Source organism: Cetorhinus maximus, unplaced genomic scaffold (assembly GCF_964194155.1).
Source record: "Cetorhinus maximus unplaced genomic scaffold, sCetMax3.hap1.1 HAP1_SCAFFOLD_1898, whole genome shotgun sequence".
In the NCBI taxonomy this organism is placed as follows: domain Eukaryota; kingdom Metazoa; phylum Chordata; class Chondrichthyes; order Lamniformes; family Cetorhinidae; genus Cetorhinus; species Cetorhinus maximus.
Genome location: NW_027597838.1, coordinates 1 through 64028, shown reverse-complemented (window position 1 = coordinate 64028; position 64028 = coordinate 1). Strand labels below are relative to the sequence as shown.

The window sequence follows — 64028 nt, the reverse complement described above, 5'->3', positions numbered from 1 at the left end:
CACCCCTCCCTATCTCTGTCACCTCCACCACCCCTCCCTATCTCTGTCACCTCCAACACCACCCCCCCCCCATCTCTGTAACCTCCAACACCTCTCCCTATCTCTGTCACCTTCCCCAGCCCTACACCCCTCCCTATCTCTGTCACCTCCAACACCCCTCCCTATCTCTGTCACCTCCAACACCCCTCCCTATCTCTGTCACCTCCAGCACCCTTCCCTATCTCTGTCACCTTCCCCAGCCTGACACACCTCCCTATCTCTGTAATCTTGCACCGCTGCTATACAACATCTACATGAATGACCAACCTATAGACAGTGTCACACGCCGTTTTATATATGCTGATGACTTATGCGTCACTGCCCAAAGCACTGATTTTAACACCGTGGAGAAAACGTTTTCTGAGGCCTCAGAGGGACTAACATCCTACTATGAAGAAAACCACCTTCGCGCAATCCCATCAAAGACACAAGTTTGTGCATTCCACCTCAGAAAGCGTGAAGCCAAACGCCAGCCTAAAGTAACCTGGTGTGGAGCAGCACTGAGGCATTGCGAGCACCCTACCTACTTAGGAGTCACCCATTTGACAGATGCCTCACCTTCAAGAACCACATCGAAAAGACAAAGGCAAAAGTGAGCGCACGAGACAACATCCTGAGTAAGCTCACTAACACAAAATGGGGAGCAAGCTCGAAAACATTGCGAATCAGTGCACTTGCTCTTTTCTATTCCACTGCCCAATGCGCCTGCCCTGCATGGGAAAGATCTACTCATGCTAAGAAGATGGATGTGGTTCTGAATGCAAGCTGCCGACTTATCACAGGTTGTTTAAAACCAACAAACGCCAATGGCCTATATATCCTGGCGGGTATCGCTCCCCCTGATATAAGAAGAACGGTAGCCGGCAAGAAAGCGACTCCGTCAAACATCAGATGAGAGGCACCCTCTACATGAACATACACCTACACCCAGCCACCTAAAGTCAAGGAAGAGCTTCATGAACAAATTCTACCGGATGAAATCCTTCCCCCAGGAGCTAATTCCAACTGGGCAACCTGGAAGTGCGTTAACAGACTTGGGACTGGTGTAGGTCGTTCAAAGGTGTCACTAAGCAAATGGGGATATACAATCTGCCCAACAACTTGTGAATGTGGAACTGAGCCACAGACTATGCAACATCTCCTGCAATGCCAATCGCTAAAGGAGCCCTGCACCGTTGCAGATCTTGCCAAATTTAACAATAAGGCGCAAAAATGTGTCCAGTTCTGACTGGGCCATGTATAGACTGTCCATGAACACGATAAGAAGGCCCCTCCCTATCTCTGTAACCTCCTCCAGCCCCTACACCCCTCCCTATCTCTGTAACCTTCCTCCAGCCACTACACTCCCTCCCTATCTCTGTAACCTCCTCCAGCCCCTACACCCCTCCCTACCTCTGTAACCACCTTCAGCCCCTACACCCCTCCCTATCTTTGTAACCTCCTCCAGCCACTACACTCCCTATCTCTGTAACCTCCTCCAGCCACTACACTCCCTCCCTATCTCTGTAACCTCCTCCGGCCCCTACAACCCTCCCTATCTCTGTAACCTCCTCCGGCCCCTACAACCCTCCCTATCTCTGTAACTCCTCCAGCCCTTACACCCCTCCCTATCTCTGTAACCTCCTCCAGCCCCCCCACACCCCTCCCTATCTCTGTAACCTCCTCCGGCCGCTACACCCCTATCTCTGTAACCTCCTCCGGCCCCTACACCCCTCCCTATCTCTGTAACCTCCTCCGGCCCCTACACCCCTCCCTATCTCTGTAACCTCCTCCGGCCCCTACACCCCTCCCTATCTCTGTAACCTCCTCCAGACCCTACACCCCTCCCTATCTCTGTAACCTCCTCCAGACCCTACACCCCTCCCTATCTCTGTAACCTCCTCCAGATCCTACACCCCTCCCTATCTCTGTAACCTCCTCCAGCCCTTACACCCCTCCCTATCTCTGTGACCTCCTCCAGCCCTTACACCCCACCCTATCTCTGTAACCTCCTCCAGCCCCCTACACCCCTCCCTATCTCCGTAACCTCCTCCAGCCCCCTACACTCCTGCTGAATTGCACACTGCCTGTCTGTTGGTGTCAGGAATGGGTTACTGTCATTAGGATGTGACCCCATTCTTGGCATTTTTTTTAAAAATGCTTTCCTGACTCCTCTTGGCTTGCGAGTGATTCAGTAGTTTGCCGGAACATTCCAAGGACAGATGTGTGCAATGCTGGCTGCCTCTGCTTTTAGAAAAAAATGAGCGATCTCATCGCAGCACCAAAGCGCTTCATCAGAGACAAGTATGTATCTGGTAAACCCCCTCCGACCCCCCCACCAGTTTTCGCTGCCATTGCTTTCCTGGTCCATCAAGTGGCATCTCACCACCAACAGGCCTGGAACCAATGCTGTCCCAAGCCAGAAATCACGCGATAGTGATCCGGTTCGGGAGCTGCGTTGTCTCACTTCGCACTTGCCACAATGTCAGTAAGAATAAGGCTGTGTTCACTGGGCTGGGGAAGGTCAAGAGAAATGCAGCTTTGTATAAATCACCGGACTCAGACTTGGGCCCACAAACCTCCTGTTTGAGGCCAGAGTAGCTCCCCACTGATCCATGATAACTCTCAGCTGCCACTGTTGTGTTCCCTGGTTTGTTACGTTGGAGGTCTAGTGTAGAAGCAGGCCATTCAGCCCATCTTTTCCATGCTCGTGTGAATGCGTTCCCTCCATCTAACCCCCATCGACATATTTTCTTCTTTCTCCCTCACGTTCAGACCTTTTCCCCTAGCACTGATTATCATTCTTTCACGGGATGTGGGCATCACCTGCCAGGCCCAGCATTTGTTGCCCATCCCTAATTGCCCCTTGAGAAGGCGGTGGTGAGCCACCACTGCAGTCCCTGTGGTGTAGGTACACCCACAGTGTTGTTAGGGAGGGAGTTCCAGGATTTTGACCCAGTGACAGTGAAGGAGCGGCCGATATATTTCCAAGTCAGGAGGATGAGTGGTTTGGAGGGGAACTTGCAGGGGGTGGTGTCACTGTGCATCTGCTGCCCTTGCCCTTCTAGGTGGCAGAGGTCACGGGTTTGGAAGGCGCTGTCGAAGGAGCCTTGGTGAGTTGCTGCAGTGCATCTTGTAGATGGTGTACACACTGCTGCTACTGTGTGTCGGTGGTGGATGGGATGGCAAATGAGCGAGCTGCTTTGTCCTGGATGGTGTCGAATTTACCAGTGTCGTTGGAGCTGCACTCATCCAGGCTTTCATCTCACCTACACCATGTGGTAGCAAGTTCTACATTCTTATCACTCGAGTTAAAAAGTCTCCTGAATTCTTTAGGGACTCATTTATAGCCCTGGTTCTGGTCTCCCCCGAATGAAAATACCTACCCTATCGAACACCGTCATAATTTTAAAGACTTCTATCAGGTCATTGCCCTGTTTTTTATAAAGAGAAAAGAGCCCTAGCCTGTCCAGTCTCTCCTCATAGCTATAGTCTCTCAGTTCTGCATAAATCTATTTTGCACTGTCTCAGTGCCTCTGTATCATGTTCTAAATATGGGGACCAAATCTGCTCACAGTCACTTCGAGTGCAGACTAACCAAGGCTTCAATACTAGTTTCAAATCGCCGCTCCTCAATTCTATCCCCCTCAAAATGAACTCCAGTGCTTTGCATTTCATCTTAGCCTTGTTAATTTGCCTCGCTGCTCTTTCACAATATGTGAACCTGTGGCCCCCCCCAGATCTCCCCATCTCCACCTATCCCATTTTAAAAGGCATCACCTCCATCAGTCCTCTGTTGAGATGCGTTTGCACACCCCCATTCTGGCGGGGGGGGTGTTGATTGCATCGTTACAGGGCAACTGGCGTCTTGGTAACGTCGCTGGGCTATTCATCCAAGAGACCCAGGATGATACTCCGGGGGGGGACGGGTTCAAATCCCACCACAGCTGCTGATGCAATTTAAATTCGGTTAATAAAATCTGGAATATGAAGCTAGCCTCAGTAATGGTGACCGTGAACCTAATGTTTTAAAAAGATTTGGCAGAGGGGAGTATAATGTGGGAAAATGTGAACTCCTCCACTTTGACAGGTAGAGTAGAAAAGCAGCATACTATTAAAATGGAGAGAGATTGCAGAACCCTTGAGGTACAGAGGGATCTGGGTGTCTTGGTACATGAACCACAAAAAATGAGTATGCAGGTATGCAAGCGATTAGGAGGGTGAATAGAATGTCATTTCTTGCAAGGGGAATGGAATATGAAAGTAGGGATGTTTTGCTACAGCTGTATAGGGTGTTGGTGAGACCACATCTGTACTGTGTACAGTTTTGGTCTCACTTAAAGGACATAAATGCATTAGAAGTAGTTTAGAGAAGGTTCACTTGACTGATACCTGGGATGAAGGGCTTATGAGGAAAGGTCGGACAGGCTAGGCCTGTGTGCTTTGGAGTTGAGGAGAACGAGAGATGATCCTATTGAAACATATAAGGTCCTGAGGGGACTTTACAGGGTGGATGCTGAAAGGATGTTCCCCCTTGTGGGAGAGACTAGAACTAGGAGGCACGGTTGAAAAATAAAGGGTCTCCCATTTAGGACGGAGATAGGAAATTTTTTCACTGAGGGTTGTAAATCTTTGGAACCCTCTTCCCCAGAGAGCATCATTGAATATTCTTACGGCTGAGTTGGGTTAGATTATTGTCTAACAAGGGAGTCGAAGGTTACCGAAGGCGGGGATGTAGAGTTGAGGCCACAATTGGATCGGCCATGATCTTATTGAATGGCAGAGCAGGCTCGAGGGACCGAATGGCCTTCTTCCGTTCCTAACTCATATGTTCGTATGTATGTTAACATCGATTGTTGTAAAAGCCCATCTGGGTCACTAATGCCCCTTTAGGGGAGGGAAATCTGCCGTCCTTACCCAGTCTGGCCTACACGTGACTCCAGACCCAGGGCGATGTGGCCGACTCTTAACTGCCCCCTCTGAAATGACCGAGCAAGCCATGCGGTTCAAGGGGGTAATTGGGGATGGGCAACAAGTGCTGGACTTGCCACGTCCCATGAAAGAATTTTTAAACATCTTGTTCCTCAGCTTTCAGCGTTAACTTTGCCCCCTCCCCACCGCTCCCCAAAGTTGGTGGCGTCGATATGTTTCGATATTCCGGATTCTTTATTAAAAATTAAAAAGAGTGATGCAAACGTGTCCGTGTGGCCTGCCTTCCCCTCCTCCAGTTCCCAGCCAACTATCCGGCTCCGCTTTGGAATCTTTGATCCCGTCTACGAGAAGGAGAAAGCGAAGGATGGTCAAATGGAAAGCGTTAACGGAATGGCAAGCCAACGGAGGGAGCGAGGTTTATAGGGCCGTTCCTAGGCCAGAATAGGAAGTGGCTGGCTTGCGATCGTCGAGAGTCACTCTTTATCCTGTTCTCCGTTTTTCAATGTCAACATGTCAAAATCTCTTTACCACAAGGTTCGTCGCTATTGGCTGCCTCGTTGACCGAGGAACCACAGCGTCTGCCTGAATTCGCAACAGGAACTGAGGGCCCAACTCTGAACAAGCGACGGCTTTACTCAGGACTCAGGCTTCTTGTTATTGCCCGGTGACTCCGTCAGGGGCACTTTCCCTCAGATCCGAAGGTAGGTCTTGACAAATCGGGCTTTTCAACCTGTCGGCGTGTTTCCAGTCCCGTCGTTACTCCGACACACGGCAGGGAGGGGGTGAAGCTAAGAAAAGCCGGCCTCCCCACGAGGAAGTGCTTTGAAAAGAGGAACCTCTGTGTACAACAGAGCCAGCCGCCTAACGCAGGTTGTCTCAAACGGTTATTAAATGTTAAAAACAAAAAACTGCGGATGCTGGCAATCCAAAACAAAAACAGAATTACCTGGAAAAACTCAGCAGGTCTGGCAGCATCGGCGGAGAAGAAAAGAGTTGACGTTTCGAGTCCTTGTGACTGTTGAAGGGTCGTGAGGACTCGAAAATTCAACTCTTTTCTTCTCCGCCGATGCTGCCAGACCTGCTGAGTTTTTCCAGGTAATTCTGTTTTTGGTTATTAAATGTCTGCGATTACTGCATCCCTCGAGCGCGGGAGACTAAGAGGCCGATCTATTTGAGGTGTTTAAGATGATTAAAGGATTCAACCGGGTCGATAGAAACCACGTCCTCTGGTGGGCCAAGGGTAGGGGGTGATCCAGAGCCTTAAAATGAGAGTCAGGCCGTTCGGGGGGTGATGTCGGGAAGCAGAGGGGAGAGGGAAATCTGGAACACTCTTCCCTGCCAACCCCGCCTGCAAAAAAAAAGGTGTTGTGGAGTTGGGAGGGTATGTCGATAACATTTCGAAACCCGTTATTTTGTTGGGTAAGTGTATTAAAGATTAGGGAACTTGAGGTGGGCAGATGGACTTGAGAGACAGGTCAGCTGTACAAGAATTAGGAGCAGGAGTCGGCCTCCTCCCAGCCCGCTCTACTATTCGATAAGATCGTGGCCTTAACCCCACTTTCCCACCTGCCCCCTCCCGCCCCATAACCCTTGTCGATCAAAAATCTTGCCCAACTCGTCCTTGAATGTATTCAACGATCCAGACTCCACTGCTCTCTGGGGGGGAGAGAATTCCACAGACGGTCGAGAAAAGATTTCTCCTCACCTCCGTCTTAAATGGGGGTCCCCAACTGTGTGCCCTAGTCCTTGGGCGGAATTTTACAGCCCCTCCCACCGGTGGGACTTTCCGAATATAGGAGCAGGAGCAGGCCATTCAGCCCCTCGAGCCATTTAATAAGATCATGGCTGACCTGATAGTAACATCAAATCTGCATCCCACCTACCCCTGATAACCTTTCACCCCCACCTCGCTTACCAAGATCCTATCTACCTCTGCCCTAAAAATATTCAAAGACTCTGCTTCCACCGCCTTTTCAGGAAGAGAGTTCCAAAGACTCACGACCCTCTGAGAAAACATTTCGCCTCATCTCTGTTTTAAATGGGTGACCCTTTATTTTTAAAGAGTGACCCCCTAGTTCTTGATTCTTCCACAAGAGGAAACATCTTCTCCACATCCCACCCTGTCAAGACCCCTCAGGATCTTCTATGTTTCAATCAAGTCACCTCTCACTCTTCTAAACACCAGCGGATACAAGCCTAACCTGTCCAACCTTTCCTCATAAGACAACCCGTCCATTCCAGAGATTCGTCTGGTAAACCTTCTCTGAACGGCTTCCAACACATTTATATCCTTAAAAAGGTGACCAATACTATACACAGTACACCAAATGGGGTCTCGCTAGTTCTCTGTATAAATGAAGCATAACCTCCCTACTTTTGTATTCAATTCCCCTCGCAATAAATGATAACATTTTATTTGCTTTCCTAATTACTTGCTGTACCTGCATACTAACCTTTTGCAATTCATGCACTAAGACACCCAGATCCCTCTGCGCTCAGAGCTCTGCAATCTCTCACCATTTAGACAATACGCCTCTCTTTTATTCTTCCTGCCAAAATGGACAATTTCACATTTTCCCACAATATACTCCATTTGCCAGTTCTTTGTCCACTCACTTAACCTATCTTTTTCTGTAGCCTCCTTACGTGTTCTTCACAACTTACTTTCCGACCTATCTTTGTGTCACCAGCAAATTTGGCAACCATCCCTTCATCCAAGTCATTTATATAAATTGTAAACAGCACTGATCCCCGTGGCACACCACTCGTTACATCTTGCCAACCTGAAAAAGGCCCATTTATGCCAACTCTTTGCTTCCTGTTAGCCAGTCAATCTTCTATCCATGCCAATACGTTACCCCCTATACCATGAGCTTTTATTTTTCTCAATAAACTTTGACGTGGCACCTTATCAAATGCCTTCTGGCAATCTAAGTACAGCACATCCACTGGTTCCCCTTTATCAATAGCACATGTTACTTCAAAGAAGTCCAATAAGGTGATTAAACGTAGTCCTGACGAAGCCAATGGGCTTTTGAATGGTTTGCCACATTTTCCATCCCTGCCCCTGCCACGATGGAGCTGTAAAATTCTGCCCCTAGACTCTCCTGCGAGGGGAAGCATTCTCTTGATATCTCAATATCCAGGCTTGGGCTGACAAGTGGCAAGTAACATTCATGCCACACAAGTGCTGGGCAATGACCATCTCTAACAAGATAGAATCTAACCATCGCCCCTTGACGTTCAATGGCATTACCATCACTGAATCCCCCACTATCAACATCCTGGGGATTACCATTGACCAGAGATTGAACTGGACCAGCCATATAAATACTGTGGCTACAAGAGCAGGTCAGAGGCTGGGAATCCTGTGGCGAGTAACTCACCTCCTGACTCCCCAAAGCCTGTCCACCATCTACAAGGCACAAGTCAGGAGTGTGATGGAATACACTCCACTTGCCTGGATGAGTGCAGCTCCTACAACACTCAAGAAGCTCGACACCATCCAGGACAAAGCAGCCCCGCTTGATTGGCACCCCATCCACAAACATTCACTCTCTCCACCACTGATGCACAGTAGCAGCAGTGTGTGTGCCATCTACAAGATGCAGCAACTCACCAAGCCTCCTTCGACAGCACCTTCCAAACCCATGACCACTACCATCTAGAAGGACAAGGGCAGCAGACACATGGGGAACACCACCACCTGGAAGTTCCCCTCCGAGCCACTCACCAACCTGACTTGGAAATATATTGGCCGTTCCTTCACTGTCACTGGGTCAAAATCGTGGAACTCCCTCCCTAACAGCACGGTGGGTGTACCTACGCCACAGGGACTGCTGCAGCTCACCACCACCTTCTCAAGGGCAATTAGGGCTAGGCAATAAATGCTGGCCTAGCCAACGAAACTCTCATCCCCCATGAATGAATGAATTTTTTTAAAGTACCACCTTTCCAAGTCCCCTTGGGATCTTATTTTTCAATAAAGTCTTCTAAACTCCTAGCTGAGCGCTCAAGGAGATTGAGATCCTCACTCCCCAATCCTGAGGTGGGGGCCCCGTCTTTTCTCTTTCATGGGAGGTGGGCATCACTGGCAAAGCCCTAATTGCCCCCTTGAACTGAGTGGCTTATATGGAGTCAACCAACATGGCTGTGGGTCTGGAGCCACATGTAGGCCCGACTGGGGTAAGGATAATAGATTTCCTTCTCTAAAGGGGCATTAGGGAACCAGATGGGTTTTTTTTACAACAATTGATGATAGTTTCATGGTCACCATTACTGAGACTAGCTTTATAATTCCATGGGTGGGATTTGAACCCATCTTCCCCAAAGCAAACTGAATTATGAGGCCAGCAGCATTACCACTACACCACTGTCTCCCCTTAGCTAGGCACACTGCTAAATACACATTGATTACATTAATCCAATGTGATTCCGCTGTCCAAACACAGAGTGACAGTGGTTTACAGCACAGAAGGAGGCCACTTGGCCCATCGTGTCTGCCCGGTTGTCTGAATGAGCGATTCACCTCTTGCCATTCCCCTCCTTCTTCTCCCCGTAACCCTGCACATTCTTCCTTTTCAGATAACAGTCCAATCCCCTCTCAACTGAATGTGCCTCCCCCAACCTATCAGGCAGCACATTCCAGACCCTAACCACTCGCTGCGTGAAAAAGATTCTCCTCATGTCTCCATTGCTTCTTTTGCCAATCACCTTAAATTTGTGCCCTCTCGTTCTCAATCCTTCTGCCAAGGGGAAGTTTCTCCCTCTCTACTCTGTCCCGACACCTCATGATTTTGAACACCCCTATCAAATCTCCTCTCAGCCTTCTCTTCCCCAAGGACAACAGTCCCATCTTCTCCCAACTGTCTTCATAACTGAAGTTCCCCATCCCTGGAACCATTCTCGTGAATCTTGCCTGCACTCTCTCGAATGCCTTCACATCCTTCCTAAAGAGCGGTGCCCAGAACTGGACACAATACTCCAGCTGAGGCTGAACCAGTGTTTTATACAAGTTTAACATAACCTCCTTGCTCTTGTACTCTATGCCCCTATTAATAAAGCCCAGGATACTGTACAATTTATTAACAGCGCTCTCCAGCTATCCTGCCACTTCCAATGACTTAGGCACATGGACCTCCACATAAACCACATGTACCCCCACACACACATAAACCACATGTAACCCCCCCCACATAAACCACATGTACCCCCACACACATAAACCACATGTACCCCCACACACACATAAACCACATGTACTCTCCCCACATAAACCACATGTACTCTCCCCACATAAACCACATGTACTCTCCCCACATAAACCACATGTGCCCCCACACACACATAAACCACATGTACCCCCACACACACATAAACCACATGTACCCCCATACCCACATAAACCACATGTACCCCCACACACACATAAACCACATGTACCCCCATACCCACATAAACCACATGTACCCCCACACACACATAAACCACATGTACCCCCACACACACATAAACCACATGTCCTCTCCCCACATAAACCACATGTACCCCCCAACATAAACCACATGTCCTCTCCCCACATAAACCACATGTACCCCCACACACACATAAACCACATGTACCCCCATACCCACATAAACCACATGTACCCCCACACACACATAAACCACATGTACCCCCACACACACATAAACCACATGTACCCCCCACATAAACCACATGTACCCCCACACACACATAAACCACATGTCCCCCCTACAAAAACCACATGTACCACCCCCATATAAACTACATGTACCCCCCTGACACACAAAAACCACATGTACCATCCCATATAAACTATATGTACCGCCCCCATGTAAGCCACATGTACCCCACCCCGCACGTAAACTCCCCACAATGACAGCTTCCCTGTTTATTCTTGTCCCCCTCCATTTGGACTCTCGATGGTCTAATAGACCAGGGGGGCTTTATCTTCATTCCGGGGGCCTCCCTCAGCTCAGCAGGGTTGGGGGCATGTTTGCGACAGCTGTCAACCAGCGACTGTGGGTGAAAACACAGAGAATATCTGCCCATGGAGTAAGGGGGCATTGCCCAGTTTGTGTTGACCACACGCTGTTGCCCCTTTACCCGCCTCCCCCATTGCCCCTTGGCCTCCCCAGCCAAACGTTTTTCTTCATATTGTGAGCCCTTGCAGAGAACAGAACAGAATACCACAGCCAGAGGCCATTCAGCCCATTAAATCTGTGCTGGCCCTTTTGAATTGTGATCCAGTTCACCCCACACGTCTCTGGCTCCTTTCCCATATTCCTAAGACTTTCTTTCTCTCTCCCTCAATCTCTCGAAGGTAATTTTTGAATCTCTATCCATGTGCCCTATTGGACAATGTATTCCTAATGCGAAACATTCAACGCGGAAAATAAACTCTTCTTCCCGTTTCCTTTGAGCCTGACGCCAATTATTTCCAATCCCTGGTTACCGACCCTCCTGCCAATGGAAACAGTTTCCCCTTAACCCGCTCCTGATTTTTGAACGCCTCGATTAAATCTCCTCTCTGCTCCGAGGAGAACAATCCCCAGCCTCTCTCTGTAACCGTAATCCCTCCTCTCTGGGGCCCTTCTCGGACATTTCGTACCCGGAGCCGCGGCCCTGAATTCGTTCTTCCTTCCAACGCCTCCCACCACCCCCCAGCACCCTCCCCCCCACCAACCCCACCCCCCAAACCTTGTTATCCAACCACCAACATGCAGGGAGCTCGGGAATCCCTCACACTCGCCACCCTCGCACTCCCACGTTGGACCTCCGCGACAGAGTGTACAACACAGAGACCATTCAGCCCATTTGGTCTCGCTAGACCCAGAAGAGATAAGAGCAGGACTACACCAGACGGCCTGTCGAACCTGCTCCGCCATTCAATACAACTGGGGCTGACCTCGGGCTTCGACTCCATTTTCCCCATAAGGTGCAGGAGCAGAAGTAGGCCATTCGGCCCATTGAGTCTGCTCCGTCATTCAATGAGATCATGGTTGATCTGATAATCATCAACTCCACTTTCCTGCCTTCCCCCATAACCCTTGATTCCCTATCTGATTAAATATTTGTCTATCTCAGCCTTGAATATACTTAACGACCCGGCCTCTACAGACCTCTGCTGTAAATAATTCCACAGATTCACTACCCTCAGAGGAGAAATTCCTCCTCATCTCTGTTTTAAATGGGCGACCCCTTACTCTGAGATTATGCCCTCTGGTCCTAGACTCTCCCACAAGGAGAAAGAAACTCTCAGCATCTACCCTGTCAAAGCCCCCTAAGAATCTTATATGTTTCAATAAGGTCGCCTCTCATTCTTCTAAACTCCAATGAGCACAGGCCCAACCTACTCAACCTCTCCTCATAAGAAAATCCCTCCATACCCGGAATCAACCTAGTGAACCTTCTCTGGACTGCCTCCGATGCCAGTATTTCTTTACTTAGATAAGGGGACCAAAACTGTTCACAGTATTCTAGGTGTGGCCTAACTAGTGCCTTGCATAGTTTTAGCAAGACTTCCCTATTTTTAAACTCCATTCCCTTTGAAATAAAGGCCAACATTCTATTTGCCTTCCCTATTACCTGCTGAACTTGTACGTTAGCTTTTTGGGATTCATGCACAAGGGCCCCTAAATGGGGAGGTGATGGGGGCATAGTGGTATTGTCACTGGACTAGTATTCTAGAGACCCAGGGTAATGTTCTGGGGACCAGTGTTCAAGTCCTGCTGTGGCAGATGGTGGAATTTGAATTCATTAAATATCTGTGATTAAAAGCCTGATGATGACCATGAAATGATTGTTGTAAAAACCGATCTGGTTCACTAATGCCCCTTTAGGGAAGGAAATCTGCTGTCCTTACCCAGTCTGGCCTACATGTGACTCCAGACCCACAGCCATGTGGTTGACTCTTTAAAAATGCCCCCTGAACAAGGGAGGGTGGGCAATAAATGCTATCCAGTGATGCCCACATCTCATGAGTGAATTTAAAAAAAATCCCTCTGTGCTGCAGCTTTCTGCAGCCTTTCTCCATTTAAATAATATTCAGCTCCTCTATTCTTCCTGCCAAAGTGCATAACCTCACATTTTCCCACATTATATTCCATCTGCCAAGTTTTTGCCCATTCACTTAACCTGTTTATATCCCACCCCCTCCCCATATCTCTTGATCCCCTGAGAGACCAAAAATCTGTCTATCCCGGCCTTAAATATACTCAACGATGGAGCATCCACAACCTTCTGAGGTAGAGAATTCCAAAGATTCACAACCCCTTTGAGTGAAGTAATTTCTCCTCATCTCAGTCCCTAAACGATCGGCCCCCTTATCCTGAGACTGGGCCCCCCCCACCCCCCACCCCCCACCGTGTTTTAGATTCTCCGACCAGCGAGAAACAATCTCTCAGCGTCCACCCTGTCCAACCCCCTCAGAGTCTTGTAGGTTTCAATGAGATCGCCTCTCATTCTTCTAAACTCCAGAGAATATAAGCCCAATTTACTCAGCCTCTCATCCTAGGACAACCCCCTCATCCCCAGGGACCAATCTAGTGAGCCTTCGCTGTACTGTCTCCAATGCACGTCTATCCTTCCTTAAATGTGGAGACCAAAACTGCGTGTGGTGTTCCAGATGTGGTCTCACCAAAACCCTGTACAACTGCAGCAAGGCTTCTCTACTCTTGCACTCCAATCCCCTTGCGATAAAGGCCGACTTGCCACTTGCCTCCCCAATTACAAGCTAACGTACCACGTTCCTTGTTACCAGCGCACCCGAGTCTCTTTGAACGCCAACACTAACAGGCGTCTCCCCTTTTCTTTCTCTCTTGCATGTGCAGGTGCCGCCTGGAGCCCTTCATCTCCGTTTCTCAAACTCGCAGCCGCGTCACCCCAAGGAGGAGGGTTTCGATAAGAGGCGTGGACAGAGGCCAAGCAGCGATGCACGTCGCTGGGACAAAGTCGGAAATCCAGCTGGGAGGTCTCAAGAAAGGAAGACTCGCATTTCTTTAGTGCCTAACCCGGCCTCGGAGCATCCCTCTTGACAGCCAATGAGATTCTTTTGACATGTAGTCACAAGGTCCGCATGGGGCGCATCAAGGAACTCAAGGGCAGATAAGGATCCAGGGCTCGGCTCTCCTCCTGATCATCCGGAATCCCTTTCGAGGCTGTTCCCCGTGGGCGGAGTTGCCGGCCATGGAGGCCAAGTTCAGTTGGCCGTTCCGAGGGGTCAAGTTGGCCCAGGGCCACGTCGGGGTCAGGCCCAGGGCCACGTCGGGGTCAGGCCCGGCGCAACTGGCCGGGGCTTCCGAAGCTCCGGTGCCCGTGGGCGAGGCGGCCGGTCCTGTCCAGGAGGAGGGTGGGCGGAAACCTCGGGGCTTGTCCATGTTCTCTGGGAAGTCCGGCGCTGGCCGGGGTCACCGCCGCTCCTCCAGCCTGGGCGCCACCAACTTCTGGAAAGCCATGGAAGCGGGCGGGCGGGGGGAGGGCGAGGGGAAGCCAGAAGCGCCGACCCGGCGCGGTGCCCTGGGGGGCATCAGGAAGAGGTGCGGGAGCCTGGTGGGCCCCAAGCCGCCACCGGGCGGCGGCGCGGGGGAGAGCGGCGGACAGAGGTCGCGCGCCGCGTCGGCGAGCGCGGCCCCCGAGCGACCACCGTGGTCGGTCCTGCAGAAGATCCACTCGTTCGAGCAGATCGTGAGGCAGAGGTGCTCCCGGAGGGGCAGCCGGCAGGAGGTGGCCGGGGCAGATCCGTCGGGTGGCGGTCCGGTTAGGGCCGGCGAATCCGGGGACGTCTCGACGGACCCGGAGACGGTCAAACGGCTCCCGCCGGCTGGGCCAGGCGGCTGCCCCGCTCGATCTCCAGCTGAAGAGGGCCCGACGGGGGAAGACCCCCCGGGGCGAGAGGTCGCTGGTGCCAAGAAGGCACATGGTGGCAGCGGCGTGGGGACTGGTCAACGGCCCCCTTCGCCGCTCGGCCAGCCTCCGGTGGCTGAGGCCGGGGGGGAGGAGGAGATCCTCGGACAGGCCCGATCGACGGAACTGTCCGGCACTTCCAGCCCGTTCAATACCTGGTCTGAATTCGACAGCCCGTTGGACAAGGTAACTCTCTCCCCTTGCGTCAAATCCGATGATGAGTGGTCGCTGTCTGATGAGTCGGTAGTGACAACGCACAGTGACGTGTGCCAACTGGACAAGAGTTACTCCATAAGGTAAGACCATGTGCACCACACAGACACACACAAGTCAACCCCAAGCCTCAACATCCCACAGAATCCACACTGACCTCTTTCTTTGGGTCATTTGAAACACAAGGTCAACTCCGAGACCAACCTTTGACCTTCCAGCCCCATGTTGGCCGCCTCTCCCCCCCCCACCCACTCGACCCGGACCCAAGGCGACTCCATTTACGTTTGCGCCGCTCATTCTACATTGTTTGATTGCCCTGGGCCTGGAGGTTGGGCAACAGGCTATTCTCAAGCTAACATTGTCGGAGGGTCAGTACTGAGGGAGCGCCGCACTGTCGGAGGGTCAGTGCTGAGGGAGCGCCGCACTGTCGGAGGGTCAGTGCTGAGGGAGCGCCGCACTGTCGGAGGGTCAGTGCTGAGGGAGCGCCGCACTGTCGGAGGGTCAGTGCTGAGGGAGCGCCGCACTGTCGGAGGGTCGGTACTGAGGGAGCGCCGCACTGTCGGAGGGTCAGTACTGAGGGAGCGCCGCACTGTCGGAGGGTCAGTACTGAGGGAGCGCCGCACTGTCGGAGGGTCAGTACTGAGGGAGCGACGCACTGTCGGAGGGTCAGTACTGAGGGAGCGCCGCACTGTCGGAGGGTCAGTACTGAGGGAGCGCCGCACTGTCGGAGGGTCAGTACTGAGGGAGTGCTGCACTTTCGGAGTTGCCGTCTCTTTGATCAGACATTAAACTGAGGCCCCATGTATGTAAAAGATCCAATGGCCACAGTTGGAAGAAGAGCAGAATGGGGAGTTCTGCCCAGTGTCCTGGGGCCAAACATTTACCCCTAATCCCTGGGAGTGTTTGATGGGGACAGTGTAGAGGGAGATTTACTCTGTATCTAACCCCGTGCTGTACCTGTCCTGGGAGTGTTTGATGGGGGACGGTGTAGAGGGAGATTTACTCTGTATCTAACCCGTGCTGTACCTGTCCTGGGAGTGTTTGATGGGGACGGTGTAGAGGGAGCTTTACTCTGTATCTAACCCCGTGCTGTACCTGTGCTGGGAGTGTTTGACGGGGACAGTGTAGAGGGAGCTTTACTCTGTATCTAACCCCGTGCTGTACCTGTCCTGGGAGTGTTCGATGGGGACAGTGTAGAGGGAGATTTACTCTGTATCTAACCCCGTGCTGCACCTGCCCTGGGAGTGTTTGATGGGGACAGTGTAGAGGGAGCTTTACTTTGTATCTAACCCCGTGCTGTACCTGTCCTGGGAGTGTTTGATGGGGACAGTGTAGAGGGAGCTTTACTCTGTATCCAACCCCGTGCTGTACCTGTCCTGGGAGTATTTGATGGGGACAGTGTACATAAGAACATTAGAAATAGGAACAGGAGTAGACCATTCGGCCCCTCGAGCCAGAGTGAGATCATGGCTGATCTTCTTGTGTTTCGAATTCCACGTTCCCATCTGCCCCCGATAACCTTCGATTCCCTTGCCTAATGAGAATCTACCTGCCTCTGCCTTATAAAATATTCAGTGACCCCGTCTCCACCACCTTCTTAGGCAGAGAGTTCCAAAGTCGCACAAACCTCAGAGAAAAAATTTCTCCTCATCTCTGTCCTAAAAGGGCGACCCCTAATTTTAAAACAGTGCCCCCTAGTCTGGACTCATCCACAAGAGGAAACATCCTTTCCACGTCCACCTTGTCAAGGCCGTTCAGGATCTTGTAAACTTCAATCAAGTCATCCCCTCACTCTTCTAAACTCCAGTGGAAACAAGCCCAGTCTGTCCAACCTTTCCTCATCAGACAACCCACTCATTCCAGGTATCAATCTAGTAAACCTCCTCTGAACCGTCTCCAATGCATTTACATCCTTCCTTAAATAAGGAGACCAAAACTGTTTACTTTTCTGTTTAATCCTCTCGTAATAAAGGATGGCATTCCTTTAGCCTTCTTAATTACTTGCTGTGTCTGCATACTAACTTTTTGTGACTCATGTACTAGAACACCTAGATCCCTCTGCACCTCCGAATTATGCAGCCGTTCTCCATTTAAGTAATACTCTGTTTTTTTGTTTTTCCTGCCAAAGTGAACAACTTCACATTTTCCCACATTAAACTCCATTTGCCAGATCTTTGCCCACTCACTCAATCTACCAAATGCATCTGCAACCTCCTCATGTCCTCTTCACAACATACTTTCCTACATATGTTTGTGTCATTTGCAAATTTAGCCACCATGTCTTTACTCCCCTCATCTAAGTCATTGATCTCAATTGTAAAAAGTTGAGGCCCCAGTACAGACCCCTGTGGGACTCCACTCGTCACATCCTGCCAATCAGACAAAGACCCATTTATGCATACTCTCTGTTTTCTGCCAACCAGCCAATCTTCTATCCAGGCTAATATGTTATCCATTACACCATGTGCTTTTATTTTCCGTAATAGTCTTTGATGCGGCACCTTATCCAATGCCTTCTGGGAAATCCAAGTACAGCACGTCTACAGGTTCCCCTTTATCCACTGCGCATGTTACTCCTTCAAAAAGCTCCAATAAATTGGCTAAACATGATTTTCCTTTCACAAAACCATGCTGACTCTTCCCTGTTGCCTTGAGCTCTTCTAAGTGTCCAGCTATAACCTCCTTAATGATCGATTCTAATAACTTCCCCATGACAGACATCAAGCTAACTGGCCTATAGTTTCCTGTTTTCTGCCTTCCTCCCTTCTTGAGTAGAGGGGTTATATTTGCTGCTGATGGGACCTTTCCAGAATCTAGCGAATTTTGGAAAATTAACACCAGTGCATCTACTACCTCATTAGCCACCTCTTTTAAGGCCCTAAGATGTAGTCGATCGGGACCCGGAGACTTGTCAGCCCACAGCTCCATCAGTTTGCTCAGTACCACTTCCCCAGTGATTGTAATTTCACCAAGTTCCCCTCTCCCTTCCACCTCCTGATTTACAGCTAATACTGGAATGTTATTGTATCCTCTATAGTGAACACAGAAGCAAAATATTTGTTCATTTCTTCCACCATTTCCTTATTAACTACTATTAACTCCCCACAGTCACTTTCTAGAGGACCAACATTCACTTTACTTACTCTTTTTCTTCTTAAATAGCTGTAGAAACTCTTCCTGTCCGGTTTTGACGTTTCGAGCTAGCTTCCTCTCGTACTCTAATTTCTTTCTCCTGATTAACCTTATGGTAATTCTCTGCCGTTCTTTATATTCTGTCCATTCATCTGCCCTGCCACTCATCTTTACAGAGTTGTATGCTTTTTCCTTAAGTTTGATGCTTTCCTTAACATCTTTGTTTAACCACAGATGATGGGCCCTCCCCATAGAATTTTTCTTTGTAGTAGGAATGTACTTATTCTGAATACTCTGAAATATTCCCTTAAATGTTTGCCACTGCTTCTCTATTGATCTATCCCCTAGCCTAGTTTCTGAGTTCACTTCAGCGAGCTCAGCTTTCATCTCCACATAGTTGCCCTTATTTAAGTTTAAGTTACTAGTCTTAGACCCACTCTTCTCCCTTTCAAACTGGGTGTAAAATTCAATCAAATCGTGGTTGCTGCTACCTAGGGGTGCCTTTACTCTGAGGTCATTAATTAATCCTGTCACGTTACACAATACCAAGTCTAATATAACCTGCTGCTCTAAGAAACTATCTCGAAAGCATTATAAGAACTCCTCATCCAGGCTACTACTCCCAATCTGATTTTTTTCAGCTTATGTGTAGATTAAAATCACCCATGATTATTGCAGTCCCTTTATCACAAGCGCACAATATTTTCTCTTGAATACTTTGTCCTGCACTGTGGCTACTGTTTGGGAGTCCTGTGTAGAGGGAGCTTTACTCTGTATCTAACCCCGTGCTGTACCTGTCCTGGGAGTGTTTGACGGGGACAGTGTAGAGGGAGCTTTACTCTGTATCTAACCCCGTGCTGTACCTGTCCTGGGAGTGTTTGATGGGGACAGTGTAGAGGGAGCTTTACTCTGTATCTAACCCCGTGCTGTACCTGTCCTGGGAGTGTTTGACGGGGACGGTGTAGAGGGAGCTTTACTCCCTACCTAACCTGGTTAGTTAGTTAATTTTGGAGTGCTAACTATGTGGGAAAGCAGGTAAAGCTGATGAACGTTTTGAGAGTGTGAGTGTGAGTGGAAGGTACTGAAAGGCCTGTCCCTGTGTAGTCTGGCAGAACTCCGAGACTGTGGCACCGACTGCAGAGAGGACGTTTGTAAAGGCGATCGATTGAACCACTCTGCCTCCCTCAATTCCAACATGTCTTCCATGTCTGTCGTCTCGCTGATCCCGAATGATGAACTGGACAGACTGTTGGCCGAGGTCAAATGTCTGGATGAGGAAACAGTTCAGGTATGTAACGCTCCCTCTCCCTCTGTTATTGGTGAGAGCGGTAAGTCTCGCTTCCGATGCGTAACCAGGGAACCAGTGGTTAGCTGCTATTTGGGGTCTGGGTTTCATAGTGGATCTGGAATCCGGGTGTGTTGCTCATGTCCTCATACGCCACCCACACCCGCATCCCAACCCCTGTTCTCACCTGGAAAGCCAGTTTGCGAAGGATAGAACTGGAGCCAATCTTTACACACCTTTCTTTATTTATTTGCAGAATTGCACATGACAAGTGTACACCTCCTAACCCGACAACCACAGTTTCAGTCTCTATTTATATGGACTCGAGTGAATCCACATTTAATGCCCACCACCCGATACCCCACCCACTGCTCACAATTACACACAATTAACGTGCAATTAACGTCTCCCTCCGCCCATTCAAATATCCTGGGGAACACCTCCAAGCACTGAACAACACCATTCACAAGTGGGAAAATGAGTGGTAAAAACCACGTTTCACCGCTCTCACCCTGACCCCACCATCCCGCCCAACACCCCCCACCCCGGCCGCTAATTTAGGCATTGAGTTGGAAAGGGGTTAGGGTTAGGGGAAAGCGGCATTTAAATAGTGTCTTCGAGAACACAAGGCACTCACAGAGTCATTAATTAGTCAAACATTTGAACCCGGACCACATGAGGAGATATTAGGGACAGGGTGACCAAAAGCTCAGGCAAAGAGGTCGGTTTTAAGAAGTGTCTTAAAGGAGGAGAGAGGGGGAGAGAGGTTTAGGGAGGGAATTCCAGAGCTTAGGCCCCAGGCAGCTGAAGGCATGGACGCCAATGGTGGAGCGATGGGAATCGGGGGATGGGCCAGAGGCCAGAATTGGAGGAGTGCAGAGATCTCGGAGGGTTGTAGGGGCTGGAGGAGGTTACAGAGATAGGGAGGGGTGTAGGGCCTGGAGGAGGTTACAGAGATAGGGAGGGGTGTAGGGTCTGGAGGAGGTTACAGAGATAGGGAGGGGTGTAGGGCCTGGAGGAGGTTACAGAGATAGGGAGGGGTGTAGGGGCTGGAGGAGGTTACAGAGATAGGGAGGGGTGTAGGGGCTGGAGGAGGTTACAGAGATAGGGAGGGGTGTAGGGGCTGGAGGAGGTTACAGAGATAGGGAGGGATGTAGGGGCTGGAGGAGGTTACAGACATAGGGAGGGTTGTAGGGGCTGGAGGAGGTTACAGAGATAGGGAGGGTTGTAGAGGCTGGAGGAGGTTACAGACATAGGGAGGGTTGTAGGGGCTGGAGGAGGTTACAGAGATAGGGAGGGGGTGTAGGGGCTGGAGGATGTTACAGAGATAGGGAGGGGTGTAGGGGCTGGAGGAGGTTACAGAGATAGGGAGGGTTGTAGGGGCTGGAGGAGGTTACAGAGATAGGGAGGGATGTAGGGGCTGGAGGGGGTAACAGAGATAGGGAGGGGTGTAGGGGCTGGAGGAGGTTACAGAGATAGGGAAAGGTATAGGGGCTGGAGGAGGTTACTGAGATAGGGAGGGGTGTGGGGGCTGGAGGAAGTTATAGAGAATGGGAGGGGTGTAGGGGCTGGAGGAAGTTACAGAGATAGGGAGGGGTGTAGGGGCTGGAGGAGTTACAGAGATAGGGAGGGGTATAGGGGCTGGAGGAGGTTACAGAGAGAGGGAGGGGTGTAGGGGCTGGAGGAGGTTACAGAGATAGGGAGAGGTGTAGGGGGCTGGAGGAGGTTACAGAGATAGGGAGGGGTGTAGGGGCTGGAGGAGGTTACAGAGATAGGGAGGGGTGTAGGGGCTGGAGGAGGTTACAGAGATAGGGAGAGGTGTAGGGGGCTGGAGGAGGTTACAGAGATAGGGAGGGGTATAGGGGCTGGAGGCAGTTACAGAGATAGGGAGGGGTGTAGGGGCTGGAGGAGGTTACAGAGATAGGGAGGGGTGTAGGGGCTGGAGGAGGTTACAGAGATAGGGAGGGGTGTAGGGGCTGGAGGAGGTTACAGAGATAGGGAGGGATGTAGGGGCTGGAGGAGGTTACAGAGATAGGGAGGGGTGTAGGGGGCTGGAGGAGGTTACAGAGATAGGGAGGGGTGTAGGGGGCTGGAGGAGGTTACAGAGATAGGGAGGGGTGTAGGGGGCTGGAGGAGGTTACAGAGATAGGGAGGGGTGTAGGGGGCTGGAGGAGGTTACAGAGATAGGGAGAGGTGTAGGGGGCTGGAGGAGGTTACAGAGATAGGGAGGGGTGTAGGGGCTGGAGGAGGTTACAGAGATAGGGAGGGGTGTAGGGGCTGGAGGAGGTTACAGAGATAGGGAGGGGTGTAGGGGCTGGAGGAGGTTACAGAGATGGGGAGGGGTGTAGGGGGCTGGAGGAGGTTACAGAGATAGGGAGAGGTGTAGGGGGCTGGAGGAGGTTACAGAGATAGGGAGGGGTGTAGGGGGCTGGAGGAGGTTACAGAGATAGGGAGGGGTGTAGGGGGCTGGAGGAGGTTACAGAGATAGGGAGAGGTGTAGGGGGCTGGAGGAGGTTACAGAGATAGGGAGGGGTGTAGGGGGCTGGAGGAGGGTTACAGAGATAGGGAGGGGGCAGTGGGGAGGGATTTGAAAACAAGGATGGAGAATTTCAAAATGGAGGGGTTGCCAGTCCAGGATCCAGCGTGGGTCAGCGAGCGGGAGAGGGGCGATGGGGAGGGTGGGGGGTGATGGGAGAACGGGACTCGATGATAGGACACGGGGGGCAGTGGAGTTTCGGATGAGCTGAAGTGTATGTCTTGGTGTCTCGTCCAGTGGTGAAAAGGAGCAGGGGCAGAACTGAAAGGCAGGGCCCTGTCTCCTGACTTAACAAGGAATGTTTCTTGTCTCAGTTTGCGGAGGATATCCAGGTTGTGGTGCTTCACAAGGAGGAGGGAGCAGGATTAGGCTTCAGCATCGCTGGGGGAGTGGACCATGAGAACAAGATGGTCACTGTAAGTATTTGCAAAGAAAGAAAGGCAAACTTGCATTTTCCTAGCGCCTTTCACAACCCCCACTTCCACAGCGTTTCACAGCCAATGAAGCACTATTTTTTTTTTTGGAGTGTGCTCACTGTTGTAATGTAGGAAACACGGCAGCCAATTTGCACACAGCAAGATCCCACAAGCAGCAGTGTCATAATGACCCAAGTGATGTCGGTTGGGGGATAAATATTGGGCCCCCCCGGGCACTGAGGAGAATTTTGCCCCACCCCCCACCAACCTCCCTCCACTCCCCGCTCTCCTTCCAATACCAGCCATGGACTCTTTTATGTCCACCTGAGAAGACAGATGGGGCCTCAGTACTGACCCTCCGACGGTGCGGCACTCCCTCAGTACTGACACTCCGACAGTGCGGCGCTCCCTCAGTACTGACACTCCGACAGTGCGGCGCTCCCTCAGTACTGACCCTCCGACAGTGCGGCGCTCCCTCAGTACTGACACTCCGACAGTGCGGCGCTCCCTCAGTACTGACCCTCCGACAGTGCGGCACTCCCTCAGTACTGACCCTCTGACAGTGCAGCACTCCCTCAGTACTGACCCTCCAACAGTGCGGCACTCCCTCACTACTGACCCTCTGACAGTGCGCCGCTCCCTCATCTATGACCCTCCGACAGTGCGGCGCTCCCTCAGTACTGACCCTCCGACAGTGCGGCACTCCCTCAGTACTGACCCTCCGACAGTGTGGCGCTCCCTCAGTACTGACCTTCCGACAGTGCGGCGCTCCCTCAGCACTGACCCTCCGACAGTGCGGCGCTCCCTCAGTACTGACCCTCCGACAGTGCGGCGCTCCCTCAGCACTGACACTCCGACAGTGCGGCACTCCCTCAGCACTGACCCTCCGACAGTACGGCACTCCCTCAGTACTGACCCTCCAACAGTGCGGCACCCTCTCAGTACTGACCCTCCAACAGTGCGGCACTCCCTCACTACTGACCCTCAGACAGTGCGGCGCTCCCTCAGCACTCCTCTGGAGGGGACACCAGGATGTTGCTTTGCCTTCTCTCTGTAAGGCCGGTTGTGTTTTCACCTGCAGGCTCACAGAGTGTTCCCCCACGGGCTGGCTGCTCAGGAGGGAACCATCGGGCAGGGGGACGAGGTCCTTTCCATCAACGGGAATTCTCTGAAAGGCGTTACCCACAGTGGGGCCCTGTCCTTGCTGCACAAGGCCTGGCATCCGAGACAGGCCATAGTGGTCATCCGGAAGGTGGCTGAAGCAGAGAGGGCCAGCCTGCGGAAAGGGAGCCTGACTGACCAGATGACCCGTGGCAGTGTGGACCTCAGCGGGGTGCCAGGTATGAGGGGCGTAAGATCCGGTTAGAATCTGTGGGCCTATCTTCAATGAGTTTGCGGGGATGTGGGCGTCGCTTGCTAGGCCTGCATTAGGAATGTAGGGACATCGTAACAGGTGTAGGCCATTCAGCCCATCGAGCCTGCCCTGCCATTCAGTTAAGACCACCTACCTCAACGCCACTTTCCCGCTCTATCCACATTTGTCTCCAGAAGTCCATCGATTTCTAAGTTGAACAGACTCAAGTGACTGAGCCTCCCACAGCCCCTCTGGGGTGGGGGGGTAGAGAATTCCAAAGATTCACCACCCTCTGAGTGAAGAAATTCCTCCTCACCTCGGTCTTAAATAGGTCGACCCCTTATCCTGAGACTGTGTCCCCTGGTTCTGGACTCAACAGCCAGGGGGAAACATCCTTCCTGCATCTACCCTGTCACGACCTGTCCCTATGTCTCAGTGAGAGAGAACCATAGAAACGTTATGGTGTAGGAAGAGGCCATTGTGTCTGCGCTGGCCAAGAAGAGGAAAAAGGAACTAGACGCTCATTTTAATCCCATTTGCCAGCACCTGGTCCCTAGCCTTACAGGTTCCAGTGCTTCAGATGCAGATCCAGGTACCCTTTCAATGAGTTGAACGTTTCAGTTTCAACCACCAACGTAGGCAGTGAATTCCAGACACCCACCACCCTCTGGGTGGGAAAGTTTTCCCTCATGTCCCCTCTAATCCTTCTACCAATCACCTTAAATCTGTGCCCCCCTGGTAACTGACCCCCCCCATACAGGGGAAACAGGTCTTTCCTGTCTACCCTATCTAGGCCCCTCATAATTTTACACACCTCAATTAACTCACCCCCCTCAGCCTCCTCTGTTCTAAGGAAAACAACCCCAGCCTGTCCGATCTCTCCTCATGGCTGCAATTTTCCAGCCCTGCCAACATTCTTGTCAATCTCCTCTGCACTCTCTCTCTCCAGGGCAAGTATGTCCTTCCTGCAAAGTGGTGACCAGAACTGTACACAAGATTCCAGCTGTGGCCTAACCAGTGTTTCATACAGTTCCAGCCTCGCATCCCCGCTCTTGTATTCAATACCTTGCCCCGATAAAGGAGATAAAAACCACCCCTCGATCTTCGAAACTGGAGAGAAGACAGGCCCAGTTTCCTCATTCTCTCCTCGTAAGACAATCCTGCCATCCCAGGGATTCATCTGGTGAATCCCTGCTGCACTCCTTCTATGGCAAGGAGGTAAAGGGGACCAAAACTGTACACAGTACTCCAGGTGCGGTCTCACCAAGGCTCCATACAATTATAAGACCGTAAGACATAGGAGCAGAAATTGGGCCATTCGGCCCATCGAGTCTGCTCCGCCATTCAATCATGGCTGATAAGTTTCTCAACCCCATTCTCCCGCCTTCTCCCCGTAACCTTTGATCCCCTTACCAATCAAGAACCTATCTATCTCGGTCTTAAATACACTCAATGACCTGGCCTCCACAGCCTTCTGTGGCAATGAATTCCATAGATTCACCACTCTCTGGCTAAAGAAGTTTCTCCAGAAGTTGCTCCAAAAGCAGCAAGATGTCTTTATTCCTGTACTCAAATCCTTTTGCCATGAAGGCCAACATACCATTTGCCTCCCTAATTGCTCACTGCACCTATGTGCTGGCTTTTAGTGACTCACAAACAAGAACACTCCAGGTCCCCCTTTGGACATCGACACTTCCCAACCTCTCACCATTTCAGAAATACTCCGTCTTTCTGTTGTTTCCACAACAGCTTCACGCTTAATCACAATTATATTCCATCTGCCACGCTCTTGTCCATTCAGTTAACCCGATCGCGCCTCCTTGCATCCTCCCCGCCTAGTTTTATGCCAACAGGAAATTTGGAAACACTGCTTTTGGTCCCCACATGGTTTATGTCGATGGTGATCCTTGCAGCACCCCACCAGTCACAGCCTGAGAATGAACCATTTATTCCTACTCTCTGTTAACCAATTCTCAATCCATACTGGTATAGGTAGAGTCTTAGGACAATCCATGATGGCCACCATGACTGAGACTGGCTTTCAATTCCCGATTTTATGAATTAATTGGATTTTAACTCCTGGGGTAGGGTTCTATCTCCTGATTCTGGACCGTCAGACCAGGCCTCTGCAGCGTTAGGCCTAGTCGCTTAGCTGCTATGCCATCATCCCTATTGGCTGACTCTGTGAGGAATTGGTTCTCTGGGTCTCTGACTAACGCCCTTTCCCCCCCCACCCTGTTCAGAGGGTCCAGGAGAGCTTGTCACAGTGGAGCTGGTGACGACAGGGACAGGACTAGGCTTCAGCCTGGATGGGGGAAAGTGTTCAAGTCAAGGGGACCGACCGCTTACCATCAAGAAGGTTTTCCAAGGTAGGAAGCCCGTCGTCTTTCATTATTCAACGATATCTTTAACATCCGACATCAAGATGTTAGAAGCTTTCTGCTCTGTACATCTCAAGCTCCCTCGATGCTCTCCTCTGTCCAGCTCGCCTCAGGGATGCTTTCCTTTATTTTCAGAGTGGAAGTTACTCTTGTGTGGGTTGCTCCCCCCTCTCCCTCTCCCATCCCTTCCTCCTCTCTCGCTGTCTCCCCCATCCCTTCCTCTCTCTCCCTCTCCCCATCCCTTCCTCCTCTCTCGCTGTCTCCCCCATCCCTTCCTCTCTCTCCCTCTCCCCATCCCTTCCTCTCTCTCCCTCTCCCCATCCCTTCCTCTCTCTCCCTCTCCCCATCCCTTCCTCTCTCTCCCTCTCCCCATCCCTTCCTCTCTCTCCCTCCCCATCCCTTCCTCTCTCTCCCTCTCCCCATCCCTTCCTCTCTCTCCCTCTCCCCATCCCTTCCTCTCTCTCCCTCTCCCCATCCCTTCCTCTCTCTCCTCTCCCCATCCCTTCCTCTCTCTCCCTCTCCCCATCCCTTCCTCTCTCTCCCTCTCCCCATCCCTTCCTCCTCTCTCCTCTCTCGCTCTCTCCCCCATCCCTTCATCCTCTCTCTCCCCATCCCTTCCTCCTCTCTCGCTGTCTCCCCATCCCTTCCTCCTCTCTCTCTCCCCATCCCTTCCTCTCTCTCCCTCTCCCCATCCCTTCCTCCTCTCTCGCTCTCTCCCCCACCCCTTCCTCCTCTCGCTCTCCCCCATCCCTTCCTCTCTCTCCCTCTCCCCATCCCTTCCTCCTCTCTCGCTCTCTCCCCATCCCTTCCTCCTCTCTCTCTCCCCATCCCTTCCTCCTCTCTTGCTGTCTCCCCCATCCCTTCCTCTCTCTCCCTCTCCCCATCCCTTCCTCTCTCTCCCTCTCTCCATCCCTTCCTCTCTCTCCCTCTCCCCATCCCTTCCTCTCTCTCCCTCTCCCCATCCCTTCCTCTCTCTCCCTCTCCCCATCCCTTCCTCTCTCCCTCGCCCCATCCCTTCCTCCTCTCTCCCTCTCCCGATCCCTTCCTCTCTCTCCCTCTCCCCATCCCTTCCTCCCTCTCGCTCCCCCCATCCCCCCTCTCTTTCTCTCTCCCTCCCTCTCTTTTCCTTTTTTGCCATCCCTTTCCCTTCCTCTCTCTCTCTCCCCATCTTGTTCTTTCTCCCTCTCTCCCCATCTCCCTTTCTCTCTCTACCTCCCTTCCGTCCCTATTCATCCCCCTCTCCACCTCTCACCTCCTTTTCCCCTTCCACATCTCACTCCACCTCACTTCCCTTCCTTCCTCTCCGTCCCCTCTCCTTCCTCAATCTCCTTCCTCTTTCTCTCTCTCCCCTCCCTTCCTCCCTTTCATTCCTCTTTCTCTCTCTCTCTCTCCTCCCTTCTCATTCTCTCTCTCCCTTCCTTCTCTCTCGCTCTTTCTCACCCCCTCCCGCCCTTTCTCTATCTCCCTCTCTCCACCATCTCTCCTTCCCTCTCTTCATCACTCTCTCTCCATCCCTTCCTCCAGCTCTCCATCTCGCTCTGGTTCATTCTGCTTCCTCTGTGCATTGTGGGTAGATTGACAGAGGTCACGACAGCTCACGCCATCTCCTTGGGATAAGGTTTTGACAGCGAGATGGGGGTGGGGGCAGCAAAGTCAACCAACATTCCCATTCCTAATGGCTATCCCATGATTCCCCACCCCTCCCCCCCTTGATTTTGGGATGGGATAGGATGGAACGAGGTGGGTTGAACTGCTGGGCATCAGGTAAGAATGGGTAGAGGGGAGAGGCACTTAAGTGGGGAGGGTAAAGGTACCCTCCCTCAACAAGGCCCAAGTCCTTCAAGGAGTGGAGAAGGAGGGGCGGGAGAGGGGTGGGGCCTCCCTCAACAAGGCCCAAGTCTTCAGGGTTGGAGAAGGGGGGGTGGCAGTGGGGCCTCCCTCAACAAGGCCCAAGTTCTTCAGGAGTGGAGAAGGGGGGGCGGGTGGGGGTGGGGCCTCCCTCAACAAGGCCCAAGTCCTTCGTGGGTGGAGAAGGGGGGAGTGGGGCCTCCCTCAACAAGGCCCAAGTCCTTCAGGGGTGGAGAAGGCGGGAGTGGGGCCTCCCTCAACAAGCCCCAAGTCCTTCAGGGGTGGAGAAGGGGGGGCGGGTGGGGGTGGGGCCTCCCTCAACAAGGCCCAAGTCCTTCGTGGGTGGAGAAGGGGGGGTGGGGCCTCCCTCAACAAGGCCCAAGTCCTTCAGGGGTGGAGAAGGGGGGGTGGGGCCTCCCTCAACAAGGCCCAAGTCCTTCAGGGGTGGAGAAGGGGGGGTGGGGCCTCCCTGAACAAGGCCCAAGTCCTTCAAGAGTGGAGAAGGGGGGGTGGGGCCTCCCTGAACAAGGCCCAAGTCCTTCAGGAGTGGAGCAGGGGGGGTGGGGCCTCCCTCAACAAGGCCCAAGTCTTCAGGGTTGGAGAAGGGGGGGTGGGGCCTCCCTCAACAAGGCCCAAGTCCTTCAGGGGTGGAGAAGGGGGGGTGGCAGTGGGGCCTCCCTCAACAAGGCCCAAGTCCTTCAGGGGTGGAGAAGGAGGGGTATGTGGGTGGGGTGGGGCTGGTTTGGGAAGGGAACGGAAACTTCCCGATCCTGACTGTCTCTGCTTTTCTTCCAGGCGGCTCCGCTGACCAATCGGGTTTGATCCGACCCGGGGACCAACTGGTGCAGGTTGGCGAGGAGGATTGCCGCAGCCTGACCTGCTACGAGGCCTGGAATCTGATCAAGGCCCTTCCCCCGGGCCCCCTGAGGGTGGTGATCTCGAAAGCCCACCAAGGGGAAAAGGAGCAGAGGACATAAAGTTTAGGGGGAACACGGTGGGGAGGGGGAGGGGGCGGGGGGTTGCTGGGCAAGAGTCCACTTGCCCTCCGACCCTGAAGGCCCAATGGCTTATGGGTTGCATTCCTTCATCCATTCCCATTTTAGTAACCGTGGCAACCTGGGAGGCCGCTCCACACAGACAAAGACGTATCAGAGAAACTTGAAGGGCTCCAAAGCCAAAATCAATACAGGTACAAGATAAATTATTCAGAAGATCGATGGGACGTTAATCTTAAGACAATCCGAGCACCAAATGGAGGAAGTCAACTTACGTAGAGCTACGATTAGGCCGCATTTAGAGTACTGCCTTCGGTTCTGACCTCCCGAGCCTCAGGAAGGGTATATTGGCCGGCTGAGAGATACCGGGATGACCCCGGGCCTAAACGTTAAGGCGAGAGCGACTGCCCTTGTCATCGAGGCAGCGTTTGACCAAGTGTGGCCAAATTTGAAGTCAATGGGAACCAGGGGGAAAACTCTCCGCTGGTTGGAGTCTTACCTAGCACAAAGGAAGGTGGTTATAGTTGTTGGAGGTCTATCATCTCAGCTCCAGGACATCACTGCGGGAGTTCCTCAGGTTAATGTCCTCGGCCCAACCATCTTCAGCTGCTTCATCAATGACCTTCCTTCCATCATAAGGTCAGAAGTGAGGATGTTCACTGATGATTGCACAATGTTCAGCACCATTCGTAACTCCTCAGATACTGAAGCAGCCCATGTCCAAATGCAGCAAGAGCTGGACAATATCCAGGCTTGGGCTGACAAGTGGCAAGTAACATTCGCACTACACAAGTGCCAGGCAATGACCATCCTCAACAAGAGAGAATCTAACTATTGCCCCTTGATGTTCAATGGCATTACCATCGCTGAATCCCCCACTATCAACATCCTGGGGGTTACCATTGACCAGAAACTGAACTGGACCCAGCCATATAAATACTGTGGCTACAAGAGCAGGTCAGAGGCTGGGAATCCTGCGGTGAGTAACTCACCTCCTGACTCCCCAAAGCCTGTCCACCATCTACAAGGCACAAGTCAGGAGTGTGATGGAATGCTCCCCACTTGCCTGGATGAGTGCAGCTCCCACAACACTCAAGAAGCTCAACACCATCTAGGACAAAGCAGCCCCACTTGATCGGCACCCCATCCACAAACATTCACTCCCTCCACCACCGACGCACAGTAGCAGCAGCGTGTGTACCATCTACAAGATGCACTGCAGCAACTCACCAAGGCTCCTTCGACAGCACCTTCCAAACCCACGACCTCTACCATCTAGAAGGACAAGGGGCAGCAGACACATGGGGAACACCACTACCTGGAAGTTCCCCTCCGAGCCCCTCACCATCCTGACTTGGAAATATATCGGCCGTTCCTTCACTGTCGCTGGGTCAAAATCCTGGAACTCCCTCCCTAACAGCACTGTGGGTGTACCTACACCACAGGGACTGCAGCGGCTCAAGAAGGCGGCTCACCCACCACCTTCTCAAGGGGCAATTAGGGATGAGCAAGCGACACCCACACCCATGAACGAATAAAATCAAGAAAGGTTTAAGTTATGAGGGCAAATTGCATAGACTAAGATTGTGTTTCTTGAATTTAATGAGGCATCGAGAGAGAGAGAGAGAGAGAGAGAAGCAAAATTGACCCCCTTGGCTGGAGAGGCCAGAACAAGGGGGCAGAACCTTAAAATGGGAGCCAGGCCGTTCAGGGGTGATGTCAGGAAGCACTTCACACACACACACACAGGGGGGGGAGTGGGAATCTGGAACTCTCACCCCCCCGATAAATGGTCGAGGCTGGGGAGGGTAGGGATGGGCTAGATCCTTGTTGGGTAAGGGGGGGGATTAAGGGTTATGGAACCAAGGCGAGTAGACGCATTAAGATACAGATCGGCTATGACCTCATCAGAGGGCCAGACAGACTCAAGGGGCCGAATGGCCTCCTCGTGCTCCTATGGAGCTGGGAAGCTTGGGGGGGAGGGGCAAAGGTCACTGCGGGGAAGCAAACCGTAGGGAATAGCGTTATTCCAGCGGGATATCACGGACGCTCCTGTTGTTGGCAGCAGGAATTTCGTCATTTCCTTCAACAGAATGTTTGTCACCGCCTGAAAGCGAGAGAGTGGGGGGAGGGTTCCCACCACAGGCGTAGAGCAACCTCAAGGCGAGGGCACCGGGCTCATGGTGGGAGCTGGTGAATACACTAGCCAGGCTGGTCAAGGCGGGCAGCCAGACGGCGCCAGCCATTGGCATGACCCATTACAAAAGGTTGGGGAAAAAGGACCATGTCAGTGGTGACCCCTGGGCCACTGACGTGGTTTCACAGTGACGCCTGCAGCTGATGTAACTATTTATGGGCTGTTCATCATTTTAACGTGTCTCTTTCTAATAAAAACAGTTTTATTTAACCAAGAAACAGGAGCCCCGTGGCTTTGTCAATCTCCGAGGTACGCTCGATTCTCCGTCCCCCTGTGCCCCTCTCCTGGCCCGCAGGTTCCCCCCACCCCCGGGTGCAGCCCAACCTCTGGTTCCTCATCCCTGCGTGAGCTCGAGCAGTGAACGTCGACGCCGGAAGGCATCACACTCGAACACATTCCTGTCCAGAACCGAGAGGTTAGAACCATCAGGAAAGACCCAACAGGCCGGGGTCTCTTTTCTCTAGGAAGGCTGAGGTTGTGGTGGGGAGTGACCTGATCGAGGTCTTTAAAATTCTGGAAGGGTTTCGATAGGGTCGACATAGAGAAGTTGGTTGGGGGGTGGGGTGGTGGGGGGGGAGAGACCAGGACTCAGTGGGGCCATCAATATAAGTCAGTCATTAATAAATCCGATGGGGAATTCAGGAGAAACGTCTTTATCCAGAGAGTGGGGAGAATGTGGGACTCGCTCCCACGGGGAGCGGGGAGAATGTGGGACTCACTCCCACGGGGAGCGGGGGAGAATGTGGGACTCGCTCCCACGGGGAGCGGGGGAGAATGTGGGACTCGCTCCCACGGGGAGCGGGGAGAATGTGGGACTCGCTCCCACGGGGAGCGGGGAGAATGTGGAACTCGATCCCACAGGGAGTGGTTGAGGTGAATCGCGGAGATGGATTGAAGGTGGGGTGGAAAGCTGGATAAACACACGAGGGAGAAAGGAATAGAATATGTTGATGGGGTGGGGGGGGAGATGAAGAGGGGTGGGTGGGAGGAGGCTCATGTAGAGCAGAAACACCAGCACGGAGCAGAGGGGCCGAATGGCCTGTTTCCATATTGGGAATATTTTGTCCCCTGGCCTTACCGAGAGGTGGAGTGAGTGGGATCTTTCTAGCCGCCGTCTGAGCCTAGGATACACTGGGAGCAATTGCAGCACCTCATTCACTGGCCTGACTGAGGGGAGCTCACTGCCTGGGGAATGAATCTGGGGATCTCCCCAATCTCTGTAGCTCTGTGCCAGACGATTGAGGGTGAGAATCACTCTTTAACCAGTACATGTCAGTCAGAACGGCCGGGTGCTGGGGCAATGGAAAACATGTGGTTAGAAGTGCCAATGGGTTCTATCTCAGGGAGAGATGTTGTCCTGTTGTCAAGTGCGCCTCCTGTTGGGAACTATGGGAGGTAGCATCTCCACAAAAGCCTTTGTAAGGAGGAAAATACATAACATGGGGCCTGAGTTGGCAAAGTGTCTTCCATTTTAACCCCTTTCCACCAGAATCCCAGAATTCGTCTCTCCTCATAACAACCTCCAACTTTGCCTTAACTGAAATAAAAACAGAAAATGCCGGAAAAGACTCAGCAGGTCTGACAGCGTCTGCGGAGAGAGAGAGAAACAGAGTTAGCCTTTCGAGCGTGTCTGACCCTTCTTCAGCTCTGAAGAGTCACATGGACTCGAAAGGTTGACTCTGTTTCTCTCGCCGCAGAGGCTGCCAGACCCGCTGAGATTTTCCAGCATTTTCAGATCCGCGGTATTTCGATTTCTTCGCAACTGAGTCTCGGCAACGCGCAGATGTCGATTGACGAACGTGAGAAATGGGGACAGGAGTAAGGCCCGAGCTCCGCCAGTCAATAAAAGGTGAAGGCCGACCTTCTACCTCAACTCCACTTTCCCGCCCTATCCCCCGTCATTGACAGAACTCTATCGACCTCTCAGTCTTGAATCTACCGAGCATCCTCAGCCCCACTGGGGTAGAGAATTCCAAAGATTCGCCACCTTCCGAGTGAAGAAATTCCTCCTCATCTCAATCCAAATTTCTCTTACGGTTAACTTGCAGGTTGAGTCGGTAGTTAGGAAGGCAAATGCAATGTTGGCATTTATTTCGAGGGGGACTAGAATATAAAAGCAGGGATGTGCTGCTGAGGCTTTATAAGACTCTGGTCAGACCACATTTAGAAGATTGTGAGCAATTTTGGGCCCCGTATCTCAGGAAGGATGTTCTGGCCCTGGAGAGGGTCCAGAGGAGGTTCACGAGAACGATCCCAGGAATGAAAGGCTTAACATATGAGGAACGTTTGAGGACTCTGGGTCTATAGTCGATGGAGTTTAGAAGGATGAGGGGGGATCTGATTGAAACTTACAGAATACTGAAAGGCCTGGATAGAGTGGACGTGGGGAAGATGTTTCCATTAGTAGGAGAGACTAGGACCCGAGGGCACAGCCTCAGAGTAAAGGGAAGACCTTTTAGAACAGAGATGAGGAGAAACTTCTTTAGCCAGAGAGTGGTGAATCTATGGAATTCATTGCCACAGAAGGCTGTGGAGGCCAGGTCATTGAGTGTATTTAAGACCGAGATAGATAGGTTCTTGATTGGTAAGGGGGATCAAAGGTTACGGGGAGAAGGCGGGAGAATGGGGTTGAGAAACTTATCAGCCATGATTGAATGGCGGAGCAGACTCGATGGGCCGAATGGCCTAATTTCTGCTCCTATGTCTTATGGTCTTATGCCTCTTAGCATCGACCCTGTCAAAACCCCTCTCAGGATTCAATGCTTCACTTTGTTCCCCCTTGCATTCTTCTAAGCTCCAGAGAGCGCTGGCTCATTCTACTTCGAGGAAAATCTTTTCCTCTCAGAGGGTGGTCGGTCTGTGGGAATTCTCTTCCTCCACAGGGCGATGGAGGCCGGGTCACTGAGTATATTCAAGGCCGAGTTAGGCAGGTTTTTGATCGACGGGGGGGGGGTCAAGGGTCACAGGGCGGAGTTGAGGCCACAACCAGGTCAGCCATGGTGTCTACCGAACGGCGGAACAGGCTCGGAGGGTGGGGGGGGTTGCGAACGGCCAACTCCTCCTCCTAAGTCCTACGTCCCCCCGGTTCATCCTCTCCTTGTAGGACCGTCCCCTTACCCCCAGGAGGACAATCCTACCCCCACCCCCATTACGAACACGCGCGCTGACCCCTGTTGCTTTTCGAAGCCGGGACTCAAGGCCCTTTGGCTGTCACCGAATCGTCATGGCGCAGAAGGAGGCCATTCGGCCCGTCGTGTCGGTGCCAGCTCACCGGATGAGCAACTCACCGAGAACCATTCCCCCACCTCCTTCTCCCTGTTGTGACCCTGCATACTCTTCCTTTTCAGATAACAGTCTAATTCCCTCTCGAACGCCCCGATTAAACCTGCCCTCCCTCACACGCTCAGGCAGCGCCTTCCAGACCCTAACCGCTCGCTGCGTGAATACGTTTTTATCTCCTATCCCCGTTTACTTCTTTCACGAGTTACTTTAAATCTGTGCCCTCTCGCTGTTGAGTGGGAACACTTTCCCCCTCTCGACTCTGCCCAGCACCCCCTCATGATTTTGAACGCCCCTATCAAATCTCCCCTCTCAGCCTTCCCTCCTCCAAGGACAACCGTCCCAACTTCTCCCAATCCATCTCCGTAGCTTCTGAAGTCCCTCATCCCTGGAACCATTCCCGTGAACCTTTTCTGCGCTCTCTCTGGAGCTTTCGCATCCTTCCCGAAGTGCGGGTGCCCAGAACTGGACACGAAACTCCGGCTGAGGCCGAACTAGCGACTTGTACAAATTCAACATAACCTCCTTGCTCTTGTCCTCTGTGCCCCAGGATCCCGTAATGATTTATTAACCGCTCTCTCTCAAACTGTCCTGCCACCCTCAATGATTTGTGCACATATACGCCCAGGTCCCTCTGCTCCTGCATCCCCTTTAGAATTGTACCCTTTATTTTAAATTGTCTCTCCTCGTTCTTCCCACCAAAATGAATCATTTCATGTTTCTCTTCATTAAACGTCACCTGCCGCCTGTTCATCCACTTGTCTCATGTCCACCCCCCAGTTCCTAAACATTTTGAGCCCTGGACTGAAAATCAGTGGCCGCCTCACCCCGTTGGGGTGGACAGAATAAAAAGACTGCAGGATGGGAGGTAAACCTGCACCGTGGAGGAACGAGATTAAAAAGTTCATCGTTCAACAACTCATCGACACCAACGCCCATCCAGGACCCTCCTCCACACCTGCCTGTCCCTCTGACCTCATCCCATCTTCCAATCCCAGCCCCGGCCGTGTATCCACCATAACCCCTGACCTTCCCCTCTCTGATGCTGAACGTTCAGTGCTCAGCAAAGGACTCAGTTTCATTCCCTTACGCCCTCACCTCAATGAATTTCGGGCTCGGCGCGATGCTGAACTCTTCTTCCGCCGTCTTCGTCTCCGTGCTCACTTCTTTGGGCAGGAGTCCTCTCCCTGTTCAATCGATCCTTTTAGCCGCCTCCAATATTCTCCCCTCCCTCTGGATTCTTACCTGCTCTTGATCTTTTCATTGAGAACTGTCGGTGTGACATTTGCGGTCTCAATTTCTCTGCTCCTCTCACCCATTCTAACCTGTCTCTCTCTGAACTTGCCGCACTCCGTTCTCTCAGGTCCAACCTCAACATTGTCATCAAACCCGCTGACAAGGGTGGTGCTGTTGTTGTCTGGCGCACTGACCTCTACCTCGCAGAGGCTGAGTATCAACTCGCAGACACTTCCTCCTACCTCCCCCTGGACCATGACCCCACCGCTGAACATCAAGCCATTGTTTCCAGGACTGTTACTGACCTCATCTCCTCTGGAGATCTTCCCTCCACAGCTTCCAACCTGATAGTCGCCCAACCTCGGACGGCCCGCTTCTACCTCCTACCCAAAATCCACAAACAGGACTGTCCCGGGAGACCGATCGTGTCAGCCTGTTCCTGCCCCACGGAACTCATTTCTTGCTATCTTGACTCCCTTCTCTCTCCCCTTGTCCAGTCCCTTCCCACCTACATCCGTGATTCCTCTGACACCCTACATCATATCAACAATTTCCAGTTCCCTGGCTCCAACCGCCTCCTCTTCACCATGGACGTCCAATCCCTCTACACCTCCATCCCCCACCAGGATGGTCTGGTGGCTCTCGGCTTCTTCCTTGAACAGAGGCCCGAAAAATCCCCATCCACCACTACTCTCCTCCGTCTGGCTGAACTTGTTCTCACACTGAACAATTTCTCCTTAAACTCCTCTCACTTCCTCCAAATAAAAGTTGTGGCTATGGGTACCCGCATGGGCCCCAGCTATGCCTGTCTCTTTATGGGGTATGTGGAACATTCCTTGTTCCAGTCCCACTCTGGCCCCCTCCCACAACTCTTTCTCCAGTACATCGATGATTACTTTGGTGCTGCTTCATGCTCTCGTCGGGACCTGGAAAAATTTATTAATTTTGCTTCCAATTTCTACCCTCCATCATTTTCCCATGGTCCATCTCTGACATTTCCCTTCCCTTCTTTGACCTCTCTGTCTCAATTTCTGGTGATAGACTGTCCACCAATATTCATTACAAGCCTACCGACTCCTACAGCTACCTCGACTACAGCCTCACACCCCGCTTCCTGTAAGGACTCCATCCCATTCTCTCAGTTCCTTCGCCTCCGTTGCATCTTTTCTGACGATGCCACTTTCAAAAACAGTTCCTCTGACATGTCTTCCTTCTTCCTTAACCGAGGTTTTCCACCCACGGTGGTTGACAGGGCCATCAACCGTGTCCGGCCCATCTCCCGCGCATCCGCCCTCACACCTTCCTCTCCCTCCGAGAACCATGATAGGGTCCCCCTTGTCCTCACTTATCACCCCACCAGCCTCCGCATTCAAAGGATCATCCTCCGCCATTTCCGCCAACTCCAGCATGATGCCACCACCAAACACATCTTCCCTTCACCCCCCTGGCGGCATTCCGTAGGGATCGTTCCCTCCGTGACACCCTGGTCCACTCCTCCATCACCCTCTACTCCTCAATCCCCTCCCACGGCACCTCCCCATGCAACTGCAGAAGGTGCAACACCTGCCCCTTTACTTCCCCTCTCCTCACCGTCGAAGGGCCCAAACACTCCTTTCAAGTGAAGCAGCATTTCACTTGCACTTCCCTCAACTTAGTCTACTGCATTCGCTGCTCCCGTTGCAGGAAACCCCTCTACATTGGAGAGACCAAACTCAGACTGGGTGACCGCTTTGCGGAACACCTTCGGTCTGTCCGCAAGCATGACCCAGACCTCCCTGTCGCTTGCCATTTCAACACTCCACCTGCTCTCATGCCCACATGTCCATCCTTGGCCTGCTGCATTGTTGCAGTGAAGCTGAACGCAAACTGGAGGAACAGCACCTCATCTTCTGACTAGGTACTTTACAGCCTTCCGGACTGAATACTGAGTTCAACAATTTTAGATCATGAACTCTCTCCTCCACCCCACCCCCTTTCTGATCCCCCCCTTTTTTTCCAATAATTTATACAGATTTTTCTTTTCCCACCTATTTCCATTATTTTTAAATGTATTTCCATCCATTGTTTTATCTCTACCTTTTAGCCTATTTTGATTCCTTCCCCCTACCCCACCCCCACTAGGTCTATCTGCACCTTGCTCGTCCTGCTTTCTACCCTTAATTAGCACATTCCTTAGATAATATCACCACCTTCAACACCTCTTTGTCCTTTTGTCTGTGACATCTTTTGGTTATCTCCACCTATCACTGACCCTCTATCCAGCTCTACCTGTCCCACCCCCCTTAAACCAGCTTATATTTCACCTCTTTTCTATTTCTCCTTAGTTCTGTTAAAGAGTCATACGGACTCGAAACGTTAACTGTGCTCCTCTATGCAGGTGCTGTCAGACCTGCTGAGTTTTTCCAGGTATTTTTATTTTTATTTTTGTTTTGGATTTCCAGCATCCGCAGATTTTTTGCTTTTATAAACTCCTTGCTCTTTTGCTTTATGCTCCTATTAATAAAGTCCAGGATCCCATAATGCTTTATTAACCGCTCTCTCTCAACCTGTCCTACCACCTTCAATGATTTGTGCACATATACGCCCAGGTCCCTCTGCTCCTGCATCCCCTTTAGAGTTGTATCCTTTATTTTATATTGTCTCTCCTCGCTCTTCCCACCAAAATGAATCATTTCTGCATTGAACGTCATCTGCCGCCTGTCCACCCACTTGTCTCGTGTCCACCCCCCAGTTCTGAAACATTTTGAGTCCTGGACTGAAAATCAGTGGCCGCCTCACCCCGTTGGGGTGGACAGAATAAAAAGACTGCAAATTGGGAGGTAAACCTGCACCGTGGAGGAAAGAGATTAAACAGTTCATGTGTTTGGAGGTGATGTAACTCTTTCGAGTTATCAACAGATCTCATGTAACTCTTTCGAGTACATTCACAGTTCTTGGTTTCCGGGAGTGGGACACAAACCCACGACCTTCTAATTCAGAGGCGAGGGGGCTATGAACTGAGCCACAGCTGACACCTCATTTTGGAGGTGATGTAGGGGTGTTTGGGGGGTGGTGGGGGGGAAGGGAGGGGGCGGTGCGCCTTTAAATGGCCCTGACGTCAGCGCGCGGCTGCTTCACGATAGCGTCAGAGGGGGCGGGGCGGGGCCTGGCCTGGCCCAGCCTGAAGGCGGCTGGCAATCTCATTTGCGGCAGGAGGTCGAGCGGGACGGCGGCGCCGCCATGAGTTTGTTCGGATTGTTCCGAGGCTTCTTCGGCTTCCCGGACAGAGGGAGAGGGTGAGAGAGCCGGAGAAATACCCCCTTAAATACCCCCAACACCCCCTTAAATACCCCCCAGCACCCCCACCCGGAGAGGGAGAGGGTGAGAGAGCCGGAGAAATACCCCCTTAAATACCCCTTTAAATAGCTCCCCAATACCCCCTTAAATACCCCCACCCGGAGAGAGGGTGAGGGAGCCGGAGAAATACCCCCTTAAATACCCCAATACCCCCACCCGGACAGAGGGAGAGGGTGAGGGAGCCGGAGAAATACCCCCTTAAATACCCCCTTAAATACCCCCAACACCCCCTTAAACACCCCCAACACCCCCACCCAGAGAGAGGGAGAGGGTGAGAGAGCCGGAGGAATACCCCCTTAAATACCCCCAACACCCCCTTAAATACCCCCAACACCCCCTTAAATACCCCTAACACCCCCTTAAATACCCCCCAGTACCCTCACCCGGAGAGGGAGAGGGTGAGAGAGCCGGAGAAATACCCCCTTAAATACCCCCTTAAATAGCTCCCCAATACCCCCTTAAATACCCCCACCCGGAGAGAGGGTGAGAGCCGGATAAATACCCCCAATATCCCCTTAAATACCCCCACCCAGGGAGAGGGTGAGAGAGCCGGATCAATACCCCCTTAAATACCCCCAGCCGGAGAGAGGGAGAGGGCCCGATAAATTCCCCCAATACCCCCTTAAATACCCCCAATACCCCCACCCGGAGAGAGGGAGAGGGTGAGAGAGTAGGATAAATACCATCTTAAATACACAAAATACCCCTCAAATACCCTCAATATCCCTTAAATACCCCACATATGCCCCATTCTGGAGAGAGGAGCAGGAAGAGGGTGAGAAAGCGGGATAAATACCCGTTTAAATACACCTTAAATATCCTCAATACCCCCTTCAATATCCCAAATGCCCCATGTATACCCCCACCTGGAGAGAGGGAGAGAGAGCCAGATAAATACCCCCTTTAATACACAATACTCCAAATACCCCTCCTGGAGAGAGGAGGGAGAGACGGAGAGAGCCAGATAAATACCCCCTCCTGGAGAGAGAGAGAGAGCAGAATAAATAACCCCTTAATTACCATAAATAATGCCCTAAATATCTCCTCCCTAATAATAAATATTCCAGTTGGATAGATACCCCTTACAAACCACAAATACTCCAATAAATACCCTCTCCCAGAGAGGGGGGGAAGAGAGTGAGATAAATACCTCAAATAAAAATGTCCTAAATACCCCAGAAAGAAGGGGAGGATAACCCTTAACCCCCTAAATAATAAATACCCTCTTAAATACCTCCTCCCATAGAGAGGGAGAGGGTAAGAGAGTGGGATAAATACCTTAATAAATACCCTCCCAATATTATCGCCCACTACCCCCCCCCCCCCACCCCCCCCCCAGCGAGAGGAGGGGAGGGACTCTAAACACGGGATGCCTGGGTAATATTTACAGGTTGTGGGTTGAATTCCAGGGATCCGTTCTTCCATGGGATGACACTGGATGATGAGGACGAGGACGAGGATGATGAGTTTTTCAACCATCGCCAGGGTGACAGCTTTAGCTTTGGTTTCGGACCTGACGGACGGCATTTTGACGATGGATTTACCGGTCTTTTCCGCGAGATGGATGAACTCTTCAAAGGAATTGGAAGCTGGGAGACGCCCATCAAACAATTTGGTGGGTTCAAACTCACTTTTCAAATCGCCCTTTTTTTTTTCAATCCTCATCGTTCATTCACTCTGGACTTAATGGAGCAGTAAACAGACGGCGACAGTGCGGCGCTCCCTCAGTACCGACCCTCCGACAGTGCAGCGCTCCCTCAGTACCGACCCTCCGACAGTGCGGCACTCCTTCAGTACTGACCCTCCGACAGTGCGGCACTCCCTCAGTACTGACCCTCCGACAGTGCGGTGCTCCCTCAGCACTGACCCTCCGACAGTGCGGTGCTCTGAATCCGTCTCATGATGGGTCTGAACATTTGAATCACTGACTACATTCAGACAGCCTGTTTGGACTTTAGCCTGACCTCAGTTGATGAGGGTACTCAAAGGAAGTAAATGCAGAGTGTAAAGGAAGGTCAGAGTAAGCACGTATTGTTTTTCCCTCTTCTCTCTAAGTGCAGAATTTCCTGGGATTGAACCCTATCCCTATGCTGGAGGCTCGGCCGACGGGAGCAGACGATCCCCTCGCGATTGGATGTTGAAACGGCCGGACAGCGACCACCCCGAGCGACGTGGCGAGGAGGACCGTGTCCCAGGGCTTGGCGCTGGCCCGCGGGATAGACCCACACCGGACGGGCCGAGTGGCGGTCCCCTGACTCCCTACAGAAGACCATGGAATCCATCCAGCTTTGTAAGATCCCTCGGTGTCGGAACCGATTGCTGATGAGGAGCGGACTGGGCTCCCTCCTGTGTTAGTGGGTGCATAGGAGGAGGAGGAGGAGGAGGCCAATCAGCCCCTCCAGGTTGTTCCCCGCCCATTCAGTCAGCTCGTGGCTGATCTGTATTTTACCTCCACCTACCCGTCTTGGCTCCGGAGCCCTTAATCCCCCTACCCAACAAAATCCATCTCAGTTTTCAAATTCCCAGGGGACCCTGACGGATTTTTTGTGGGTGGGGGGAGAGAGTTCCAGATTCCCACTCCCCCCACTGTGTGTGTGTGTGTGTGTGTGTGAAGTGCTTCCTGACATCACCCCTGAACGGCCTGACTCCCATTTTAAGGTTCTGCCCCCTTGTTCTGGACTCTCTCCCCCCCCACACCCCCTCCGACCAGAGGGAATAGTTTCTCTCTATCGACCCGATCGAAACCCCCTCGATTCGATCACCCCTTCATCTCCCACCCTCGAGGGGATACAAGCCGAGTGTGTGTGTGTGTGTGACCCGCCCTCAGAGTTTAACCCTTTCAGCCCCGGGATCGCTCTGGGGTGTGTGCGCTGGATCTCACGCCCCAGCACAGGAACGGAGCGGGAGAGAGTTTGAACATTCCCCCCACCCCCTGTGCCCTCTGCTGGGAAGTGCTGCCCTTCTCACAGGACCGCTGGAGCCTAGGAGGTAATCCCTCCCCCAACATCAGGCAAGAAGGTGCCACTGCGCCTACAGCTCCGAAACCCTTCTCGGAGGTCGCGGCCCGGACTTTGGGACTTGGCGCGAGAACGCGTGACACGAGAATCAGGAGCAGGAGGAGGCCATTGGGCCCTTCGAGCCTGTTCCACCGTTCAGTTAGATCATGCCTGGTCTGATTGTGCCACTTTCCTGCCTACCCCCCACCCACCCCATAACCCTCGACTCCCCTTGTGGATCAAAAACCTGTCGAACTCAGTCTTGAATATATTCACCGCTCTCTGGGAGAGAGAATTCCACAGACCGTTGACCCTCTGAGAGAAATAAATTCCTCCTCATCTCTGTCTCACATGGGAGACGCCTTGTTTTGAAACTCTGCCCCCATCGTTCTAGATTCCACCCTCCCCCATGAAGATCTTACATGTCTCAATAAGATCCTCTCTCATTCTTCTAAACTCCAATGGGTACAGGACCCAACCTGCTCAGCCTCTCCTCATAAGACAAACCCCCCTCCATCCCAGGAATCAGCCGACTGAACCTTCTCCGAACTGCTTCCAAAATGCGAGTGTATCCCTGCTTAAGTAAGGAGGCCAAAACTGTACACGGTGCTCCAGGTGCGGTCTCACCAATGTATAGACTTCCCTACATTTATACTCCATCCCCCTTTGCAATAAAGGCCAACATCCCGCTTGCCTTCCGAATTGCTTGCTGTACCTGCACACGCTGTCGTTTTTGGGATTGGTGTATGAGGAGACCCAGTACGCGTCTGGCCCACGGGTGAGGAGGGGGCCACTTCAGTACCCCCTTGTGTTTGGATAGCTCGCTACCTAGACTCGTGTGCACCTGGCAGTTGCTTGGATGTGGTACACGGTGGGTGGGGGATGCAGGTGATTCCACCCCCCTCCCCCAGCCCAGAGGGGGTGCGGAGAGGGGGTGGGGAGAGGGGAGAGGGAGGTCTCCCAGTCGTCGCTCAGATGTCTAATCTCCGCTGTTTCTCTGTTGTAGTTTGAAGATGTGTGGAAGACTTGGAGACATGAAGACAGCGTGAAAGAGGACAAGGGTGCGTTCGCTGTGGGCAAAGGGCCTCCTCCTTTCAGCGTTCGGTGCGCTGGCCAGGAGGAAGACTGCCGGCTGCGTGCCTCGGAGACACCCACGTGATGGGGCGTCGGCCAGATTGCCAGCTGTAATTCACCCCTCCCTGCGGGACAGGACAGCCCTGTTTCCCCCCCCAGCCAAGACCAGCGGCGCTATGTCGCTGACTGGTTGGCAACACACGATGCCAGGAAGCACAAGTGCCCTCCTCTGACCCCCTATCTCTGTAACCTCCTCCAGCCCCGACACCCCTCCCTATCTCTGTAACCTCCTCCAGCCCCTACACCCCTCCCTATCTCTGTAACCTCCTCCAGCCCCTACACCCCTCCCTATCTCTGTAACCTCCTCCAGCCCCTACACCCCTCCCTATCTCTGTAACCTCCTCCAGTCCCTACACCCCTCCCTATCTCTGTAACCTCCTCCAGCACCTACACCCCTCCCTATTCTCTGTAACCTCCTCCAGCCCCTACACCCCTCCCTATCTCTGTAACCTCCTCCAGCCCCAACACCCCTCCCTATCTCTGTAACCTCCTCCAGCCCCTACACCCCTCCCTATCTCTGTAACCTCCTCCAGCCCCTACACCTCTCCCTATCTCTGTAACCTCCTCCAGCCCCTACACCCCTCCCTACCTCTGTAACCTCCTCCAGCCCCTACACCCCTCCCTATCTCTGTAAGCTCCTCCAGTACTGAGGGAGCGCTGCGCTGTCGGAGGGTCAGTACTGAAGGAGCGCCACACTGTCGGAGGGTCAGTACTGAGGGAGTGCCACACTGTTGGTGCTTGCTTCTCTCTGTTGAAACCTTAAATTGACACTCCCGTCTACCCTCTCAGGTGGAGAGAAGAGCAGCGGCTGAGTTCTCCCCCAGTGTCCTTGGGGCCAAAATCAATCCTTCCGTTAACATCACAAAACAGATAATCTGGTTCGGCTAACTAATAGAGAAGGGATTAAACGGGGAAGCTTCCTGCTCCACCCATTGGGAACGCCCCCGACTGCACTAGAATTCTATTTCCGTTTGCTGACACTCGCGTCAGGCCAGAGGAGAGCACAGCTAACTCCCAAACTCCCTTTCCCCCCGCAGACCTGGACTCCACGGTGAATTCCGAAGGCCTGGAAAAGATCCTGAAGCCCTCTGAACCCGAGACGAAATCCTTCTTCAAGAGCGTCTCTGTGTCGAAAGTCGTTCTCCCTGACGGGGTGGGTGGTCTTTGAGGGAGCACCTCTACCATACTCCACCAACCACCCCTCCCACCACCACCCAACCCACGCCCTGCAAATGCTTTCACCTCAGTGGGGCGTGCGAGGCAGCAGACCAAACTCCGACAATGCCGCTCGGCGACCGTGGAATTGTGAGGCTGCGGCCTGACAAAGGTCCACCCGGCGCTCGCTGGAAATCCCTCTTCCAATGAAAGGGCGGGAGGGCGTCCCCATGTTTTATTGTACTCAACCAACCCGTGCTTGCAGAACACCGAACATAATGTCTCACCGTTAGCTGCGATTTTGCGACGGGACAGCACCTACTGAACAAGCCCTAGCGCGCTACGCATTGCGCCGCCAACCAATTTAAGATCAACAGTCTGGCCCGCCATGTGGCTCACTTTTACGTGCTAGAAGCAACATGTATTCCAACGCGAGGACCTGTCCTCTTGCAGCCAAAAGGAACATGTTCAGGCATTGTGGCTTTTTTTTATTTGAATTAAACCAAGGAGGGGGAGGGCGATAGCTGCCTGATGCGTTCTACAGGGCGACGCCTCCACCAATCAGAGCCGACCAATCAGCACCCTTTTCGCGTGCAGTATAAATTGTTGTTTGAAATTTGCCAATCTTGCAGTGTTGTCCTGATGAGTGCAGGACGAAAAGCTTTGACAGCATGTCTCTTTCCCCCCGCCCCCCGCCTCAAGCTCTTTGCAACCGAGCGACTATTTTAATTTATTTTTTCACCCGTGCCTTTCAGCTCATGAACTGTGCGATGTCAGCCCTGGAGTGATTGGAGTCTTCAAACTGACTTCTCTTGTATGTGGCGCTTGGTTCTTTCCTTCCTCCCCCCGCCTCCCTAGACAAACACAACCCTAACCCCCCACCCCCCAAGTTCTCACACCATCAGTGTGGATTTTCGATGACCGGTGGGGTGCCAGCTGTTTGCTGAGCCTCGCTTTGCGATGCCTGAACACGTTCCTTTTGGCTGCAAGAGGACAGGTCCTCGCGTTGGAATACATGTGGCTTCTAGCATGTGTAAGTGAGCCACATGGCGGGCCAGACTGATGATCTTAAATTGGTTGTTGGCGCAATTCGTGGCGCGCTAGGGGTTGTTCAGTAGGTGCTGTCCAATCGCAAAATCACAGTGGGGTGGTGGGGGCAGGAGCACAGGTTCTCCCCCCCACAGGCGGGAAGCTGAGACGGCCAAAGGGTCGGCTGCTGCTCTTGGACTGTGGAAGGCATCGCGGCCAGGTCCAATTCCTGCCTGAGGCCGGGTGCCTGACAAAGGCGGAGGGGGGAGGTGATGGGGGTGGGGGATGGGGGCTTCCCTCTGGCATCCCCCTCTCCCTGTGGAAACCAGTTGGCAGCGGGGCTAACGGAGGGGAGGGGGCACCCGCACCCCCTGGAGGCGAGCGGGCTGGCTCCCGTCACAGGGTCTTTGCCGAGTCCCCGGTTGGTGCGGTGAGAGGCGGCCTGCTTTATGACTGGGCCGCAGATGGCTCGATGCAGATGGCTGAAGTGTCTTTCTGGACGCGCTTAGTCCGTGCAGGCGTCCTGGACCAGCTCCTGAGGGAGTCGGGGAGGGATATTCCCCAGAGTATTATTGGGTGTTTTTTTTTCCTGACCTCCCGGGAGGTGACGTGGCTACGAAGTGAGTTGGTCACCTTGCGATGCCCTACCTAGCTGAATAGCCTACTTGCTGTCAACTTCAACCTGCGCCGCCTGTGGAACCAAATGCGACCCCCTGTTCAGAATGGGGGCTTCTGGGAGATGAAGAGGTTGGGGAGGATGGTTGGGGGGGTTGGGGCAGGATGGTGGGGGATGGTGTAGAGGATCAGGTGTAGAAATTGCCTCTGCTTTCAGCGTGGAAAAAGCTCTCAAAATGTCTTTTTTTTTTAAACTTCCACACCTACCCCACCTCCCCCCAGAGCGTGGAGGAGCGTCGCGTCACGCGGGACGGTGAGGGGAACGAGGAGACCAGAGTAACTCGGGCACACGGAGAGCAGTCGTACACCACGGTGAAGCGGAAGGACGCGCAAGGGAAGGAGGAGCAGACGGAACAGATGCTCAACATGGACGACCGTGAGTGCCCAGGGTGGCGGTGGGGACGGTGGGGGGCGTTAGGGGCAGGATTCTCAGCAGCTCTGAGACAGTGTGTTGAAAAGTAGTCGATGAAGCCGATCGCAATCGGGGTGGCCCTGGGTTGGGGGGGGGGGGGTGATGGGGGAGGGGTGCAGAGGGTAAATAATCAACACGAGGGACCCTGGGGTGAGGAGAAAAGTCACCTGGGGGGGGTTCTCATTACAGATCATTATCCAGTAACTTGCCAGGTTGTGTGTGTGTGTGTGTGGGTGGGTGGTAGTCACCGTGTATGTCTCCATGTGTTTGTATGTCACTGTGTGTGCGTGTCTTGTGTGTGTTGCTGTGTGTGTGTGTCACCAAGTGTGTCTCTGTGTGTCTCTTGCTGTGTGTCTGTTTTGCTGCATGTGTGTGTGTCGCTGTCTGTGTGTGTCACTGCGTGAGCCTTTGTGTGTGTGTGTGTGTGTGTGTGTCACTGTGTATGTATACCATGCTGTGTGTTTCTGTTTGTGTGTTGTGTGTCGTGTGTGTGTCTGTATGTATGTGTCGAGTGAGTGTTGTGTTTCCATGTTGTGTCTGTGTGTGTGCGTTGAGTGAGTGTTCTGTGTGTGTCTGTGTGTGTTGAATGAGTGTTCTATTTGTGTGTTTGTGGTGTGTGTGTGTTGAATGAGTGTTCTATGTGTGTGTTTGTGGTGTGTGTGTTGAGTGTGGGTGGGTGGATGTTGCTGCATGTCTGTGTGTGTTGAGTGTGTGCTCTGTGTGTATATGTGTGCCTGTGTGTGTTGGGTGAGTGTTCTGTGTGTGTGTGTGCCTGTGTGTGTTGAGTGAGTGCTGTGTGTGTATATGTGTGCCTGTGTGTGTTGAGTGAGTGTTTTGTGTGTGTGCCTGTGTGTGTTGAGTGAGTGTTTTGTGTGTGTGCCTGTGTGTGTTGAGTGAGTGTTTTGTGTGTGTGCCTGTGTGTGTTGAGTGAATGTTTTGTGTGTGTGCCTGTGTGTGTTGAGTGAGTGTTCTGTGTGTATTTGTGTGCCTGTGTGTGTTGAGTGAGTGTTCTGTGTGTATTTGTGTGCCTGTGTGTGTTGAATGTTCTGTGTGTGTGTGAGTTCTGTGTGTGTGTTGAGTGTTCTCTTTGTATGTGCGTTGAGTGAGTGTTCTGTGTGTGTGTTGACAGTGTTCTGTGTGTGTGTTGACAGTGTTCTGTGTGTGTTGACAGTGTTCTGTGTGTGTGTGAGTTCTGTGTGTGTGTTGAGAGTGTTCTCTTTGTGTGTGTTGAGAGTGTTCTCTTTGTGTGTGTTGAGAGTGTTCTCTTTGTGTGTGTTGAGAGTGTTCTCTTTGTGTGTGTGTGTGTTGAGTGAATGTTCTGTGTGTGTGTGTGTGTTGAGTGTTCTCTGTGTGTGTGTCTGCTTCTCACATGCAGAAATTAAAGCTGGTTTCTGATTGGGGTGTAGTTTACCGACATTCACTGTACATGTACACTGCAGTGAGGAAAGGAGAGAAGAAAACATCATGGGGCACAAATAGACAAGAAAGAGGATGAAGAGGAAACAAATCAGTGAGAACACCATCCCTCCAATATAGTGGGGTCTGTTCAAATCTTCAGAGCTGTTTGAGAGACAGATTAACAGTCCTAGCTCAGCAGGAAGGGATGGAGGATAAATGGAGTCATGTTAGTGCTACTCACGCAGCGTGAAGTGGGAGAACGGTACAGAAATGCCCTTGGGCTCACTTTACTCGCCTGTTGGCGGTGGCCCAGTGACGCCTCTCGTGTTTCTGTGAAGAATGGTGTGCGCTTAACCGCCTGTAATTGTTTTCCTTTCTCTGTGTTGTGTCTCTCTGCCCCCCACCCCCTGCCAACCACCCCCACAGGAGATCTGCAAAGGTTTGCGGAGAAGTGGGAACGCCAGGAGGGAGACGACAGCCTGAGCGAGCAGCGGGATTTCCGTGACCAGCTGTCCTTCCTCGACAGGCTGCTGAAGGGGATCTTCTCGGGCCGCTGAATGTCGCCCGACAACTCGGAACCTGGAGAGGAGGAGGAGGAGTGGGGGGGGCTTAATTTAAAAAGCGAAGAGAACATAATTCAACAGGTCGTGGTGTGTGTGTGTCTGAGTGAATGAGCGAGCGAGTGAGAATGTGTGTGTGTTCGTGAGAGAGAATGTTAGTGTGTGTGTGTGTATGTTAGTGTGTGTGTGTGTCTGTGAGCATGCGTGTGTTTGAGAGTGTGTGTCTGTGAGCATGCGTGTGTTTGAGAGTGTGTCTGTGAGCAAGCGTGTGTTTGAGAGTGTGTGTCTGTGAGCATGCGTGTGTTTGAGTGTGTGTCTGTGAGCATGCGTGTTTGAGAGTGTGTCTGTGAGCATGCGTGTGTTTGAGAGTGTGTGTCTGTGAGCATGCGTGTGTTTGAGAGAGTGTGTCTGTGAGCATGCGTGTGTTTGAGTGTGTGTGTCTGTGAGCATGCGTGTGTTTGAGAGTGTGTGTCTGTGGGCATGCGTGTGTTTGAGTGTGTGTCTGTGAGCATGCGTGTGTTTGAGAGTGACTGAGTGTGTGTGTGTATGTGTGCACGCGAGAGAGAATGTGTGTATGTTCGTGAGAGAGAATGCTAGTGTGTGTGCGTTTGTGTCTGTGTGTGTGTGTCTGTGAGCATGCGTGTTTGAGAGTGACTGACTGTGTATGTGTGCGCGAGAGAGAATGTGTGTTTGTGAGAGAGAATGCTAGTGTGTGTGTGTTTGTGTCTGTGAGCATGCGTGTGTTTGAGAGTGACTGAGTGTGTGTGTGTGTGTGTGCGCGCGCGAGAATGTGTGTTTGTGAGAGAATGTTAGTGTGTGTCTGTCTGTCAGTGTGTGAGAATGTGTTTGTGTCTGTGAGCATGTGTGTGTTTGAGAGTGACTGAGTGTGTGTGTGTGTGTGTGTGCGCGCGCGCGAGAGAGAATGTGTGTTTGTGAGAGAATGCTAGTGTGGGTGTTTGCCTGTCAGTGTGTGTGTGTCTGTGAGCATGCGTGTGTTTGAGAGTGACTGTGTGTGTGCGCGTGCGCGAGAGAGAATGTGTGTATGTGCGAGTTTTGTGTGCATGCACGCGAGTGAGTGTGTGTTTGTGAGAGCGAGTGTGCATGTACGAGTATGTGCGAGTGTGTTGAAATATTATGGGAGATTGTAGAGTCTGCGATTCACAGAGAGAGCCAGCCTCGAGCCTTTCAGTCTGTGGAGCACACGGGGAATTCTTTCTTGCCAACATTTGTAGCTTCCTGTCACAGCTCTGTGGCCTCCTGATGTCTAGGGAACACCCCAGCATCTCTGTGTACTGTTGAATGGTTTATCAGAACTGTATTCCTATATGACACTGTAGTTGCACTATTGTGGAATACCCCAGGTAAAATTGCCTGTGCAGGATCTGTGGGCCTCTACTTTATCTCCTGGATTGGGGCTCAGTGCAATAAAAGTCAAGCTTATTGATTTGGTTTTTAGCTCGCTTCAGCTGAGTCTCAGTGTGCAGCAGTCCCACCTGCATCAGGAGATATCGGGTTCGAACCCCAATCCAGACTTCACAGCACAGCCCAGGCTGACTCCCAGTGCCAATACTGAGGGAGCGCCGCACTGTCGGAGGGTCAGTGCTGAGGGAGCGCCGCACTGTCAGAGGGTCAGTGCTGAGGGAGCGCCGCACTGTCAGAGGGTCAGTGCTGAGGGAGCGCCGCACTGTCGGAGGGTCAGCGCTGAGGGGGCGCCACACTGTTGGAGGAGCCACCTTCTGGATGAGAGATTAAATTCAAGACCCACCTGCCCTTTCGGGTGGATGTAAACGATCCCACAGCTGGAGGTTTGAAGAGGGGCGGCAGTGGGGGGAGCTCTCCCTTGTGTCCTGGGGCCAATATTTATCATTCAATCAACATCACTGATGATGTGGGTCATTATCACATCGCTGTTTGTGGGAGCTTGCTGTGCGCAAATTGGCTGCTGCATTTCCTACATTACAACAATGACTACACTTCAGAAGTCCTTGATTGGCGGGTGAAGTGCTTTGATGGCGAAAGACGCTAGAGAGATGCAAGTTTTTGTTTTTCCCCCAAGGCTCCGCAGAAATCCAAACCCATGTTTGGACGGGTAGCTCTGGGCCCCAGAAGAATGGGCCGAATGGCCGCCTGTGGGGCCCTGAATGAAACCGATCAAGGTGCTGTGGAAAAAGCCGGCTCTTTTCCCTCGTCTCAGCTCTCTCTCGGACAAAAGAGGCACCGATAATCGACACATCCCCAGGCACCCCCACCTCCCACCAGCCACCCGACACGGCCACGTGTGGTGTTCATGCACCTTTCTAAATCTGCACCGCCCCCCCCACAAGTTCCCTGTCTGCTTGCACCATCTGTTGGGGCTTTTACATTCACCCCTTTCCCCGGTCTTTGCAAGAGAAGGGGGGAGGGTGGGTCAAGAAAAAAAAACCCCTAAATCGCCCCTGTGGTTAGCTGAAAGGTCAGTGAGGTTAACTTGCTGCCGTTTTATCCCACACACCCCCTCCCTGTGCCCCGTGTTTAGCGACCGGCGCCGTCTCTCGAATCTCTGCCCCGCTTACCGCCATCCCGACGCTCTGCATCCGCTCGCGCTGAGCGTTTTTAGACCATAATCCCGGTCAGAATTCCCGCAACTCGTGCATACAAATCTCTTCGTGGCATTGTGTCCCCCCCACCCCTCTTGTCGCTGCAGAGCTGCCGCTTCCCCAGCCCCCGTAAACCAGGGCTGCCAACCACTCGGCGATTTGCCCCCCCCCCCCCCCCCGGCCGGGATTACGCCTCAACCCAAGATCGATCTCCAGGATGAAAGCAAAACATCGCGGGTGCTGGAGACCTGAAACCAAAGACAGGAAAAAAGCTGGAAAAACTCAGCAGGTCTGAGAGCGTCCGTGGAGAGATTTAAAAAAAAACAGTTCACGTTTCGAGTCCGCTCAATAGAGCAATCACACAGACTCGAAACGCTAAATCAATCTCCAGGACACACTGGCTTGGAGAAAAATTCACCGGGACATTGACAAAGATATTTTTCTTGCCATTTTCTTTGTGAACGTTTCTCTTTACCAGATATAAAAATATTGAAAGTCGGGGGATGGGGGAAATGGTGTGTGGCCGACAGTCAAGCATCATCCAATTGGGTAATGAGTCTGCTTTCTGATTGGCGTTGGGAGGCCGCGTCTCACAGGGATGGATGTGTTGGCCGACTAATGGCTGGAGGGCCGGGGGGGTGGGGGTGGGGGGCGCAAGTCATGTAATGAGACCTCCCTAGGGATGCGTTTAATCATAACAGAAGCAAAAATAGCTGGGAAAACTCAGCAGGTCTGGCAGCATCTGCGGAGAGGGACACAGTTAACGTTTCGAGTCCGTATGACTCTTCAACAGAACTAAGGAAAAATAGAAGAGAGGTGAAATATAAGCTGGTTTAAGGGGGGTGGGATAAGTAGAGCTGGATAGAGGGCCAGTGATAGGTGGAGATAGCCAAAAGATGTCATAGACAAAAGGACAAAGAGGTGTTGAAGGTGACATTAAGGGTAGAAAGCAGGACGAGCAAGGTACAGATAGCCCTAGTGGGGGTGGGGTGGGGGGGAAGGGATTGAAATAGGCTAAAAGGTAGAGATAAAATAATGGATGGAAATACATTTAAAAATAATGGAAGTAGGTGGGAAAAGAAAAGAAAAAAATCTATATAAATTATTGGAAAAAGGGGAATCGGAAAGGGGGTGGGGATGGAGAAGAGAGTTCATGGCCTGAAGTTGTTGAACTCAATATTCAGTCCAGAAGGCTGTAAAGTGCCTAGTCGGAAGATGAGGTGCTGTTCCTCCAGTTTGCATTGAGCTTCACTGGAACAATGCAGCAGGCCAAGGATAGTTGGTAACCCTCCCTGTAACTCGTCACCCCACAGAGCTCTCTGTTCCTCTCTTCGCTGTTCACCCGCTGCTGTGTGACCTCAGCCCCACATCTGAAATTCCCTTCAGAAACCCACCCTACCTTCCCCCCACCTCCCACCATTCATTTCGGATGCTCCTTGCGACCCATCTCCAACAAGAGAGAATCTAACCATCTCCCCTTGACGTTCAACTGCATTGCCATCGCTGAATCCCCCACTATCAAGATCCCGGGCATCACTTGACCAAAATCTGAACTGGACCCGCCATATAATTACTGATAAGTAGCAAGTAACATTCATGCCAAAAGAATCTAGGCAATGACCACCTCCGACAATAGAGAATACCCTCGACATTCAATGGTGTTATGACCGGTGCAGTTGGTGAAGCGAAATTATTTTTTAAAATCCCAGAGGGAAACTTAAAACAACTGTCATAACCAATAATTTTAAGTGTTATGTTTGAGATGCAACTCTAAACTCAGGAATCAGACCCACCAGTTCTTGAGGTTTTACATTAAACTAAATGAAACATTTTATTAATTTACGCAGGTTGAAATATATGTACACATGGCTACAAATTAGTACAATCATAGCTTTTAACAAATCCCCAGACTAATCTCCATTAAGGCAACAGCAACCCATAGACTTAACCAAACACCAGGCAAAGCATTTTCTCCTTATGAATTCAAAATGAGATTCTTTTTGACTGTGGAGCCAGTTGGAGTCTGACAGCAGCCTTTTGACCTGACGTTGTCTCTGCTCTGTATACCCAAAAACTGCTGAAGTTATACCTACCGCCACTGATTGAATTCAGATTCTCATTGTCCTGCCTCTCTCTTTGAACTTTACCCTTTAACAATGAAACCCCATTCGTTGTACCCATTTTGTTAGTGATGTAAACACGTGGCTTGGTAGCTGTTAGAAAAGTGTCACATTTTCACCCCACTTCTTGAATGCTCTATTCAAAAAATGCAAATGCACACTATCTCCCTTACACATCAAAACTAGTACATGTCAAAGCACCCAGACTAGCCGGTTTTAATCAGATTAAGACACACCCACAGACTAAACCTCTATTTTAAAAGAAAAATATTTTTCCAAAATATATACATTAATAGCTTCATGGCAGTGGCATTACCATTGTTGAACCCCCCACTATCAACATCCGGGGGGAAACCTTGACCAGAGACTGAACTGGACCAGCCATATAAATACTGTGGCTACAAGAGCAGGTCAGGGGCCGGGAATTCTGTGGTGAATAACTCACCTCCTGACTCCCCAAATCCTGTCCACCATCTACAAGGCGCAAGTCAGGAGTGTGATGGAATACTCTCCACTTGCCTGGATGAGTGCAGCTCCAACAACACTCAAGAAGCTCAACACCATCCAGGACACAGCAGCCCCGCTTGATCGGCACCCCATCCACAAACATTCACTCCCTCCACCACTGATGCACTGTAGCAGCAGTGTGTGTACCATCTACAAGATGCACTGCAACATCTACCATCTAGAAGGACAAGGGCATCAGACACATGGGAACACCACCACCTGGAAGTTCCCTTCCGAGCTACTCACCATCCCGACTTGGAAATATATCGGCCGTTCCTTCACTGTCGCTGGGTCAAAATCCTGGAACTCCCTCCATAACAGCACGGTGGGTGTACCTACACCACAGGGACTGCAGCGGCTCAAGAAGGCGGCTCACCCACCACCTTCTCAAGGGGGCAATTAGGGATGGGCAATAAATGTTGGCCTAGCCAGCGAGGCCCACATCCCATGAAAGAATAAAAAAGCCCTCCTAATATCCCCCCAGTTCGGAGTTCACTTTTGTCCAGTTAGGTTTCTATGAAGTGCTTGAGAGGTTTCGTTGTCTGAAAGGCAGGATTATAAATGTCTGTTGTTCTTATGACTAAACTCCCGGAAGTCACTTGTTATCTGTGTAAGGCTTTGGAATATCTTCAGGCACGACCTGATTGCAAATTATTTCTCTGGAGGTCACGTTCTGAAGTTTATGTATTTTCCAGTGTTCATTAACTTGGTTCCTGGCACGATACAGATCAGAAGAAGGCCATTCAGCCCATCAGACCTGTGCCAGCCCTTTGAAAGATCTATCCAATTAGTCCCACTCCCCCACCACTGCTCTTTCCCCCCATCGCCCTGCAAATTTTTCCCCTTCAGGTATTTATCCGATTCCCCCCCCTTTGAAAGTTCCTATTGAATCTGCTTCCACCGCCCTTTCAGGCAGCGCCTTCCAGATCACAACAACTCGCTGTGTTTATAAAAAAATAATTCTCCACATCCCCCCCATCGTTTCTTTTCCCGTTTCTTTTCAATCTGTGTCCCCTCTGGTTACCGACCCTCCTGCCCAGTGGAAACAGTTTCTCCTTATTTACTCTGTCCAAACCCCCTTCCTGATTCCGAACGCCTTGATTCAATCTCCCCCTTAACCTTCGCCGCTCTAAGGAGAACAATACCAGTTCCACTCATTGTGGCGCAGTGGGTTGCACATCCTGAACCACAAAGTCCCAGGTTCAATTCCCACTCTAAAACCCTGAGCACAAAAATCAAGGCAGACACTTTGGGTCAGTGCTGAGGGAGCGCCGCACTGTCGGAGGGTCAGTGCTGAGGGAGTGCCGCACTGTCGGAGGGTCCATAGTGAGGGAGTGCTGCACTGTGGGAGGGTCAGTACTGAGGGAGTGCCGCACTGTCGGAGGGTCAGTGCTGAGGGAGTGCCGCACTGTCGGAGGTGCTGCCTTTCACATGAGCTGCTAAACTGAGGCCCACACCCTCTCGGGTGTGCGTGGAAGTTCCTGCGACCGTTTATCAGTAGAGGGGCAGTGAGGGTTACGGGGGGTCGGTTGTGGTCTTCTCCCCGATACCCTGGGGCCAATATTACCCTTCAACCCACCTCACCCGAACAGATGGTCTGGTCATGATCATGTGGGACCCTTACTGTGCTCAGGAGGAATTGGAGTCGCTCCGAGATCTGGGAATAGCCTCAGGGAAGTTACAGAGACTGGGAGGGGGTGGGGGTGGAGTGAGGGCCAGGGAGGGATTTGAAAACACGGATGAGGTTTTTAATCGGGCGGTGTTAGCGAGCGGGGAACATTCAGCCACCAGAGGAAACAGATTGGCTAAAAAAAACAGACCGGGGGAGGGGAGGCAAGGAACAAAATGTTATATTATTTCATGGGATGTGGGCATCGCTGGCAAGGCCAGCATTTGTTGCCCCTCCCTAAATACCCCTTGTTCTCCCTGGGCCATTTCAGGGGGGCAGTTAAGAGTCAACCACATGGCTGTGGGTTTGGAGTCACATGTAGGCCAGACCGGGTAAGGACGGCAGATTTGCTTCCCTAAAGGGACATGAGTGAACCAGATGGGGTTTTTTTACGACAATCCAAGATGGTTGCCCTGATTACCATCGCTGAGACTCGCTTTTCAATTCCAGATTTTATTCATTGAATTTAAATTCCACCAGCTGCCGGGGTGGGGATTTGAACTCGTGTCCCCCCAGGGCGTTGGGACGGGAAGGAGGGCAGTATTATTGGCCTTTGACCTGTGTGAAAGAGAGAGAGAGAGGGAGAGGGAGAGGAGTCAGGACAGGAGGGGAGCCGCGGACCCACAATGCTGGCACATCCCTGCTCCTGTCGGAGGCGCTGGGACTCCCTCATTGTTCCAGGGTTTGTGTTTTATTTCTCTCTGCACAGAGCCTGTTCCGGGGAACCTGAGACAGCCCTGAGCTGCTGCAGAGCTGGAACCGGACGGACATGAATGACTGGTTTAGGTGACTCAGTCCCCAATCGACACCCCTCCCCCGCCCGCCCTCGCAACGCCCCCCCCCCGAGAGAGGAAGGTCTCACCCGTCAATCGCCTGCCTCTCGCCCAACCTCCCATACGACCCGATGACAGAGGGTGGGCTGGGCAGCGAGTGGTGGCGGTGAGAGGGTGAGGGTGTGGGGTGAGGGTGGATGAAGGGGGAGTGGCAGTTTGACCATTCTGCCCAGGATTAGGGGAAGGGGGAAGTTATCAGCACCCTATCACCGACCCCTGGGGTCAGGAGCTGTGGGATGGGGTGGGTGGGGGGAGGTTGGGGGGGAAACAATGGTGAAGCCCCCCATGGTTGAATGACTACTGATGGGTTCCCCCCTGTCGATGTGTCTGCTTGAACTAGGGTGAGCGAAATACCTCACTTACCCATCGCCCTTCAGGACCAGGACGTTGTTGTTTTGGGTCCACTGTCCTGAGACTTGTGCACAACATCTGAGCCGACATTCCCGGCGCCAGTACTGAGGGAGTGCCACACTGTCGGAGGGTCAGTACTGAGGGAGCGCTGCACTGTCGGAGGGTCAGTACTGAGGGAGCACCGCACTGTCGTAGGGTCAGTACTGAGGGAACGCCGCAGTGTCGGAGGGTCAGTGTTGAGGGAGCGCCGCACTGTCGGAGGGTCAGTACTGAGGGAGCGCTGCACTGTCGCAGGGTCAGTACTGAGGGACTGCCGCACTGTCGGAAGGTCAGTACTGAGGTAGTGCCGCACTGTCAGAGGGTCAGTAGTGAGGGAGTGCCGCACTGTCAGAGAGTCAGTACTGAGGGAGTGCCGCACTGTCAGAGGGTCAGTAGTGAGGGAGTGCCGCACTGTCAGAGAGTCAGTACTGAGGGAGTGCCGCACTGTCAGAGGGTCAGTACTAAGGGAGCGCCGCACGGTCGGAGGGTCAGTACTGAGGGAGTGCTGCACTGTTGGAGGGTCAGTGCTGAGGGAGCGCCGCACTGTCAGAGGGTCAGTACTGAGGGTGTGCCACACTGTCGGAGAGTCAGTACTGAGGGAGTGCCGCAGGGTCGGAGGTGCTGCCTTTCACATGAGCTGCTAAACTGAGGCCCCCGCCTGCCCTCTCGGGTGGGCGTGGATGACCTGCGACCGTTTATCAGAAGAGGGGCAGTGAGGGTTATGGGGGTTGGTTGTGGTCTTCTCCCCGATACCATGGGGCCTATATTACCCCTCAAGCAACCTCCCCCGAACTGATGATCTGGTCATGATCATGTGGGACCATTACTTTGCTACGGAGGAACTCGGGTAGAAACAGACCCAAAGAGAGCCAAACAGAGCCAAACAGAGCAAAACAGAGTGAAACAGAGCCAAACAGAGCAAAGCTGAGCCAAACAGAGCCAAACAGAGCAAAACAGAGCCAAACAGAACCAAACAGAGCAAAACAGAGCCAAACAGAGCAAAACAGAGCCAAACAGAGCCAAACAGAGCAAAACAGAGCCAAACAGGGCCAAACAGAGCCAAACAGAGCCATACACAGCCAAACAGAGTCCAACAGAGCAATACAGAGCCAAACAGAGCCAAACTGAGTCAAACAGAGCCAAACAGAGCCAAGCAGAGCAAAACAGAGCCAAACAAAGCAAAACAGAGCCAAATAGAGCAAAACAGAGACAAACAGAGCAAAACTGAGCCAAAGAGAGCAAAACAGAGCCAAACAGAGCAAAACAGAGACAAACAGAGCAAAACAGAGCCAAACAGCGCCAAACAGAGCAAAGCAGAGCCAAACAGATACAAACAGAGCAAAACAGAGCCAAACAAAGCAAAACTGAGCCAAACAGAGCAAAACTGAGCCAAACACAGAGCAAAACAGAGCCAAACAGAGCAAAACAGAGCCAAACAGAGCCATACACAGCCAAACAGAGCAAAACAGAGCAGAACAGAGACAAACAGAGCCAAAGAGACCCAAACAGAGCCAAACAGAGCCAAAGAGAGCCAAACAGAGCCAAACAGAGCAAAACAGAGCCAAACAGAGCAAAATATAGACAAACTGAGCCAAAGAGAGCCAAACAGAGCCAAACAAATCCAAAGAGAGCCAAACAGAGCCAAACAGAGCAAAACAGAGCCAAACAGAGCAAAACAGAGCCAAACAGAGACAAGCAGAGCCAAACACAGCCGAACAGAGCAAACCAGAGCAAAACTGAGCCAAACAGAGCAAAACAGAGCCAAACAGAGCAAAACAGAGCCAAACAGAGCAAAACAGAGCTAAACAGATCCAAACAGAGCCAAAGAGAGCTAAACAGAGCAAGACAGAGCCACACAGAGCAAAACAGAGCAAACAGAGCAAAACAGAGCCCAAGAGAGCGCAACAGAGCCATACAGACCCAAACTGAGCCAAACAGAGCCAAACAGAGGGATACAGAGCCAAACAGAGCGAAACAGAGCCAATCAGAGCAAAGCAGAGCCAAACAGAGCCAAAGAGAGCAAAACAGAGCCATTAACAACCAAACAGAACAAAACAGAGCCTAACAGAGCAAAACAGAAACAAACAGAGCAGATCAGAGCCAAACAGAGCAAAACAGAGACAAACAGAGCAAAACAGAGCCAAACAGAGCAAAACTGAGCCAAACAGAGCAAAACAGAGCCAAACAGAGCAAAACAAAGCCAAACAGAGCCAAAGAGAGCCAAAGGGAGCTAAACAGAGAAAGACAGAGCCAAACAGAGCAGAACAGAGCCAAGCAGAGCAAAACAGAGCCAAACAGAGCAAAACAGAGCCAAACAGAGCAAAACAGAGCAAAAACAGAGCCAAACAGAGCAAAACAGAGCCCAAACACAGCCAAACAGAGCAAAACAGAGCCAGACAGAGCAAAACAGAACCTACCAAAACAAAAGAGAGCCAAACAGAACAAAACAGAGCCAAACAGAGCCAAACAGGGCCAAACAGAGCAAGGCAGAACCAAATAAAGCAAAACAGAGCCAAACAGAGCAAAACAGAGCCAAACAGAGCGAAACAGAGCAAATCAGAGCCAAACAGAGGAAAACAGATCCAAACAAAGCAAAACAGAGCCAAACAGAGCAAAACAGAGCCAAACAGAGCAAAACAGAGCCAAACAGAGCAAAATACAGACAAACTGAGCCAAACAGAGCCAAACAGAGCAAAGCAGAGCCAGAGACAAACAGAGCCAAACCGAGCAAAACAGAGCCAAACAGAGCAAAACAGAGCAAAACAGAGCCAGACAGAGCAAAACAGAACCAACCAAAACAAAACAGAGCCAAACAGAACAAAGCAGTGCCAAACAGAGCCAAACAGAGCAAAACAGAGCCAAACACAGCCAAACAGAACAAAACAGAGCCAAACAGAGCCAGATAGGGCCAAACAGAGCAAACAGAACCAAACAAAGCAAAACAGAGCCAAACAGAGCAAAACAGAGCCAAACAGAGCGAAACAGATCCAAACAAAGCAAAACAGAGCCAAACAGAGCAAAACAGAGACAAACAGAGCAAAACAGAGCAAAACAGAGCCAAACAGAGCAAAATATAGACAAACTGAGCCAAAGAGAGCCAAAGAGAGCCAAACAAAGCCAAAGAGAGCCAAACAGAGCCATACAGAGCCAAACAGAGCTAAACAGAGCAAGACAGAGCCAAACCGAGCAAAACAGAGCCAAACAGAGCAAAACAGAGCGAATCAGAGCCAATCAGAGCAAAACAGTGCAAACAGAGCAAAACAGAGCCAGACAGAGCGAAACAGAGCCAAACAGAGCCAAACAGAGCCAAACAGAGCCAAACAGTGCAAGGAGAGCCAAACAGAGCCGAAGAGAGCAACACAGAGCCATACAGAGCTAAACAGACCCAAATATAGACAAACAGAGCCAAAAAGAGCCAAACACAGCCAAGCAGAGCAAACCAGAGAAAAACAGAACCAAACAGAGCCAAACAGAGTAAAACAGAGCCAAACAGAGCAGATCAGAGCCAAACGGAGCAAAACAGAGACAAACAGAGCAAAACAGAGCCAAACAGAGCAAAACAGAGCCAAACAGAGCCAAACAGAGCCAAACAGAGCCAAAGAGAGCGAAAGGGAGCTAAACAGAGTAAGACAGAGCCAAACAGAGCAGAACAGAGCCAAGCAGAGCAAATCAGAGCCAATCAGAGCAAAACAGTGCAAACAGAGCAAACAGAGCCAAACAGAGCGAAACAAAGCCAAACAGAGCCAAACAGAGCCAAACAGAGCAAAGGAGAGTGAAACAGAGCCGACGAGAGCAACACAGAGCCATACAGAGCTAAACAGACCCAAATATAGACAAACAGAGCCAAAAAGAGCCAAACACAGCCAAACAGAGCAAAACCAGAGCAAAACTGAGCCAAACAGAGCAAAACAGAGCCAAACAGAGCCAAACAGAGCAAAACAGAGCCAAACAGAGCCAAAAGAGTGCTAAACAGAGCAAAACAGAGCCACACAGAGCAAAACAGAACCAAACAGAGCAAAACAGAGCAAAACAGAGCAAAACAGAGCCAAACAGAGCAAAACAGAGCAAACAGAGCAAAACAGAGCCCAAGAGAGCGCAACAGAGCCATACAGACCCAACTGAGCCAAACAGAGCCAACCAGAGCCAAACAGAGGGAAACAGAGCCAAACAGAGCGAGACAGAGCCAATCAGAGCGAAGCAGAGCCAAACAGAGCCAAAGAGAGCAAAACAGAGCCATTAACAACCAAACAGAACAAAACAGAGCCAAACAGAGAAAAACAGAACCAAACAGAGCCAAACAGAGTAAAACAGAGCCAAACAGAGCAGATCAGAGCCAAACAGAGCAAAATAGAGCCAAACAGAGCAAAACAGAGCCAAACAGAGCAAAACAGAGCTAAACAGATCCAAACAGAGCCAAAGAGAGCTAAACAGAGCAAGACAGAGCCACACAGAGCAAAACAGAGCAAACAGAGCAAAACAGAGCCCAAGAGAGCAAAACAGAGCCATACAGACCCAAACTGAGCCAAACAGAGCCAAACAGAGGGATACAGAGCCAAACAGAGCGAAACAGAGCCAATCAGAGCAAAGCAGAGCCAAACAGAGCCAAAGAGAGCAAAACAGAGCCATTAACAACCAAACAGAACAAAACAGAGCCAAAACAGAGCAAAACAGAGACAAACAGAGCAAAACAGAGCCAAACAGAGCAAAACTGAGCCAAACAGAGCAAAACAGAGCCAAACAGAGCAAAACAGAGCCCAAACAGAGCCAAAGAGAGCCAAAGGGAGCTAAACAGAGAAATACAGAGCCAAACAGAGCAGAAGAGAGCCAAGCAGAGCAAAACAGAGCCAAACAGAGCAAAACAGAGCCAAACAGAGCAAAACAGAGCTAAACAGAGCAAAACAGAGCCAAACAGAGCCAAAGAGAGCCAAAGGGAGCTAAACAGAGAAAGACAGAGCCAAACAGAGCAGAACAGAGCCAAGCAGAGCAAAACAGAGCCAAACAGAGCAAAACAGAGCCAAACAGAGCAAAACAGAGCAAAACAGAACCAAACAGAGCAGATCAGAGCCAAACAGAGCAAAACAGATACAAACAAAGGAAGCAGAGCCAAACAGAGCAAAACTGAGCCAAACAGAGCAAAACAGAGCCAAACAGAGCAAAACAGAGCCAAACAGAGCAAAAGAGAGCCAAAGGGGAGCTAAACAGAGAAAGACAGAGCCAAACAGAGCAGACAGAGCCAAGCAGAGCAAAACAGAGCCAACAGAGCAAAACAGAGCCAAACAGAGCAAAACAGAGCAAAACAGAGCAAAACAGAGCCAAACAGAGCAAAGCAGAGCCAAACACAGCCAAACAGAGCAAAACAGAGCCAGACAGAGCAAAACAGAACCAACCAAAACAAAAGAGAGCCAAACAGAACAAAACAGAGCCAAACAGAGCCAAACAGGGCCAAACAGAGCAAGGCAGAACCAAATAAAGCAAAACAGAGCCAAACAGAGCAAAACAGAGCCAAACAGAGCCAAAGAGAGCAAAACAGAGCCATTAACAACCAAACAGAACAAAACAGAGCCTAACAGAGCAGAACTGAGCCAAACAGAGCAAAACAGAGCCAAACAGAGCAAAACAGAGCCAAACAGAGCAAAACTGAGCCAAACAGAGCAAAACAGAGCCAACAGAGCAAAACAGAGCCAAACAGAGCCAAAGAGAGCCAAAGGGAGCTAAACAGAGAAAGACAGAACCAAACAGAGCCAAACAGAGTAAAACAGAGCCAAACAGAGCAAAACAGAGCCAAACAGAGCCAAAGAGTGCTAAACAGAGCAAAACAGAGCCACACAGAGCAAAACAGAACCAAACAGAGCAAAACAGAGCAAAACAGAGCAAAACAGAGCCAAACAGAGCAAAACAGAGCAAACAGAGCAAAACAGAGCCCAACAGAGCGCAACAGAGCCATACAGACTCAAACTGAGCCAAACAGAGCCAAACAGAGCAAAGGAGAGCGAAACAGAGCCGAAGAGAGCAACACAGAGCCATACAGAGCTAAACAGACCCAAATATAGACAAACAGAGCCAAAAAGAGCCAAACACAGCCAAACAGAGCGAACCAGAGCAAAACTGAGCCAAACAGAGCAAAAGAGAGCCAAACAGAGCCAAACAGAGCAAAACAGAGCCAAACAGAGCCAAAGAGTGCTAAACAGAGCAAAACAGAGCCACACAGAGCAAAACAGAACCAAACAGAGCAAAACAGAGCAAAACAGAGCAAAACAGAGCCAAACAGAGCAAAACAGAGCAAACAGAGCAAAACAGAGCCCAGAGAGCGCAACAGAGCCATACAGACCCAAACTGAGCCAAACAGAAGAGCCAAACAGAGAAAAACAGAACCAAACAGAGCCAAACAGAGTAAAACAGAGCCAAACAGAGCAGATCAGAGCCAAACAGAGCAAAACAGAGCCAAACAGAGGAAAACAGAGCCAAACAGAGCAAAACAGAGCTAAACAGATCCAAACAGAGCCAAAGAGAGCTAAACAGAGCAAGACAGAGCCACACAGAGTAAAACAGAGCAAACAGAGCAAAACAGAGTCCAAGAGAGCGAAACAGAGCCATACAGACCCAAAGTGAGCCAAACAGAGCCAAACAGAGGGATGCAGAGCCAAACAGAGCGAAACAGAGCCAATCAGAGCAAAGCAGAGCCAAACAGAGCCAAAGAGAGCAAAACAGAGCCCATTAACAACCAAACAGAACAAAACAGAGCCTAACAGAGAAAAACAGAACCAAACAGAGCAGATCAGAGGCCAAGCAGAGCAAAACAGAGCCAAACAGAGCAAAACAGAGCCAAACAGAGCAAAACAGAGCAAAACAGAGCCAAACACAGCCAAACAGAGACAAACACAGCCAAACAGAGCAAAAACAGAGCCAGACAGAGCAAAACAGAACCAACCAAAACAAAACAGAGCCAAACAGAACAAAACAGAGCCAAACAGAGCCAAACAGGGCCAAACAGAGCAAGGCAGAACCAAATAAAGCAAAACAGAGCCAAACAGAGCAAAACAGAGCCAAACAGAGCCAAAGAGAGCAAAACAGAGCCATTAACAACCAAACAGAACAAAACAGAGCCTAACAGAGAAAAACAGAACCAAACAGAGCAGATCAGAGCCAAACAGAGCAAAACAGAGACAACCAGAGCAAAACAGAGCCAAACAGAGCAAAACTGAGCCAAACAGAGCAAAACAGAGCCAAACAGAGCAAAACAGAGCCAAACAGAGCAAAAGAGAGCCAAAGGGAGCTAAACAGAGAAAGACAGAGCCAAACAGAGCAGAACAGAGCCAAACAGAGCAAAACAGAGCCAAACAGAGCGAAACAGAGCCAAACAGGGCCAAACAGAGCAAAACAGAGCAAACAGAGCAAAACAGAGCCAACAGAGCAAAACAGAGCAACAGAGCAAAACAGAGCCCAACAGAGCGCAACAGAGCCATACAGACTCAAACTGAGCCAAACAGAG

At 51.6% G+C, this 64028-nt stretch overlaps 2 protein-coding genes across 2 annotated transcripts; both read left to right on the top strand.

Annotated features, from left to right (window-relative positions):
• Positions 1–14796: 14796 nt before the first annotated feature.
• LOC144676779 (pro-interleukin-16-like) lies at positions 14797–29023 on the top strand. The gene is made up of 6 exons (XM_078537099.1): positions 14797–15173; positions 19327–19510; positions 22358–22459; positions 23541–23799; positions 26057–26182; positions 28838–29023. Exons 2-6 carry the CDS (start codon positions 19418–19420, stop codon positions 29017–29019), a joined length of 762 nt encoding a protein of 253 aa, XP_078393225.1. The 5' UTR covers positions 14797–15173; positions 19327–19417; the 3' UTR covers positions 29020–29023.
• A 9852-nt stretch (positions 29024–38875) lies between these two features.
• On the top strand, positions 38876–49899 carry hax1 (HCLS1 associated protein X-1). Its single transcript, XM_078537098.1, has 7 exons — positions 38876–39024; positions 40495–40700; positions 41146–41375; positions 43088–43142; positions 44253–44368; positions 46297–46450; positions 48311–49899. Exons 1-7 carry the CDS (start codon positions 38969–38971, stop codon positions 48439–48441), a joined length of 948 nt encoding a protein of 315 aa, XP_078393224.1. The 5' UTR covers positions 38876–38968; the 3' UTR covers positions 48442–49899.
• Positions 49900–64028: the final 14129 nt, after the last annotated feature.

What these genes read in the sequence shown, in the direction of transcription:
- LOC144676779 (XM_078537099.1), top strand. Translation starts at nt 19,418, where the DNA reads ATGTCTTCCATGTCTGTCGTCTCGCTGATCCCGAATGATGAACTGGAC. An exon ending in TGGATGAGGAAACAGTTCAG is followed by an intron (nt 19,511 to 22,357) that starts GTATGTAACGCT and finishes TTCTTGTCTCAG; the next exon opens with TTTGCGGAGGATATCCAGGT. An exon ending in CATCAAGAAGGTTTTCCAAG is followed by an intron (nt 26,183 to 28,837) that starts GTAGGAAGCCCG and finishes CTTTTCTTCCAG; the next exon opens with GCGGCTCCGCTGACCAATCG.
- hax1 (XM_078537098.1), top strand. Translation starts at nt 38,969, where the DNA reads ATGAGTTTGTTCGGATTGTTCCGAGGCTTCTTCGGCTTCCCGGACAGA. An exon ending in CAGCGTGAAAGAGGACAAGG is followed by an intron (nt 43,143 to 44,252) that starts GTGCGTTCGCTG and finishes TTCCCCCCGCAG; the next exon opens with ACCTGGACTCCACGGTGAAT. An exon ending in GATGCTCAACATGGACGACC is followed by an intron (nt 46,451 to 48,310) that starts GTGAGTGCCCAG and finishes CCACCCCCACAG; the next exon opens with GAGATCTGCAAAGGTTTGCG.